At 33.3% G+C, this 71,507-nt stretch overlaps 4 protein-coding genes and 1 non-coding gene across 6 annotated transcripts; 3 read left to right on the top strand and 2 right to left on the bottom strand.

Moving 5' to 3' along the window:
- Nucleotides 1–17,520: 17,520 nt before the first annotated feature.
- Nucleotides 17,521–21,354, top strand: LOC108477775 (uncharacterized). Its single transcript, XM_017780270.2, has 5 exons — nucleotides 17,521–18,817; nucleotides 20,130–20,185; nucleotides 20,276–20,506; nucleotides 20,609–20,900; nucleotides 20,984–21,354. Exons 1-5 carry the CDS (start codon nucleotides 17,657–17,659, stop codon nucleotides 21,332–21,334), a joined length of 2,091 nt encoding a protein of 696 aa, XP_017635759.2. The 5' UTR covers nucleotides 17,521–17,656; the 3' UTR covers nucleotides 21,335–21,354.
- A 270-nt stretch (nucleotides 21,355–21,624) lies between these two features.
- On the bottom strand, nucleotides 21,625–22,011 carry LOC108477774 (2S seed storage albumin protein-like). Its single transcript, XM_017780269.1, has one exon. The coding sequence runs from the start codon at nucleotides 22,009–22,011 to the stop codon at nucleotides 21,625–21,627; it is 387 nt and encodes a 128-aa protein (XP_017635758.1).
- A 16,938-nt stretch (nucleotides 22,012–38,949) lies between these two features.
- Nucleotides 38,950–39,056, top strand: LOC128286244 (small nucleolar RNA R71). The gene has a single exon (XR_008276788.1). It is a non-coding gene; the product is annotated as a small nucleolar RNA R71 (small nucleolar RNA).
- Nucleotides 39,057–42,536: 3,480 nt separating this feature from the next.
- Nucleotides 42,537–47,856, top strand: LOC108479295 (inactive leucine-rich repeat receptor-like serine/threonine-protein kinase At1g60630). The gene is made up of 3 exons (XM_053022829.1): nucleotides 42,537–42,664; nucleotides 42,928–45,065; nucleotides 46,485–47,856. The coding sequence occupies exons 2-3, from the start codon at nucleotides 43,718–43,720 to the stop codon at nucleotides 47,141–47,143; spliced, it is 2,007 nt and encodes a 668-aa protein (XP_052878789.1). The 5' UTR covers nucleotides 42,537–42,664; nucleotides 42,928–43,717; the 3' UTR covers nucleotides 47,144–47,856.
- LOC108479296 (uncharacterized) lies at nucleotides 47,158–53,331 on the bottom strand. Of its 2 annotated transcripts, none has more exons than XM_017781804.2 (9): nucleotides 53,111–53,331; nucleotides 52,491–52,788; nucleotides 52,141–52,240; nucleotides 51,420–51,476; nucleotides 50,730–50,847; nucleotides 49,986–50,068; nucleotides 49,310–49,371; nucleotides 49,087–49,183; nucleotides 47,158–47,883 (listed from the first exon to the last, which is right to left on the bottom strand). In XM_017781804.2, the coding sequence occupies exons 2-9, from the start codon at nucleotides 52,754–52,756 to the stop codon at nucleotides 47,839–47,841; spliced, it is 828 nt and encodes a 275-aa protein (XP_017637293.1). In that variant the 5' UTR covers nucleotides 52,757–52,788; nucleotides 53,111–53,331; the 3' UTR covers nucleotides 47,158–47,838. The 2 variants fall into 2 exon arrangements, with proteins under 2 accessions (XP_017637293.1, XP_017637294.1); XM_017781805.2 differs by having other exon boundaries at nucleotides 52,491–52,761.
- Between the last annotated feature and the right edge of the window lie 18,176 nt (nucleotides 53,332–71,507).

The raw sequence follows: 71,507 nt of genomic DNA, 5'->3' as shown, positions 1-71,507 counted from the left end.
TTGGGTCCCACATGAGCTTACAAAAGCTTTTTTGCTAACTCCAGTTTGAATTAGGACAAAACTATAATGTTTGAAAATTTTTGGGTTGATGTCGTGACCTCACTCTCTCCACATCATGATGCCGCCAACTTAGTATGTCACGTCACGACTTCATACATACTGACGTCACAACATCCCTTATTGTTGACATCACATTGTGACATTAGGAGTTGGTGGTCGTGACGATGACTATTTTTAGTAAAAACACCATTTTGGTTCCTATTCAAGATGTGCAATACTACCTAAATGATTTATACAACCTTATACCATCAAAAGCAACTCCAATTATACCATTTCATGCCAAACAAATCACCAAACCATTCCAATCAAAACCAATTGAAACATGAGCTCAACCTATTCAAAATCAATTTATTTCATTACATTCATTCAAATGCCAAATCTACCTATACCAAAACATTTTAAGACATGACATTCAACTTGAATACATACATTTTTATACATTTTGTGCATCAATAACTTATGTGACTTTAGCATGAACAACAACCACCAAGTACTAAATACATATTTCAAGCATTATATGAGTTAATACCATTACTAGCTAAACATCAACTTAACTACCAAATCACTCAATATTATGACTATTACTTGTAATAGCATTAAATATGTTCATTTCCATGCACTTACCTAGCCACAAAGAACTCACATTATTCAAAATCCATTATGTTCAATTTCTCACAAAACTAGCTATCCAAAATGAGCATTTGAACACTTAAGTGTTCCTATATATATGCCACAATTTTGTACTTAAAAGAACATGATTCTACAGTCTTTTAATAGTGTGTGTTTCATACTGATCCGGCTCAATACGTTCCACAAGGTGACGATCTACAAGGGAAGGAAAACAACGAAAGTAAGTATATAGAATGCTTAATAAGTTCAAATGAGAAGTACTATGCTTACCTTATTTTCACATAAGCATGTTAGCTACCTTAAATTGGCACAATGTTGGCTAGATCATAGCACTATACAACATTAACAAGGTGTAACATCCCGATTTTGGGCCTAGTTGGAACAGTGGTTTTTGGACCACAAATCCGATGAGGAAAATTTCATTTTTATTATATTTTTATGGTCTACGATTTCACGGAATGATTTCGTGAAAATTTCGTTCGAAAATTTTGACGTTTGGGCACTCAATTTGGTCAAAAGGACTAAATTGTAAAAACTACAAAAGTTGAGTTCTACATGTTAGAGGTGTCTAATTGTTATGAAATTTTAAATGGAGGGCCTTAAATGATAATTAGACCATTGTATAGCTTTTTGGACAAAAATGGCCTTGGTTGGGTAAAATTTGAAAGAATAGTAAAAAGGGCGTTTTGGTCATTTACGGGTAAAATGAATTAAAAGACAAATTTTAAAACCCAAATGTGTCCCTTTGTAATGACCCAAAATCCATGGGCACCGGAAAAGTGAGTTATAGGGCCTCCGTCTTAGTGAAATAAGTTCGAAAATAATTATTGAAAATATTTATGAGCCTAGTGGTATGTCTAATTAGGATTTAATTAGGTGAAATTAGCTTAATTTAGAATAATTAGCAAAAAGAAATAAATTGAAAAAGGGGTAAAAATTTAATTCTAAAGTAATAGAAAATAAAAAGGATCAAAATGGCAATTAAGCCATTTACATAAATTGAGGCAGCAAATGAAAGAAAAATCAAGATTTTTCTTGAATGTATGTGTTATATATATTAAAATTATTATTATGGTTTTATAATTATTATGATTATTTAATGAATATTATATTTTAAATAAATTAAATAGTTGATAAATATATGGTAATAAAATATACATGTGTAAAAATTATATTGGTACGTTTGTAATTTAAATACTAAATTACTTATAATTTGAGTAAAAGATATTAGTTAATTAAATAATTAAAATTTTAAATTATGAGATTTTTGTTTGAGAAACAAATTAAATAATGACAAATGTAATAAAATTATTGGTACAAATGTAGAATTAAATATGTGTGCAATTGTAAAATATGTAAATGATGTTAAAATAGATATTTAAAATAAATATATTATAATATATGCTAATTAAATAAGTAAAGCAAATAAATATAAAAGAGAAATAAAGAAACAAAAGGGAATAGAAACAGAATTGGAAACGGGAAGCAGGGGAGAAAAAGAGAAAGAAAAAGGGAAAGAAAAATAAAAGAGAAAACTAAGTATTTGAAGCTTGGAGTTAATTTGGTAAGTCAATTAAGTCCTTTTTAGTTAATCTTGATGTTTTAGAAGCTTTGAAACAAGATTTTGATGAAATTAAGTTGATAGTTCAAGAGTTCATATGTTTCCAAATATGGTTCTTGTTGGACAAATTATGGAATTAGGGATTTAATTGAATGAATTATAAGTTAGAATTGATTAAGGGATTAAATTGTAAACTAGGCTATAAGTTTTATGTTGTAGGGACTAAATTGAAGAAATTTCGAAATTAGGAAAATATGCAGGAAATTTTATAGTTAAATATAAGTTTAGACAAAATTTGAATAGAAAAAGAGAGTGAATTGGATTAAGAAAATAATTAAGTTTAGTTAGGATTAATTTGGGAATAAGGTAGGAATTGTTTAGAAATTTAATTATTTATATAATTAATGCTGTAAATAATAATGTAAATTACTATTATTTTCGTAGCCAACAAAGAACCTGAAGCATCAGCATCAAAAGGAAAGGAGAAAGTCATCGAGGACTAAAACGGGAGAATTACGATATGTATTACTATAATTTGAATTTTAATTATTATTGATTGCTGAATTTTTAATTGTTATGTATGGTAAGTAAGATTTGAGGTAAGCATGTGAAATTGTTATGAATATTGAGTGAAAATGAAAGTGATGCAAATTGAATTAAATTGAATAGAATAAGTGAATTATGGAATATGTGATTATTTGAAAAGTGTATTGATTGAAAAATGAATGGTGATTTGAATTGTGAATTGAAAGTGATATAGAATTGAGAAAGTGAATTGAATACCCTATTAACTAGTCGGGCTGAGTCGGATATAGTTGGTATGCCATAGGATTAGAAGTGTTCAGGGATGCTTCGACCTCAAGTCGATGAGACACTGGGTGTCACTAAATTTCTTCGGATAGATTCGATGAGGTACTGGGTACCAACTTTACTTCGGCTAGGCTGATGAGACACTGGGTGTCAATTATTACTTCAAACTATCCGATGAGGCACTGGGTGCCATACTGGTGTGTTTGGTTGGATCCGTGTATCCGCCAAAGTCCGAGTTACGTTAATAGGGTGAAAAATTGAAATGTGAATTTAAGGCATTGAAATAAAAAAAAAAGAGAAATTGAATTATGAATAGAAATTGGAATTGTGATAGAAAGAGAAAAGTATGAGCTAAATGTTCATAAGTGGTTTAAATTCAAGCTTATGAAAAATACATTGATTGATGAATAATTAAATTGAATTGTTATTATGAAAAGATGAAAATAAAAATAAAAATAAAGTATGAATTAGTATTTAAGAAATTAATTGTTATGTATTTTAATATTTATATTTTATTATTGATGATATATTTTGAATTATGGTAATACCCTTGAGTATATCCATACTCAATGTCACGGTTGTTTCGTGCATGAGGTTAGTTAGTAAGTCAAGTGTCCTACTCAAAGATCCGAACAATCTCGACTCCAACACAAATTTGGTGATGTATATTTTTCTTTTGGATAAAGGTGGCATGTATATAGGTATTGTTTAGTCACTTGAATATGTATATTACTTTGGGTAGTGAAGGATGAATTATAAAATTTAAATGGTTAAATGAATGAAGTTTTTAATCAATTTAGAATGATGCTATGATAGTTATTAAGTTAAAATTATGTTAATGATATAAATATTAGTTATATGAATGTGAAACATTGGTGTTGGTTGTTTTGGTTTGAATTTGCAGGGGGTTTTAGGTAAAAATAAGCAGAAATGCTGTCAAAAATTTTTTTATAAAAAAAAAAATTTCCCAGAATACTCGAACAAGTCCCGTTCTACTTTTAATATGTATTTAAACTTCGAGAGTCCAATATAGGGACTTAATTATTATATTATACTATGAAAGTTATATTAATTGTAAATTATTCGTAAGTTGTCTAATATGTCCGGTAATGCCTCATAACCTCGTTTCGGCGACGGTTTGGGGTTAAGGGGTGTTACACCCTTTCTTCTTGCTTCAGCAGAATATACCAAGAGCAGCCATGGTTAGGGTCTGGCCAAGCTTCCAAGCTCAATAGTAAGTGATTCTGAGCTTTGTTTTTAACGTTCTATGCACTTTTAAAGTCCCGGTAACATGTTCTAGCTATTTCTACCATTTATTTTAGCAAGGGTTTGTGTTTAAAAATTTACCCATGAATGATATGCATGTATTTTGATGTTTAATAGTAGAATATGAAGGCCTTAGGACCGTTCGAGGCGGTCATGGTCATAGAATGATTGTGTGATATAGTAATAAGTTATTAGTGCCCTGAACATGGATGTCGATGTATAAGTTAATAATCATAATATAATGGTATAAGTGATTAAAAAGATAAAAAGGTCAAAAGTATGTGTGTGCATGTGAACATGACAAAAAGGCTTGGAAATTAACTTAAGTTTTGACCACACGGGTAGAGATACAGCCGTGTGTCTTATCCGTGTGGAGGACACGGCCTCTCGCTACGGGCGTGTACCTTGGTCGTGTGCCTTTAAACGGTTATTGATGTCACAAACAGAGAGTTACACAGGCTGAGGACACGGGCGTGCCCCAAGCCACACGGACATGTGTGACCACACGGCCTAACCCACACGGGCGTGTGACTCTCCAAAGTAAGAAAATTTGGTTAAGTTGCTTAAAGATTTTCAAAGTTCTCGGTTTAATCTCGAACCACCCCAATGTATGTTACAGGCTTCGAAGGCCTGTATAAGGGACGATATGCATGTGTTTGAGATGTTATAATTTTAGGCGAAAAATTTTGTGGCCCGGTTTTGCATGTTGTGAATGTTTAAGTCCAGTAACGTCACGAGCCTTGTCCTGACGTTGGATATGGATGAGGGGTGTTATTTTTTAGTGGTATATGTATGAGAGTCCAGCTATACATGCCACTGATTTGTGATAGTGTGATGTCTCCCAACACATTTGAGAGTCATTTTTTTTAGACAAAGGTACTCTCTAACCGAGTTACATCGACCATGCTAAATGTGATGCTAAAATATTAGAGTAAGGTCCAGTCATGATGAACTGCAACTTAGAAAGGTACGAATGAGGATTCATGAAATGTGTACATGGTGAATGAGCTTATTTATGATTAATAAATAATTTTATGATGTAAATGGCCTATTTGCTTGAATGAATACATGTGTTTAGATAATTTACCAAAGATATAGACGAAATGAATATTCACGTACGCTTATATGAAAAATCATGGTTGATAAGCTCGTATAGCTTAAGTAAATATGTTAAATTGCTTGTACTAATTCATATGATTGTAACGATATGTCTAAATGATGGTGTACGAGGTAAAAGTATAGATTGTGATAAACTTATATGTGTTTGTTGGCCCATGTATGATATCATGTGCATGACTTATATGATTAAATGAATAGATAAGTAAAGTTATCCAGAAAACATGGAATGCATGTATAAGCATACTTGTTAAAATGAGATAACTGGAAAATGGGTGTAAAATCAATATGAAAGTTAGTTTACTTGAAATGAATGACATGATTATGATGATAAAAACTGTGTTACATGTATATGTATATGAGAGTCAAGTCAAAGGCCCTACGACCCCTCCCCTTTACCAAAGTGGTGTTTTATAATGGAAATTTCTGAGATTTGTGTTGAATGAGTTTCCGGGTGAGAAACCAAAGAGTTCAATGATAGAATGGTTATAATCATGATTAGAGATTGAGAAGGGGTTGGTAAGTTCAGACATGAGCTAGAAAGATATCGGATTGATTGAAAGATTGTTTAATTTTTGCAACATCGCAGTTAGTGAAAAAGGTTAATTTTAGTAAAACAATCTATCCTGGTATGACATCGAGAAATGTATTGATTGAAATTCCCTTATGAATTGGTTTTCTTAGTGGGACGGCAGAACTAGTTAAAGGAATAATGTTCGAAATATGAAATGTCCAAGTATGGTAATTACAGTGAACAGTTTGTGACTGTCTCTATTGAGATATTGTATGAGATTATCTGACACCGGAAATATTATTGGGGCTATCTAATCCCTGATGAATTCTTATATTATGAAAATATTCCTTGATCTTAACGTTAGACGAATATGTTGTTAGTCTGATTGGGTTATGATCTGCATGGTTCTGTTTTTCTCTGGTATTTTGTTATATTCTGCCTATTGAGAATCGATGAGAAATTGTGTATGGTGCCATGATTCTGTCTCTGTTGATCATTGCTCTGAATGATTATACACACACATATAGATATATGAAGAGTATATAGTTCTAGTTGTATTTGTTGTCAGTAGTTTGAAATGATGTTATTCTGGATTTCTTTATTCTGGGCTTCTCCGTCTCGGATTTCTCTATCTTAAATTTTCTGGTTATATTTATCTTGTAACTTGTTGATCATGGCTTGCATTTAGAGCACGACCTCCAGCTTGTGATTGATATATATAAAAAAAGTATGACTATACCTCTGAATTGATCCTGATAATGTGGTGAAATTTCTAGTCCCAATGTGTATGGTGGATTTCCTTTCTCAAGTAAGTTAATCAAAGTTAATGTATTCAGTTGAGGTATCAGTATTACTTATGCTAATGCATTTTTTATGGTCTTCGATTGGCATGATGAGTGAATTTGGAATGATACATGTTGAATCGTTCTGTTGACTAGAAGAGAGAATTTCTTAAAATATCAATTACGGATGAATAAGGTCGACTTGATTGTTCAATCTGTGTGGAATATATGTTTAGAATTTAATGGGATGTTCATGTGACAACCCTAAGTAGACCCTAGTCGGAATGTGATTTCGGGACCACATTACCGTGTCAAAAAATTTATTTTTTTGTGTTTTACTTACATAAATTTATGTGCGATAGTGAATGTATGAAATTAAATGCTTAATATTAGCTTTAGGAATGTGAATTAATTCGAAAGGACCTAGTTGAGAGACTTAGAAAAGATGATAGACAATTTGTAAGGATCAAATAACAACAATGTGGGAAAGCTTGGGTTTGCATGTCAATTTACCCAAATTGACAAGTAATGGCCGGCCAAACAATAATGCACTACCACTAAGTTGAATTTATAGCAATTTTATATTAGATAATAGGTTAATTAAACAAAATAAATAAAATAAAGATGAATAAAATAAGAGGAAGGAAAGAGAAAGTGTTCATCTTCTTCCTCTTGCCATGGTCGTAAGCTAAAGGAAAGAAAGGAAGGAAATTTCTAAACATTCGGCCATCCTAAAGAGTTGATTAAGGTAAGACTCATGATAAATCCATTAAATTTTGTAAAAAAATCTAGTTAGTAGCCAATGTCTATTATATTCCGTGTGTTAATTTTCTACCTAATTAGGTGAAAGGAAGGAAATTTCTAAACATTCGGCCATCCTAAAGAGTTGATTAAGGTAAGACTCATGATAAATCCATTAAATTTTGTAAAAAAATCTAGTTAGTAGCCAATGTCTATTATATTCCGTGTGTTAATTTTCTACCTAATTAGGTGACTAAATGGCATACGGTTAGAGGAAGGTAAAGCTAAAAGAATGGTGTTTTTGATGTTGTGAATGGAAATAGTAGAAAGGTGAAAGAAAATTTAGGTAGAAAAGTAGATATGTGTGGATTTACATGATGTTATAAATAGATGTAAAACTATGCTAGTTTAGGAAAAATTCGGTCAAGTGTTCATGAGATGAAATTTTGTGTTTAAATGAATTTAAAATGATATTATAATTATGTTATATATTCGGCCATCCAGTTAAGCATATGGGTGATGGTGAATTTAGTTTTTGCACATTCGGTTATATAGATAAGCACATTTGTGATATTATCTCGATTTTATATAATCAACTAAAGGAGTAATGTTAGCTTATATGTTGAGTTTGATTCGGATTATATATATAATTGAATGTAAACATATTCGAGATAATGTTATGACGAGAATTGATGTTGCATTGAAAATTTTATATTCGGCATTGTAGTTAAGTACATAGGTGATATCGATTTTAATCTTGCACATTCGGTTATATAGTATGCACATTATAAAATTTTCTTTGATTCTCTAAAATCGACCAAATGAGGAGGTTGGCTTTCAAAGTTGAGTTTGACTCATACTTATGTATAATTGAGTGTAATTATATTTGGCATAATGTTATTTGGAAGTGATAATGCATTCACTTTATGGCATAATATAAATATTAGTTGAAACCTTGATGTCTTGAACAAGGATTGTTGTAAGAAGAAATGGAATCATTAAATTCATATAGATATGAGTATTTTTGAAGTAATTAAACTACTAAATTCATTTATTTTAGCTCAAGAATCCAAGGAGGAGAATCAAGTAAAGGCAAAGCAAAGAATATTGAATAGTCATTTGGGAATCATTTCATCGGCGTAATGTAAGTCCATAAGTTTTATGAGATTAATTGTATATGCATTTATAATTGTGGCCGTATGTGCCAATTAAGTTAAGTAAATTGTTTTACTATTAGGATTCGATAATTGGCACTAAGTGTGCGAAGTGAAAGGCACTATGTGTGCTGATTTAAATGTTAATACGTGATTGAACTTTTGGGGCACTAAGTGTGCGGTGTATCATGGCACTATGTGTGCGAAAATCCTTATGCACTATGTGTGCGAATTCGGTTGATGGTATAAGTAGCATATGGAAAGCATATAGTGTTAGTGCTATTAACCGAAATATCAAAATGAGATATGAAATGAATATGCATGAGTGTATATACTTTGACATTGTTCTATAAATTGAGAGAAGGTTTTAAAGCGTTTGATTGTATGATAGTTGATTGATAGCAAGCTTTGGCCTGTGGTCGGGTCAGTAAAATATGAGAATGTAACATAATCCGGCATGACTGAAATTGGTTGATCTCATATTATTTTTCTCGCAATCTCATATCAACGATATGTATATTATTGCTTATGACTTACTGGGTTTAATACTCATTTTGTGTGTTTGTTTGTTTTCTATTTAGATTTCCTTGACCCATTTTGCGTGTTCGGACCATCGTCAAAGTCATCACACCAGCTTGCAACTTTTTGGTATCTTCTTCTTAGTTGGCCTAAGAGAACATTTCGGCATGTATAGGCTATTATGTTTTGTTTGAACTTTGGTATGTATACTTTTAGCCATGCGAAAAAGGCATAAATGTTAAGTTGGATTTAGTCTTATGATACTTAGTTATAAGTAATAGTTAAAGTCTATTTGATTATTATGCCATTTGTCATGGCTAATCATTTCCGGTGTTACACTCATGATATGGTTATTGAGTAGTAAGGAAATGCTTGGAAATGATTAGCCTTTGGTATGGCTAGTCATGATCATACTTGGTGATATGTATGTTAAATTACTCTAATAGGTAAAATTTACTCTAATAATAGATGCAGACAGCAGTAGTGATGTGAAATTGAAAAATCACTAAAAATAGTAGAAATGGAATTAAATAGTGAATAAATTATGGAATCGAAGCTTGATGAGTCTATTTTCACATGGAAGAAGTAAAACAAGTATATGAGCTATATTCCATGAGATATTTAAAACCTTGTGAAACAGGGCCAGAACGATTTCTGGATCCCCTGTTCCGACTTCGGAAATTCACCATAAATTCTAAAAAGATAATTATAAGTCATACTTTATATGTACAGATTCCTTATTGAGTCTAGTTTTATTAGGGACAAACGGTATAGTCATTGAATCTCTGTACAGGGAGATATCTGGTTCGTAATACACAGAGGTCAGAGTAGTCGAACCCTAAAATAGGGGAGACTTTAACTAATAAACTGTACTAATTGGACCGATCAAAAATTGTGGAAATTTTTAATAGATAGATATATGAGTCTAGTTTCAGGAAAAATTTGCGGAATTGGATTTCGAGTTTCAGAACTCAAGATACGAATTTTTAAGTGACTATAATGCAGATTGATGACTGTCTCAGGAGTTTTAAATAAATTGTTTGAGCTGTATAAGTGATGAACTAAGCCAGATAACACCTCGTGTTCGACCCCGGTGACGGCCACGGTTTCGGGGTGTTACAGTTCATGCTTGAGAATAAGATTTTATTTCTTCACGGGTAAAAAGACGAATAGTCTAATTAATAAGTGTACGTTTCCTAGAAGAATTGAATGCGATAAAAAGATCTGAAATTGATAATGTGAAGATAATTTGGGTATTTAAAAATGCTGAAATAATTATTGTTTATCTTTGAGTACAAATTCTTGAAATGTTGAAAATTTAAAGATGTATAACAAGAATCATCAGAATTATTTTTGCCATTTGGGCACTAGAATGGAAATAGAAAAAAGTTAATATGGATTTTCTTGTCTAGATCATTCCTGTTCTTGAAAGAGGAAAGTGATATGTAGAGTTGTTAAACGTTATGAGATGTGTAAATTATGCTGGTGTACCCGAATGTCTGCTCACCAGATTCATAGAATTTCGTGTCTTTATGAATATTGGATATCATGGAATTTTAATATCTATTAATCGGATTGAGATCCGAGTTTCATATCATGATTTCTTGGGAAAGCCAAAAGAGGCTTGAAAAGAAGGATAGCTGAGGGTTGAATTGGCAAATAATTGGACTATGTGGAATTATAAAGAGTATGAGGCCGAGATGAACTGGCTAGTTTCACTATTCGAATCCGAAAAGATTCGGGTGTGAATGTACATGAACATGATGGTATGGATCGGAATTTTGAGTATATGAGCTTTCTGGTAGAGATTAAGTTTCAGTGAAAGTATTGTAAAGTGAATACCACTCATGATTTTTGTATGTGGAACTTAAAGAGATAAGTAGTAAGAGTTCAGCTTGAGTGGGAGTTCTTTGACATCGATTATAGGATTGAGGAATCCAAGTGAAATAAAAAAAACAAAACCCCTTTTCTAGTAAGATTTTTGAGAACGAAAATCCCTAAATGGGGGAGAAATATAACATCCCGATTTTGGGCCTAGTTGGAATAGTGGTTTCAGGACCACAAATCTGATGAGAAAATTTTCATTTTTATTATATTTTTATGGTCTATAATTTCAAGGAATGATTTAGTGAAAATTTCGTTCGAAAATTTTGAAGTTTGGGCACTCAATTTGGTCAAAAGGACTAAATTGTAAAAAGTGCAAAAGTTGAGTTCTACATGTTAGAGGTGTCTAATTGTTATGAAATTTTACATGGGAGGTCCTTAAATGGTAATTAGACCATTGTATAACTTGTTGGATAAAAATGGCCTTGGTTGGTTAAAATTTGAAAGAATAGTAAAAATGACATTTTGGTCATTTAGGGGTAAAATGAATTAAAAGAAAATTTTTAAAACCCAATTGTGTCCCTTTCTTCTTGCTTCAGCAGAATATACCAAGAGCAGCCATGGTTAGGGTTTGGCCAAGCTTTCAAGCTCAATAGTAAGTGATTTTGAGCTCCGTTTTTAACGTTCTATGCATTTTTTAAGTTCCGGTAACATGTTCTAGCTATTTCTACCATTTATTTGAGCTAGGGTTTGTGTTTAAAAATTTACCCATGAATGATATGCAAGTATTTTGATGTTTAATGGTAGAATATGAAGGCCTTAGGACCGTTCGATGTGGTCATAGTCATAGAATGATTGTGTGATATGGTAACAAGTTATTAGTGCCCTGAACATGGATGTCGATGTATAAGTTAATAACCATAATATAATGGTATAAGTGATTAATAAGATAAAAAAGGTTAAAAGTATGTGTGTGCATGTGAAAATGACAAAAAAGATTGGATATTAACTTAATTTTTGACCACAAGGGTAGAGACACGGCCGTGTGTCTCATCCGTGTGGAGGACACGGCCTCTCGCCACGGGCGTGTACCTTGGTCGTGTGCCTTTAAACGGTTGTTGATGTCACAAACAGAGAATTACACAGGCTGAGGACATGGGCGTGCCCCAAGCCACACGGACGTGTGTGACCACACGACCCAACCCACACGGGCGTGCGACTCTCCAAAGCAAGAAAATTTGGTTAAGTTGCCCAAATATTTTCAAAGTTCTCGGTTTAGTCCCGAACCACCCCGATGTATGTTACAGGCTTCGAAGGCCTGTATAAGGGGCGATATGCATGTGTTTGAGATGTTATAATTTTAGGCGAAAAATTTTGTGGCCCGATTTTGCATGTTGTGAATGTTTAAGTCTAGTAACGTCTCGAACCTTGTCCCGGCGTTGGATACGGGTGAGCGGTGTTACACAAGATGAGCATATATCTATACATACATATCCATGACATTAAAAATTATAAGCAACTCAAATCATATCAATGGTACATATAACCGATCATAAAACATATTCAACGAACAATTCATAAGTGTAAGTCAATCATTCATAATTCATATCAATCACATTTCTTATTATCAATACATTATTATGTAACATTTACATTTGAACCTTTTCAATAACATTTTGATTGTTTATCAAGTACATTTCATCATGTTTTTAGGTTTTGGATTTCGTTTAAACAATTTCGCCCAATGAAACCCTAGTAAACGAAATCAAATACACAGGTAAATTACACTACTCTAGGTTGTTCGTCAAACTACACCACACCAGGGCACCGAAGTGTAAAACTTGTAGGCATTATACGTATGTTCATATGCTAATACATCCCTCCACCACATCAGGGTTTCCGTAGAGACATATAAAACTTGATGATCTGCAAAAAATGCTGGATCTCAATATAACTATGACAATCTCTGAATAATCACATATCTCGTACAAGCAAGCATAAGACCCTATTGGCATGTCAATTGTATCCTAACCTTTTACTAAGTTGATAAAAGCATCTTTTACACATATAACCATCACATATCCCTGTAATTATCCATTTTTCATATTGTACGCTGTACGCGATCACATATTTCATTTACATGCATGTAATAAATCAAACCATCACATTTGAATCCTATACTGATACATACCAATTTTCACATAACATTTCAATTTAGTCCATTTCCAGCCTTTCATGTCAATTAACAAATAATCCTATTATATTCAAACATGTATGAAACCAACCATAAAACATACATAATGAACATAAATAGTAAGTTTCCATGAACTTACTTGTTCAAAATGTGAAAAGAGTGGACATTTCAGGGACTAATTCGCAACTTTAGCTTTTCCCCTATTAGCTCCGCTTGGATCCAAATCTTGATCTATACAATTATTTTATACAATCAATCAATACTAAATATTTTCAAATTATATCATGATATGAATGAACCTATATGAATTCATTTTTCGATATCCCTAAAATTTCATATTTTATTCAATTTTGTCCTTGAACTCAGGATAGTCATAACTTTCGATTTCAAGCTTTGGATAAAAATCTAAATTCATGTATTCTCAAAAGGGTCTCTATACTTTTTATTTTAACCTATTTTCATAATAAGTTTTACTTTTATTCAATTTGGTCCCTAATGTAAAAAAGTTAACTAACTAGTTAAATAACTTTACAATATAATGCTTTTCATAATCTAAGCTTAAAATCTATCAATTTCAAGCATAAATCTTCAAGAAATCAACAATGAAAACTTTCTAAAATTTTAGCAGTTTTACAAATTGGTACATGGGCTAGTTAAATCAAGCTTCCATGAGTTCAAATCTATAAAATTTACAAGAAAATGACTTAAATTTTATACCTATTAGTTGGCTGAATATTAAGCTTTCAAATATGGTTTTCTTCCTTCCATGGATGGTAAGGAGGAGATAAAAGATGAAGATGACATTATTTTCCCACTAACTTATATACCTTGATTAAGATTTATTTAAACTAGTTTAATTAACATAATCGAGGTTTAATTAACTTAATTTAATTTTAATCAACTTTAGTGGACTCCAACATCACTATTCACTTTCTCCTATTGAGAAATGGTCCAATTGCTATCTAGGATCCTTGGCTAATTGCTATTTTAATCCTTAAACCTTTGGGCAATTAAAAACTTATAGCAATTGAAGCTTTACAATCTAGTCCCTGTGCCTAAATTAAATATTTAATTGACAAAATTGATGGACCAAACATCAATATATTTTTATATTAACCCTATAAATATTCATATTTAATATTTACACACTTAGTTTACGGAAATGGGTTCCAAAATAGCATTTTTCGGTATCACTAAAAGTCAGGTTGTTACACCTTCTCAAAGACAGATGTTTTTGTGTTTTGTGGTGAAAGTTTCTCACTTCTATCCAATGTGGAGGATAACTTCTCCTTGCAATGAAAAAATTCAAAAATCTAACGATTTTAAATTTTTTGGACTTTGAATTTCAAATAATGACTTGATTGTTAAGCTGATGTTAAAGCGTGACTTAGCGGAGCATGATTTGAATTGTTACTTGAGTTGTACACCTTTTGGAGGTGATTATGAGATATGTTACAGGTAGCAACATTTTAAATGGTTATCATGGCGGTTTCTTAGAAAGTGTGCCCTAAAATTAAGGCTTAAAGGGAATGCTAAGTTTATAAATAGGGAGCCTTTGTTGTAGGCTCAAAAAAAAAATAGTAAAAGCTTTTACCAAATCAACCGATTATAAGTTACTTTGTATGTGCAGACCAATAGAGATTTTATTATATAAATAGATTTATTGGTATATATTATAGATTCATTATCCATATAAAATGTTGTTATATAAATAAATATGTTGAAAAATCATAAAAAATTATTAAAATTCATAAAAGTATAAATTTTTAGCATTAAAAGTTCACTTTTTTTTAAAAATTTTTGTAGGATCTTTTACAAAGCTGGGTTTCTAATATGACTTTGAATATTTGGTTAGAAAATTGTGCTTTCATTAGGAATTTGAGTAAATAGTTGATGTTTTTGGTAGTTATTATAGAATATTGTTATTTAAGGAGATATTTTGTTTTGTATAATATAAATAAATTTTGAACCAATTGACCTAAAAGAAGTCAGGCAGCTTAGTTGGGGATCAACTATCTTGGCTACATTGTGCCGAGAGATGTGTCGAATTGCTAAAGCACCGAAAATTAAAATTGGTGGATGTATATTCCTTCTTTAGTCATGGGCATGGTACCGCTTACCATATTTACGTCCCTAAGTAAATTTCCCTCACCAATTTCCACTCGTGCATTTAATAATATAATTATTATATTTTTTTTCATTATTATATATTTTGGAATAATATATTACTTGAACAAGTGGACCAGTAACGTGATTCATGTGAGTATATCAAATAAAATTCAAGATATTATTTGGGCCTCTCTTATATTGAGTCCAATTATTTGTGTTTTATGGGCTTTTAACCAAACAATTTATAATTTAATTCAACTCAATACATAGTTTTCCTATTTCCCAAAATAAATATTATTTATTAATTAATTTAATTAGATAAATTAATTTTTCAATTAAATAATTTTTCAACCACTTCTAATTTCGTTAAAGTCATAACAACTTTACCATAAAAGAATCTATGATGAAATATATTTAATTTTAATATTCAATGAATTCATAATGACTAATTAATTTAATTCTATTTTGAACATCAATTATTTCATTGTAATTAAATAAATAATAATTCAAAACCTTATATTAATTCTCAAATGATTTCTATATTTAGTGAGAAAACATGTACATTTGTGAACGCGACCCATTTCTCGAACTTCATTTCTATTTATTTTTATTCATTTGATTCTACATGCAATTTATTTCTGGTTTCAACGAGCTAGCGGAGGGACCAATTTGACATATATAATTAGAGCTCAAATAATTAATAATTAAGTTCCAGTTTTTTGCCCATTAATTATAAATTTATTTAGTTACGAAGTCATTCCACTATAGTATCGCGACTAAGCCTCCCTAATTATATATCATTACTAAAGCTACTTAATAAGTACTCATCTAATGACCTTGTTATAAGTGTATTACTATTATAGGATATCCTGAATATATTTGTGGTAAATCTGTTCTTTCAATATGATCCTATTTTATCTCATGGTAACCATTACATCTTCATTCATGAAAAATCAATTACTATCAAATAATAATCAAGTCATCTATTACAAAAATAAATATTATAATATTTGTGATATTAATTTGATAAAAAAAGTGTTTATTTTTTAAAGTAGTTAAAAAATTGTGCATGGATAAATTTTTTAATTGGCTAATTGAATTAGTGCCACTTAGCAATCAAGAGTTTGATTGACAAATTGCACACACACAAAAAGTTAAGTAATAAATATTACTATGAGAGTGTAGTTGCCTTTTATATTTTTATTTAGAAATTAAAAAATACATGTACGTGATCATAAAACATAATAATGATTAACATCTTAACTTTAATATTTCAACCAAAGGTCTATTTAATTTTTTATATTAATATTTTATAAATATATTTATTACATTTTTTCACCTACATTATTAGTGTGCCATAATTTAGTATTAACAATTTATTTTCTATTAAACTTATAAAAATAAATTTTATTTAAATTTTAACAAGTTTATATTCTTTATAAAAATAATAAATTTTATATTTAATAGAAATTCTATCACATGCGTGTGTATGTCAAAACAACATATTTAAACACATAGTATGCGTTTAAAAATAACATATAAAAATAATGAAACGTATGATTTGAAACGAATTAATAATAAGATATGAAATATATACGACATTAAGATAAAAAATTAAACTAAGTTGTGAGAAAAACAAAATTTAAACGCATAAATACATTAGATTAAGAATATTAGATGAATACAAAATTATTTATTATTATGTTAGTATCAATCATGAGTTGATATCGAGTTAATTTAAGACATCATCTGAATCAACAACATTATTAAATTGATGGTGATAATAAATTGTCCATAATAAAATTAAAGTATATAAAAATATCAAAACAAAATTTTAATCGAATAATAAATTTAAAATTTTATTAATACAATTGAAATGAGTTGAAATCTCACCATATATATATTAACTTTTAAAGTAAAAATATTAAAATACCATAAAATAATATAATTTATTTTAATTACCAAAAATATTTTAATAATTTTCTTAACTAAATTGATACCTAAGTTGTCATGCTAACTTAATCAAAAGGATAAATAATAATACGCGTATGCATCAAATCAAATTAGTACAAATCACACTAAAAAATTCAAAAAGTATTCTGACAAAACATACTGAAAACCTCTTACATCGTAATAACGTAAAGACTCAACAAATGTATTTTAAATAGTTTTATTGTGATTTTGTGACGTGTGAATCCATGCAATTTATCATAATTATTTTCTAAAATTAACGCAAGTAGAAATATTTCCCAAAATCTATTTTTACTGGTTTCTCTCAACTCAAAAGCTATTGCCAATGGCCACCATTGTTTTTTATTCTTCATCTTTAACTATATTTCCCTTCCATTAAATCTTTCCGTTTTCATCGCTTTGTTTATGCTTAATCTCCGTTCTCCTTTATATATTTATATCTGTTCGTTTCCTTTTCTATACTTTTTCTTTACAAATCAAATAGCGATGGACTCCTCGGAGCAAGAGAAATTTGACGGAGATATTGATGTTGAGAAGAAGAAGGATAAGACTGCCAACGGTTATGGTGGAGACGGCGGCGAAGCGAAAGGAACCGCCTCGTCGGCTGATAAAGATAGCGGAGACTTCTACGACGTCGAGATTGAGAAAAGCAATGGAGAGAAAGAGGAGAAGCCCCCACAAGAAAGCAAGGAAGAATCGACTTCCATTTCCAGCAAAACCGAAGAATTCAACGATAACGAGATCACCATTCATAGTCCTAAAATATTCTGCAATGCCCGCAACCATTACTTGCCGGCCATTAAATCACAAGCACATCTCCCTAAACCCGACCCACCAGCGACGCCAAGGGTGGAACGTTCGCAATCGTTGTCCATCGCAGAAACCATGCCTTCCATTGGCAAATACATAAGCGACCGAAGCAGCAGTTTCTCAGCAGCAATCGTCAGACGTTTATCGTCGTGGAAAGAGGCTAACGGGGACTTGGTGGTGAAAAACGACTCGTTGAACTTAGAGGTGACGGAGTTCCATATCCCAGGAGTGAAAGTAATAGTAAAGCTGAAAAGCGAAGCCGAACGACTGGGGCTGGATTTGAAAGGTCGGATATCATTTTTCACGAGATCGAACTGTCGAGATTGCACCGCCGTCCGACATTTCTTTAGAGAGAAAGGGCTGATCTACGTGGAAATAAACATCGACGTGTTCCCTAAAAGGGAGAAGGAATTGATAGAAAGAACGGGGAGTAGCCAAGTGCCGCAGATATTCTTCAACGAGAAGTGGTATGGAGGATTGACAGCTTTGAATGAATTAAGGAATGGTGGGGAGATGGAAGTGAAATTGAGGGAAATGGTTGGGGAGAGATGCCCGGAGGGAGCGCCGGCCATACCAGTATATGGGGTGGATGATGAGGAGGAAGAAGACGACGTGTTGTTGGAGACGGTGAGGGCTCTGAGGAAGACATTGCCTATTCAAGATCGTTTGATTAAGATGAAAATGGTTAAGAATTGCTTCTCTGGTGTTGATTTGGTGGAAGGCATTATGGATCATCTTGACCGTGGTAGGAAAAAGGTACTGCTACTCTTACTTTATATCACTTTTAATTATAATTATATCACATAATCTTAAATTTATTAGAATTGTAATTATATATCTGATTCATCAATGGATTTTCATACCATTTTGTTACATGCCATAGTTTTAGCACTTTTTCCTTTTTATATGATGTTAGAATTAAGTAACATTTTAAAATACCGTCATGCGAATAAATTTATGTTATTAATAAATTAATTGGTAATTTTAAAAATATATTTATTATGTTTTTAGAAAACCATATAACTGTTATAACTTTATTAATTTTTGTGATTTATTGATAAGGTTTGAAATTATACATTATTTCTTAAATAGTATCGAAAAAATCAAGTTGAATTAATTGATAAACTCTCTATTATTTATGTTATTATTTAAACCTTTAATTAAGTTGAGGTTATTAGTCAATTGAGTATAATTTAATTGAAAATAGTTAAAAATATTATTTTAAAAATAAATTATATTATTATAAGTTTTAAACATTCAACTTACTAGTTTAACCAATGCTTTTTTGGTTTTACATAAACATTTAGATCAAAATATGTTCCAAATTTTTATATTCTTGAAATATTTGAAATTTAATCTTTTTATTTCAAGTTATCTACATTTTGAATTTAAAATATACATTAAATTGTTAACATAATTAAATTTCTTCTGAATATATATATATATATATATATATATATATATATTTATATATTTATATGAGTATATGTGTATTTGGGTCATATTTTGACCAAATTTTTAATTATTTTATCTCTTTACATAATTTTTTCCCATGTGTAAGAATCTAGTTTAGCTTATCATAGATTAAAAACACTAAGTTTAGTGTGAAAAATTAAGAGCATGCAACTTAAAATTTAATAAAATTAATTTAAATTTATATATAGAAAGTTTGATATCATGGTCTCTAAAACCTCAATCAATTTAAGGAAGTTATAATTTGGTTTTTCACATAATATTTTATAAATATTATTTTGTATGTGTCGTATTTGTAATATTTTACTTAATATTCAGTTTATATTTTCACTAAACAATCCAGTTGAATTAGTTTGGATGAAGCTAATCGGGATGTATAATCATTGGATATGATTTTTCATATTTAAGGTATTTTTTATATATTTAAAATAAAAAAAATTCTTCGTAAATTCAAATAGTGCATTCATATAATTATTAAAATTATATGAAATGGGTGGATTGTCAGCGGTTAATCCTTTCTAAGAATCATCAACATATTCTTTTTCCTCATGTTGAAATTCCGCAAACATTAATTTACAAATTTTTGTTTTCATAGAGCGTCATAACTGCAAAGCTTATGGCTCAGAAGCACTTCTTCCATCATGTTTTCGGGTAAGAACAGCTCAATTTTTAGTCTTTTTTCTTAAGTAGTAAAGATTGTCATTAAATAATAAATAATTTAATGATATGAAAATGGTGTAGAGAGAATGAATTTGAAGAAGGAAACCACTTTTACCGATTCCTAGAACATGAGCCATTCATAATGGGATGCTTCAATTATCGAAGTTCAACCAACGATAGTGAGCCCAAACCTGCATCTTTTCTTGCCGATAGGCTTTCCAAACTAATGTTTGCCATTCTCGAAGCTTATGCATCGGATGACAGGCTCCACGTTAATTATAGTGGCATCGACAGAAGTGAAGAATTCCGCAGGTTTTATCATCCTTATCCCCCCTTCTTCTTGTTATTTTACTAATTATCTCATCAACCAAACATGCTATATGGATTATGAGTGGGTGGGTGTGGGTGATGCAGATACTTAAATGTGGCTCGAGATCTGCAAAGGGTGAACATGAAATTACTGAGTCCCAGTGAAAGGCTAGCCTTGTTCTTAAACTTGCACAACGCCATGGCCATCCATGCTGTTATTAGCATCGGACACCCCGAAGGAGTGCTTGACAAGCGAGCCTTTTTCAATGAGTTCCTATATCTAGTTGGTGGATACCCTTACTCCCTTAACATTATTCTCAATGGTACCCTCCGTCGCAATCGGACCTCCCCTTATTCCTTCTTCAGACCCTTCAGCAAAGGTGACCGCCGCTTAGAGGTACCCTCTCTACTGCATCCCCATCCATTGTTGTAACCAGTCTTAGTTGATCATATCAATATTAATTATTTTGAAAATCACAGCTGGCTCCTCACAAACTGAATCCATTGATACATTTTGGACTATGCAATGGGACAAGGTCCAGCCCTGCAGTGAGGTTTTTCACTGCTGATGGTGTTGAAAGTGAGTTAAGATGTGCTGCCAAGGAGTATTTCCAGAGAGGTGCAATTCAGTTTAACATGGAAAAGAGGACCGTTTATTTAACTCGTATAATCAAATGGTACAATGAAGATTTTGGAACCGAGAAAGATATCCTGAAATGGGTGATGAAGTACTTGGATTCTACGCAATCGGGGCTTTTGGCCCATCTTTTGGCTGATGATGGCCATATTAACATTATGTATCAGGACTATGATTGGTCTGGTAACTTGTGATGAAATCCCTTCAACCAAAACATCCAACTATCTTTCACATTTATTTATACACATAGACAAAGCAAGGATATATACACACACTGTTGATTATGTATTATTATTGGAAAGAACATTTGTATATTAAAAGAAGGCATTGGATTTTCAACAACACCTAATTTCTTAAGATACGATCAAATTTACGTCTGCAACTACGATATTGCAATCAAAATCCGAGTAGAAACCAGATAAACAAGACAAGAAGTTACAAGAAAAAAAAAAAGTGGTAATCTAAAACATTTAAGATTTAAATTTCAACCGAACACATTGGCAAAGTTAGTAAACCAAGACGGTGGAAATGGAACTCGAATGTCGCAACGGCCGATTCCCATGCGACACAAAGCCGGCAAGTTTCTAGCCTTCTGCAACATTTCTCGCTTTTGTTTACTTCTGAAATCTTCCAGCAGTTCCTTCACCAACCTCCTTATCACCGAACACCGCCGTTGCACCTCAATACGCTCTAGTTCCTCACAGCATAACTTCATTCGTTCACGGCAGCTATCGTCCCTCACGCGCCGGCAGCTCTCAGTCAAAAATTTCTCGCAACCCCTGAGACCTTTGCGATAAGAAGAAGCTGCAACAACATTAACAATAGAAAGGGTAAGGAGTAAGGAAGCTGCTAAGAGCGTGAGTTTGGCCATTGTTTTCGGGTACAATTTTACATACACTGTGAGGTGGGGGATTCTATATATTCTGTAAGATAATTGTAGGTTAATTTGCATGAACAAGATACGTGGAGCTTTACTCTGATGGTGAAAACTATGAATGTTGAGGTGGGAGATTCTTCCGTCCAAGGTTCCAGTTTTGGTTCCACGTACTAAAAACGCTCTGTCTTGTATCTACGCTGTGGTTTGTTTCTTTGTTATAGAGGGCCTGATTATGAGTGAAGTATATTATTTTTATGGGTTAAATTGTAAATTTATCTTAAAATTTGTCATTATATTTGAGAATATATAAGTGTATTAAATTTTACCAAATAATATGATTTGAAAACAAATTTAACAAAATTCTTCTATATTTTAATTTAATGTTAAAATTAATTAAACTATAAAATGTTAATAAATTAACTTAAATTTTTATTTAATGAAAAAACGCTTGAAATTTTTAAAAATTATGTCGTAAAAATGATAAATTTTAATTTATCTTTCTAAATTATTTTTCTAATATTATACTAATTTATTATAGTTAACTACTAAAATAAAATATTAAAACATTTTTGTATTTATATGAATTTGAATTAGGTTAGTTCATCAATTAATTTTAAAGTTATCTTATTTTAATATTTTTAATTTTGCAAAGTATTTTTAGGGTGCATTTAAAGTAACCTAATAATTGAATTTAGGTATAGTGGTTTTGTAATTACACATTCATGACACGTTTGGTTAACCATTATAATTAGTGGATTTCATTAAGCTGAGCGTACTTAAAGTATCACAATTACACTCCAAAGAAAAGATGAGAATCGGGGTAATTACTACAAACAGTATACTTAGATCCAATTACCTATGGCTTTCTAAACACATTTATACATGATTTAAGTTTAAGAAGATATTTTTATACTAATAAAAGTATTTTAATTTCAAGACATTCTTTTAAAAAATATAATTGTATGTTACTTTACTGATTGTGGGAGAAGGTCTCTATTCGGCCTAAACAGTGGGTCTCGTCCTGACGAGAAACAAAAGTTCATCTCAACGACACGATTGTCTTAACATCCCGATAAGCAGAGAAGCAGCGTCGCGATGACACAGCATCCAATCCAAGTTTTTTACTTTTCTTCTCCTAGTTAAACTCTGTTTCAGCTTCCCACTTAAACTTTGATTAATCTAGAGATATTCTATTCATATTATACTACGAATTTTAGGCTATAAATAGGTCACGGTTACTCTAGGGTAGACACACAACAAAAATATTTAGATTGAAAGAATTTTGTTCTTTACTTTGAAGGGTTTTTCTTATGGATTTTCGGGTTTTCTTTTAATTCTTTCCATCTCTTGTACTCTCATTTTATTATAGTGCAATCTCCTTTTTCCCGTGGTTTTTTATCCTCATTTGAGGAGTTTTTCTACATTAAATTTTTTTACGTATTCGATCTTATTGATTTAATTCATTTATTTGTTCGTTGCTTTATACGGGTCAATCTTCTACAAACTGGTATCAAAACTAGATCGATTTTCACAATCAAACCGTTCAAAGATGGCAGCATCAAGTTTGATATGGATAAGTTCAATGGCATCGCAAATTTTAGTTTGTGGCAAGTTTGCATGTCAACAATTTTGATCTAGAGTGATCTAGAGAGGATCCTTGCAAAAAGAAAACTAATAGAAATGGAACAATTAGAATGGGATAGTTTAGATCGAAAGGTTTTATCAATAATTTAATTATGCCTAACAAACAATATGTTATAAGAGGTTTTGAAGGAGAAAACAACATATCAGTTATGGAAGAAACTGAAAGCCTTATACATGACGAAATCTTTGGCCAACAGATAATATTAAAACAACGTATCTACAAGTTCAAAATGGCCAAAAGTGAGTCCATTAGATCTTACATTAGTGAGTTTGTTACCCTTTTTAATGATCTAAAGAATATTAAAGTGGAGATTAGTGACGAGGATCAAGCTATGTTGTTGTTGTGCTTTTTGTGCTCTCCTTATAAAACTTTTAAGGAAACTCTAATCTATGGGAGAGATTATCTCTCAGTTAAGCAATAATAAACTCGACAATGAGTTAGACTCAAACAAAAAGTCAAACGGCAAGCTTCAGTCCTAGTTGCAAAAGGTAGACAACAATCTAGAAATATAAATCGTAACAGGTTTAAAGCGATATCCAAATCCAAAAATTGTGACAAATTTTGTGGTTATTGCAAAAAAAAAAGGTTACGTTAAGCTAGAATGTTAGAAACTCCAAAATAAAATCAAAAGGGATGCCAAAAGCGACGAGAAAGATAAGTAGAAAATTGATGTTATTGATGCTTGTGTAGCCAAATATAGAGGTGATAATCTATTATTGATGTCACAAAGTGAAAACTCTATTCATACTTTCGAATGGATCCTAGATTTAGGGTGATCCTATCACATGTGTCCCAACAGGGATTAGTTCTCCATGTACAGTTTGGTTGAATATGGAGTTATGCTAATGGGGAATAATTCTTCGTGTAAAATAGTCGGGGTAGGGACCATAAAAATCAGGACCCATAACGAAATCATTCGAACACTGTCAAATGCCATGTACTTGATTTAAAGAAAAATCTCATTTTGTTGGGAATTTTGGATTCTAATGGTTGCAGGATAGTCTTTGAATCAAATGGCTTAAAAGTCTCTCGTGGAACTCTTATTATGATGAGAGGACAGAAAAATGGCATCCTATACGTTCTGCAAGGATCTACAATAACTTGTATGATTGCGATTATTGAAGAACAGCCAAAATTGTCGCCACGTCGAGATGATGAAGATTATGGTGTCGTGACAACATGACGTCGCGACAAGAATACACTCCACGTCCCGACGATGCGATGTGACTTCTTTTCTACCGATTCTGATTCAACCAAACTTTAACATATGCATTTGGGTCATATGAGTGAGAAAGGTATGACAACCTTGTACAATAGAGGTCTTCTAAAAGACACTAGAGTTGATAAGTTAGGTTTCTGCGAGCATTGTGTTTTGGGGAAGCAAAATAGAGTTAATTTTGATTTAGTAGCGTACAAAACAAAAGAGACTCTTTATTACATTCATTCTGATTTATAGGGTCCGTCTCTCGGCATCTCAAAAAAAGGTAATAAATATTTCTTAACTTTTATTGATGATCACTCCAGAAAAGTTTGAATATTTTTTTTTAAACAGAAAAGTGAAATATTTGGAATCTTTAATTAGTGGAAGACATTGTTATAAAAATAAATCAGAAAATCCGTGAAGCGGTTGAGAACAGATAATGGCCTTGAGTTCTGTTCGTTAAAGGTTTAACAATTTTTGCAAACGGGAATGAATTGAAAGACATAAAACTGTTATTGGAACTCCACAGCAGAATGGAGTTGCAAAAAGAATGAACAGAACCTTGCTAGAAAAGGCCTGATGCATGCTTTCTAATGCAGGTTTAAGGAAGGAATTTTGGGTTGAATTCGTAGATCTGACAAGTTATTTGGTGAATCAATCTAATCATTTAGCATTGAACGGTAAAGTCTTAGAGGAAATATGGTTAGGTAATCTTCCAACTTATTCTAATATTAGAATTTTTCGTTGTTTTGCTTATACTAAAGTTAGCCAGGGAAAGCTTGGTCCAATGATTGTTAAATGAATCTTTTTAAGATACATTATCAGTACAAAAGGTTTTAAGTTGTGGTGTTTGGAATCCAACAAAATCATTATTAGCAAATATGTTACATTCGATGAATCTACTAAGTTTCGATTAGAAAATAGGCCTTTTACCTTTAAAGACACAATAAATCATAGTGTCTTGGACTAAGGGAGAAACAGTAGGCAACGTCACGATGAGTCAACACTCTACATAGTAATGACACGACGAATATAGGGTTCGTCCCAATAACGAGTCACTTGACGTCGCGACAACGAGACAAGATTTTGATTTTCACAATTTTGAATCTCTTTCTGATCAGTTTAGAGCTTCATCCTACCTTCAAGTACCCTTACCATCTTAGTTAATGAACTATAAGTTGGCTTGTGATAGGAAGAGACGAGAAATCCGACCACCATAGAAATATTGTGAAAGAAACCTAGTGGTTTTTGCTCTTGGTGTTGTTGACAACATTAATTCAACCGATTCTTCATGTTATTATGAGGCAGTTCAAGCCTCTGATTCTAACAAATGGCTCATTAAAATAGAAGAAGGGATGAAATCCCTTCATAAGAACGAGACTTTCCGGCTAGTTAAACTATCTATCGATAAAAGAATTGTTGGTTTAACTATGTTGTATGCAATGGTATGGACTTGTTCCGATATTTCACATGCTATTAGTGTTGTTAGTCAATACATGGCCAATCTCGGTAAGTTACACTGGCATGCAATTAAGTAGATTTTTAGATATTTGCGGGGTAGTTCTAATATCTGGTTAGAGTTCGGAATAAGCCCAAAGGGCTTAATCGGATATATTGATTCTGATTATGTAGGAGACTTAGATTAAAGAAAGTCTCTCACAGGTTACCTATTTGTTTTTGAGAATTGTGCCATTAGTTGGAAAGCTACATTTTAAGCTACATTGGTTTTGTCGATTAGTAAAGCAGAATACATGGTAATTACCAAAGTAGTGAAAGAAGTAATTTGGTTAAGGGGCATGTTTTATGAATTAGTAGGTGAAAAAGGGGTAACTGTTGTATTCTGTGATAGCCAAAATGTCATACATCTCACCAAAGATCAAATGCATCATGAGAGAACGAAGCATGGACATTCGTTACCATTTTTTTCAAGAAATGATCATTCAAGGGGATGTTCAAATTATTAAAATCGACACAGAACACAATTCTATTGACATGTTGACAAAGAGTCTTCCACTTTCAAAGTTCGAGTATTGCTTGGACTTAGTAAGTATCTAACAAAGATCAAAGTAGACTCGTAATAGGGCTCAGCAAGGAAGTTAGTCCAAATACGAGTTACTGTGGAGATTTTTGGGAGAATGCCTTTATTTGGACTAAACAGTAAGTCTCGTCCTGACGAAAACAAAGGCTCATCTCGACGAGCAGAGAAGCAACGCCGCAACTACATAACACCCTATTCAAGTTTTCGACTTTTCTTCTCCCAGTTAAATTCTGAATAATTTGGATGTATTCTAGTCATATTATACTATGAATTTTAGGCTATAAATAGGCCAAAATTACTCTAAGTTAGACACACATAAGAAATATTTAGATTGAGAGATTTCTATTCTTTGCTTTGTAAGGGTTTTCTTGTGGGTTTTAAGGTTTTCTTTTAATTCTCTCCATCTCCTGTACTCTCCTTTTATTGTAATGAAATCTCTTTTTGCCCGTGGTTTTTTATCCTTATTTGAAGAGTTTTTCTATGTTAAATTTTACGTGTTTGATCTTTTCGATTTAGTTCATTCACTTGTTCGTTGCTTTATATGGGTCAATCCCCTACACTAATCTTGTTTAAATAATATTGATGGTCGATAAACTAACTAAAAATTCGACTAAAGCAAGTGTACCTATCGAACAGTAGTATAGTTATGGTGAGACCGGAAATATCGTATCCACAAGGACTAAAAATACTAGTAATTACTATCTTTTTATTATCTAGCCTAAGAATTAAGGGATGTTTTAAACTAAGACTAATTATCTAATTGGCTAGGATTATGACAGAGATTAAAGTTAGAAGATACTTTTGGAAAACCGATAAAGAAGACAATACCCAAGGAAGAATTCACATAGACTTCACTTATTACTTTTGAGTTAGACAATTTATTCGCTTGACTTAATCCGTAGAAATCCCTGATTTATGTTAATATCTCTCTCGAGACAAAAAACAACTGACTCTAGGTTGATTAATTGAAATCTCTTTCTAATTAAAACCCCTATTGTTGCATTAACTCGATCTATGGATTCCTTTATTATATTTGACTCTAATCCGGCAGATTTATGTCGTCCTATCTCTAGGATTGCATGCAACTCCGTTTAATTATGGAAGATTTACTCTTAAACAGAGAGTTTTGCTCCACTGAATAAGCACATCAAAACCTGAATTAATATCTTGGATAATCGCGAGGTTTCGTGCTAGGTTTTAAAAATTTATAATTAATCATTCTTGAAACTAACTATTATCGCGATTTAGGCAAGTGTACCTATCGAACAGTAGTATAGTTTTAGCAAGACCGGATTGTCGAACCCAAAAGAACTAAAAGTACTAGTAATGATGTCTTTTTATTATTAGCCTAAGAATAATAGGGTTTTGTTTTAATTAACAAATTATCTAAACCAAGAACGTATAGAGAAAAGAATTGGGGAATTGCTTTTGGGAAAAATCGATTGACTTAAGACAATACCTAATGAAAAATCCACCTAGGATTTACTTGTTATTCTGGCTCCGAATCGGACGATTTATTCATTCAACTTGTTCCGTAGAGATCCCTACGTTATGTTATTATCCCTATTCAAGACTAATAACGTCTAATCCCTAGATTGAATAACCAAGACTTTTCTCTAATTAACACTTTAGGGTTCCATTAACTCGATCTATGGATCTCCTTATTAGGTTTCACCCTAAGTCGGTAAAATCTTGTCACCCTATTTCTAGGCACGCAATCAACTCCGCTTAATTATGACAAAAGTACTCTTAGACAGGGTCTATTCCTCCTTTGAATAAGAGCATGTCTTGAATCAGTATAATGGGATATCAAAACAAGAATTAAGAACACATAATTAAAAACAAGTTAAATATTTATCATACGATTCAGAAAATAATAACAAGATTCGTCTTAGGTTTTATCCCCCTTAGGTATTTAGGGGTTTTAGTTCATAACTAAATAAGAAGACATCTCAGAAGAATAACGAATACAAAACATAAAGAAAACCCAAAACTCTTGAAGGGAAATTGAGGAGAGATCTTCAGCCTTGATGATAAATCTGGCTTCTAAGATGGATCAATCGGCTTCCTTGGAGTAATTCCTTACCCCCTATTCTCCGTCCCCCTTTTCTTCCTCCTCTTGGGTGTATTTATAAGCTTTGGAATGCCTAGAGGCCCTCAAAATTAGCCTTTTCTGAATTGGACTCAACTTGGGCTCGGCAGGGACACGCCCGTGTGTGACTACTTCAGGCCATGTTCGAGCCTGTTACAATGGCACGGGCGTGTGCTATACTCGTGTGAGTCGTGCTCCAATTCTGTCAGATTGACACGGCTGTGTGGTCTGCCCGTGTGAGGAGGTCCAGGCCGTGTTAATCTCGTATTTTGGCCTATTTTCTCCTTTTTTGGCCCGTTTCTCGTTCCTTTCGCTCTCCTATGCTCTCCTAAGTATAAAACATGAAATTAAAGCATTAGGAGCATCTAATTCACCAATTCTTATTAGGTTAATTCATCCATAAAATGCGTTAAACATGGGGTAAAAATATGTATGAATTACGGTTTATCACTGGAATATTAAAGCAAGGATTAAAACTCACAATTAAGAATAAGGACAAGTATTTATCATATAACTCAAATAGTAATAAGATTCGTCTTAGGTTTCATCCCCCTTAGGTATTTAGGGAGTTTAGTTCATAATAATGGAAAACATCTCAAAATTGGGAAAACAACAAAACATAAAGAAAACAACAAAACATAAAGAAACCTAAAAAACTTCTAAGGAAATTGAATGGAGATCTTCAGTCTTGAAGTAGATCCTGCTTCTGAGCTGATGCCGATGGCTATCCTTGAGTATTCTCTGCCTTCTACTCTCCGTCCCCCTTTGATCCTCTTCTAGGGTGTTTAAATAAACTTTGGAATGCCAAAAATAGCCCAAAATTAGCCTTTTTCGAATAGAATTAGACTTGGGTTTGACAGGGACACGGCCGTTTGCCACGCCCGTGTGTGGGTGCTTAGGCCGTGTACAATTCTAACTTGTTTTACTGTTGACACGGCCATGACACATGGGCGTGTGGTTTACCCGTGTGTCACACACGGGCGTGTGGATTACCTGTGTAGAAGTGCCTAGGCCGTGTGAAACACTGAATTAGGCCCATTTTGTCCATTTTTGGCCCGTTTCTTGCTCTTTTCGCCTTCCTGTGCTCACCTAAGTATAAAACATGAATTTAATGGATTAGGAGCATCAAATCCACTAAAGCTTGTGATAAATCATCCAAAAATAAGCCAAGTATGGGATAAAAATATGAATATATTATGGTTTATCAAATATCCCCACACTTAAGCATTTGCTTGTCCTCAAGCAAAATCCTCAACTCACAATTAAAATAAATTCTTCTCAACTTATAATTCTCATCAATAATGTTTCAAAGTAATCAACAAGTAATCACACATTGAGAGCTTAACTAAAAGAACATTAAAGTTGCAAACATTTTAAGTTGAGCATTTTAATCATAAAATCATAGGTATCCCTATTTATCTAAGTAATTATCTTTAATTCCAAACCGACAAAGGTTGGCATCCTCACTAAAGAGTCACTCAAATCACTCAAAGTGTTTAAGGTTCAATGATTAAGCACTCAATAGTCAAACATGAAAAATTATTACCATAGGCTTGCATGAAAATCAAATCTCCACCACTATAAATGAGATGATACACAAATCAAAAGGTCTTTAAAAGGTTGTAACGGGGCTTAGGTTAAAGGTGTGGATAAAGATTGAAAAAGAACTTTAGAATCGAGATCGAATTGATAAATTACTTAACTGGAAAAATAAACTAACACTAAATAATTACATCAATCGAGTTTGTTAAAGAAAAACATGAGCTTCTTCTCAGAATATGGAATTAAATACTTAAGCTCAAAAAAAGAACTAATAATAATCAACATATATGTAAATAAATAAATCTTTTCTTTTCTTTTCTTTTGTTTTTCTTTTTTTAAGAATAAGAAAAAATAATGAGAGAGAATTATACAACTAAGATGGAAGAAAATAGTTAGGCAATTAACCAAATCAAATCTTGATAAAAAGGGAATCAATAAAATAGGAAAAATTCTCAACGAATCAAAAAGTTTGATATAGAGGTTAAAATTTAGGGTTAATTAAGAAATGGTTTTGTTAAGCTCAAAAGGGTTCACTAAGGGTTAATTATGAAGGTAGGCTTTTTGTGGGGTAAGTGGGTTAAAACCTAGGTGCCTTTATCATATTAGTATATCAAATCAAAGGTGTGGTCTCGACATGTATAATCGAAGCAAGTTCTAAAATATCAATTCAATATTGACACACTCATAGCCAATAATAAAGTGAGAAAGAAAAAAAATGTATGCTCTAAAGGCTCAAAATCTCACAAAAATTATGGGTATTTGATGTTAATCCTGTAAATTTGAAACTTCAAGATAATACCTCAATTCAGGGAAACAACCTGGCAATTTTAATTCTCAAAAGTCAACTTAATTATCATGCTTGATTCTCTATTGTCCTAAAGTTTAAAAGGTCAATGCACAATTACCTATGTTTTAATCCAAAACATATTAATAAAAATCATAAATCAATCAAAATTCATTCTAATAGTAATATGAGAAAATTATTTAAGAACAAGATATAATTTGGGGATTTTCTGATAATCAAATAAATAACCTCCCTTCATTTAAGATGTACATTGTTCTCAATGTACAAAGATCGATAATAACAATATAAGCATAATATCAGAAGAGAGGGAGAGAAACGAAACTGCCCTGAATTTTTGGATGAAATCCTTGGAATAGCGAAAGCTAGAATTGTAGATAATGCTAACGAAAGGCATGATTCTGAGTTACTAGTAAGAAAATAAACACAACTGTGGAAGAGAATTAAGAGGTTTCTCGATAATAACCATAAAGACAAATATAGTTCAAAATATAAAACATAAGTCTTCAAAAATAAATAAAATAAAAATAAAAATAAAAAATAGTAATAATAATAAAATAAAAGGACTCAAAGGTTTTCTTTATCGGATGTCTTGTGGGTTGACGATGCCAAAGGAGAGATGTGAAGGTGGTGGTAAATCTGTCGAAGAGTGGCATCGATGCTGTTGAATCGCTCAAAACACTGCTGCTCAAAGCGAGTGAGTCGCTCGAATATATCGGTTAAAGTGGCAGAAGGAGGTCGGTGACTCGGTGGTGGTGGTGGGTGCAGGTCTTCGTGAGGGGGAGGGACATCATCAGTAATATCTTCTAGCTCATCTTGGTCATCAGAGTGAATGAGTCTGTACTGAGGGGGTCGAATCCACGGCGTCGCTCTATCATCCTCATATGGATCATACTAGAAATTCCCTGATGGGGCATCTGGCCTACTAGTGTAAGTATCGGTGACATCTCTGGAGTGTCGAAGAGGCCGAAGTGCCGAGCGGGACGAGTCACGTAAGGGCCGAGAAAGATAGGGCCCTTCTTATGGCGTTCAGTTTGGTTGTGGCAAGCGAGTGTGATGAAATATGCCGAATCAAACACATGTCCAGTAGTCATGCTCCACAGGAAATATGCATCATAAATACTAACCACACGTGTGCTCTCTCTCCGACCTATCAAAGTGTGAGCTAGTAGGGCGTGAATATACCGTAGGGCTGGAGAGAGATGCGCCACCTTCGAGCGACTCGCGTCATAGTTATTTAGGCCGCCTGTGAGCTCAATCCAACATCGCGAGGGTGAGTAATGAATATGTCTATGAAGCTGAAGAAAGTCCTTGGCGCTTATGAACTCCTCTCTGTAAAGTCCCAACGCAGCACCAAACTTTGGGACGCTCATGTGTCCCACCATCCCGCAAAGGTGAAAGGTGATAGTGCCAGGCTCGTTATGGACTAACATGACCTGCTGGACTGAAAATGTAGCGCCGAACACTAAAGTGAGCTCCGAGTAGGTGGGCTCGATGGTGGTGAAAAACCTGTTCCACGGGGTTGTGGTAATAATTGCGTGGACATCATCAGCCAAACGGACCTACTTTAGCGCGGCCCAATCAATACGATGCCTCATACCGAGGGGTCGTACACTGAGAAGCTGATATAAATCTTCCTGGTTGTTCGATGGAAATTGGACCAAAGGGTGGCGAGTTGCGGCCGAAACACTTGATGAAGAGGTCCCACCGGGACCTTTCTGCTTTTTGAAAGCGGGGACGGTAGTCTTCTTGCCTCGTGTGTTTGTTATTGTGTGCCTAAAAATTAAAAGAATTTATTAGTAACAAGACATCACCAAATATTCAATCCACATGTCTAAATAGAGCGACCCTTAGTTATAAAAATATATCCCGCACAGAATATGTACTAAAGAAGGTAGGGACCTAAAGAGAAAAAACTATATGCATGACTAATATAATGTTGATAAGAAGAAAAAATGAAACAACAATACTAATTAAGCAAAAATATGCAAAAGAAAAAGCTAAATATTATTTTATAAGAACATTAAACCAAAATAAAATATATGGATGCAAATAGGGAAAATATTATATTAATACTAAAAATAGCGAGAATAGGATAGAGTAAAGAACAAAGATGAAAGAATTAGAAAACCACAACCAACAAAATAGTAATAAAGCAATAATAATCATAATTATAATAATAATACTTAATAACAAATATAATGAATAGTAATAGTAATAATAATAATAAAGAATAATAAATAAATAAATATAAAAGGGTAAAAAGGGAAACTGACTATATGAAGGGTAGTCGGTCGAAAGAAAGAGCGACGTTGGACCGAGCAAGGGTAGGTGTTGGGGTTGCCGGTTGGGGATGGGGGCTGTTGCTGGACCGAGCAAGGGTGAGGGTGGTGCGCGATAGCTTTTAGGGCGTGCGGTGAGGGAAACGACGGGCTAGGGGTCAGATGACGGGGTTATGGTGGCGAGGGGCGTGGGCTGGTAGCCGTGCAGGTAAGAGAAAAATTGGGAAGAAAGAGGAGAGGAGAGAAAGGGAAAGAAAGAGTAAAGAAAGAAAAAAAAAGGGAAGGAAAGAAAAAGAAAGGAAAGAAGAAGAGAGGGAGAGCAAAGAGAGGAGCTAGGTGGTGGTCGGATTTGGGGCAGGCGGCGGCTTAGGGAAGAAGAGATCAGAAAAAAAAACTAGGAAAAATATGAAAAGGGGATTAGGGTTAAATGAGGGCACAAAAATTCAATTCCCATTCGTCACAAGGCCTTAAACAGGCCCGTGTGTCCCGACCGTGTGGTTCACACGGCCGTATGCTTCGTTGTTCGCTTCTCCCACGCCCGTGTGTCCGAACACACAGTCGTGTGCCTTACCCGTGGAGTACCCAGACTTATTTAAAATTTGAAAATTTAGCTCCAGTTTTCATACCCCCTGGTACACGTGTAACACCCCTAACCCGTATCCGTCGCCGAATTAGGGTTACGAGGTATTACCAGTCAAGAACACAAGTTAAAACGATCACATACACGTACTTGAATTTTAATAGTCAATTAATTCTCTACTACCACATAGCTGAATATACTTTTAATTTAAACGCATAACACATGCAGAAAAACAGACTTTATTACACTTTAGTTGCATACTATAATCAAACACAAATGTATTACACGAAATGTATTACTTATAATCATTTGATAAAGATCATATCATATTCAAATTTATTTAATATTAAGTTAAACATTTATACATCATGTAAAACATATATAATTTTCATAACAATAATTGACCAAGTTACTATTCATTTGGTAAATTTTCATCTCATTAACCGAATATACAAATACATATCATCATTTTTCATTCCAACTTTATTTCATCACAAACAAATATACAACCGTTCATGGAAACATGGATAAACATTTTATAATTTGCATTTTCTAAACACATCATTCATATATATATATTTATATATATAAAAAAGAAATAGCTGAATCATTGAACAACCATATTCTTTAACTCATTCTAAAATATAACTAAAAATATTTATCAATTAAATAAAACTATATCTATCATTACAAGACGTTAATCACTTATAGACATATTTAAAACATAAATATTAAATACTATGTATCAAACAAATCAAGTCAAATTATCATATGCATGGGAATTTATATAAGCAATATCAAACCAAGATTTAAACCTAACCATCTTATTCAATTCCATCCTATGTCCAAATGTACCAATACATTATTGAAATAAAATTCATATCAATTCATATATGTTTACCTAAGTTAAAACCTTAGCTAAAACAATTAATTATGCTATGTAATTGTATACATACAATGATCATTACATCAACCATTTCCAAATTTACCAACATCATCAAGCCATTTTCAAACATATAACATTTATCACTTAGACCATTCATGTATAATATATAACATCATAACCAAAAGTGAGCTCAAACCATAACCAAAATATGACCAAAATTATCATGGAGATTAAGCCATTTTCGCATGGCTCAAGTTATACATATTCAAGGTCGAACAAAATACATATTAGCCTATACATGCCATAAGTTCAAAAATAGACTTTTAAAAGTACCGAAGGTTGACGATAGTGTGGATAACTTCACTGACGGTCCCTGAGCTTGTAGCAAACTTCCAAAAATCTATAAAAACAATGAATAAATACATTCACAGTAAGTTATCGTAGCTTAGTAAGTTATGAGCAATTAAGCAAACGAACAACCTCTTTATATATATATAAAATAACCCGAATCAAACATATATTTATACATCAATATACCATGGCCGAATATACCATATATATAAATTATCAATATATTCTCCAATTTCAAAGTCATAATATCATAGATAATCGATTATATATACGTATTCATATATATATACAATCACGTGAATCAAACTTTTAAAACACATACTTATCATAAAACCGAATACCTTACTTATGATTTCATACATTTTCAATATCATCACAAAACATTTCTATCACATATCTTTCAATCAATTAACTTTCATTTCGAATAGAATAACCATATTCACATACCTGAATGCTTTAGCTCACTTAACACATTTGATTGCTTTTACTGTTGCTCACATAAAATTCATTAAGCATAAAGCCTTGTATAAAACACCGCACAGAGCATGCTAGGTAATAAACCTGATTCAATACACCGGCATAAAGCCTGCTAGGCAATAAGCCTGATATCATACATCGGCATCAAAACCTGCTAGGCAATAAGCCTGATATATCACTGTTACAAAGTTATTCTTATTCATAATTCATATCTCAATTGAACCAATATATTCCCAAATTTCATAAACATTCATGCATTCGGCTCCAACCATAGAAATTCATACAATTAAATTCAACATATAAAAATCATACACATTCAAATTCAACAACGTTTATTGCTTATAAACTTACCTCGGATATCGACGAACGATATAAATCGGCTATTCGACTATTTTTGCTTTTCCCCGATCCAAGTCCGATTTCTTTTGTTCTTGATCTATATAATTTCAAATTAACCTCATTTAAACACAATTTCATTCAATTTAATCCAACAACACATAAATGGGAAAATTATCATTTTACCCCTGATATTTAATACTTTTACAAATTAGTCTTAATTGAACAAAACACAAAATACACAAAATGTCACCACATCATAGTTAAGCCGAATCTTCCTTATGCTCAAACTAATCCATATATTTCATTTATTTTTCATTTTAGTCCTTCAATTTATTATTTTTTCAATTTAGTCCTAATAACTCAAAATCATCCAAAACTCCAATACAAAACATATTAATCCAAAACATATCTTTCATAATTTATTATCAAACATCACAAAAAACAAATATTCATCAATGGCATAACTCAAAATATTCACCAAAATCAAAAATTCAAACATGGGTCGGGTAGTACTCGAAGCAACGATCTCAAAAACATAAAAATTATCAAAAACCGAGCTAAAACTTACCTTTAACCAAATTCCAAAAATGGCCGAACCTAAGGAAATCTTATTTCTTTTTTCTTTTCTTTATATTCGGTCATGCAAAATAAGGAACCATGGCTTTTAATTATTTTATGTTTTATGTCATATAACATTATTAACCAAATTACATATATAACCTTTATAAAATAATAACAAAACCATATAATGGTTGTCTTTCACCGTCCATTACAATATATCATGGGTAATTTGCAACTTAAAGCCTCCAAATTAAAAGGACAACCACTATTCGGCCCTTTCACAAATAACCACTAAATTTTTATTTTACGCGATTAAGTCCTATTATTAAATTAAGCATACAAGCAATCAAATTTTCATACGAAACTTTCACACATGCAAATTCACAGATAATAAACACGAAAAATAATATTTAAAAAATTTTCTGACTCAGATTCATGGTCCCGAAACCACAGTTCTGATTAGGGTCTAAATCGGACTGTTACAACACGCCCGTGTGTCCAAGTCGTGTAGTCCACACGGCCGTGTTGTACGCCCGTGTGATATCTTTTAGCCCGTGCCTATCGATTTTGGATGATTTAAGCCCTGTTTCCACACGGCCAAGGACACGCCCGTGTGTGTCAAAAAAAACTTGCATTTAAACACGAAAAATAGATAAAAATAATTTAGTTAGTGGTGTTAGTGTTCGGGTTGCCTCCCGAGAAGCGCTTATTTAGAGTCTAAGCTCGACTTACCTCATATTTGCACGGTCATGGTGGCTCGAGGAGTTGAAACTCCTCATTCTTGCTATCAATCTTATCAAAATAAGGTTTTAGACGAGTACTATTTACCTTAAAAGCGCCGAATTTGGAATGAGTTTCAACAATACCCCTAGGAAATCTAATGGTTTTATCTGCTAATTGAATGCTCATCCTAGTTTATTTAGGTTTCCCAAGACCTAGCTGTTTAAACAATTTATAGGGCATAACATTAATGCTCACCCCTAAATCAGCCAAAGCATTATTAATATTCAAACTACCAATTAAGCAAGGAATCGTAAAACTCCTTGGATCTTTCAACTTGTTGGGTAGCTTTTTCTGTAGAATGGCTGAGCAAACTGCATTTAATTCTACATGTGACGCATCATCTAACTTACGTTTATTAGCCAATAGCTCTTTTAAAAATTTCACTGCATTTGGCATCTACGAAAGAGCTTCAATAAATGGTAAGTTAATATGTAATTTTTTTAATAATTTAAGGAATTTACCAAATTGTCTGTCCGTATGATCTTTCATTGTCACATTAGGGTATGGTATACGAGGTTTATACTCTTTACTTACATTAACCTTACCGTTATCTACCACATTGTCTTGTCTCGGTTTCGGTTCATCTTCAACTAACCCTTCATCATTGTGTACAGTAATGACATGAAGTTGCTCCCATGGGTTAATTTCAGTGTTACTTGGTAGGTCACCTTGTGGTCATTCAGAGATCAACTTAGCAAGCTGTCCTATTTGAGTTTCGAGCCCTTGAATTGAGGCTTACTGATTCTTAAGTGCTGTTTTGGTATTCTAAAAACGAATTTCTGACACTGAGATGAATTTTATAAGCATCTCTTCAAGGTCTGGTTTCTTCTCTTGTTGGTAAGATGGTTGTTGAAAATCTAAAGGATGTCGTGGCCTTTGATTTCTTTGACCACCCCACAAGAAATTGGGATGGTTCCTCCAATTTGCATTATAAGTGTTACTATACGGGTTATTTTGAGGTTTAGAATTATTACAAATATAGTGGACTTGTTCCTCCTCGGTGCCAGGGTTGAAGGATGGATAATCTGTGTTGTGCACTCCTCCTCCATTTGAATCACACCTCATCACTGGATGTACCTGAGTAGAATCATACAAACCATCAATCTTTTTATTTAAAGTTCTACCTGGTTAGATAGCATAGTGACCGCGTCGAGGTTGAAAACACCAGCTGCTTTTGTCAGTATCGTTCTCATGACTTGCCACTGATAGTTATTCAGTGACATATCTTCAATAAATTCTTAAGCCTCTTCATGTGTTTTGTTGTTTAAAGTTCCACCGGCGACTGCATCGATCAGTTGCCTTGTTGAGGGGTTCACACCGTTGTAAAAAGTCTGAACATGTAGCCACAGAGGTAACCCATGGTGAAGGCACCTTCTCAATAAGTTCTCGTATCTCTCCCATGCATCATAAACATTTTTTAAGTCTATCTGCATAAAAGAAGAGATATCATTCCTTAACTTTTTCGTTTTGGCCGGCAGAAAGTATTTGAGTAAAAATTTTTCGGTTATTTGTTCCCAAGTAGTGATTGACCCTCGTGGTAACGAGTTCAACCACTGTTTAGCCTTATTCCTTAATGAAAAGGGAAATAACCGAAGGCGAATGGAATCATTAGAAACGCCATTTTTTTTAAAGTATCGCAGAACTCTAAGAAATTGCCCAAATGAGTATTTGGATCTTCATCCTGCAAACCATCAAACTGAAAAAACTGTTGAATCAATTTTATAGTGTTAGGTTTCAGTTCAAAATTATTTACAGCAATTGTTGGTCTAACAATACTCGATTCAGCCCCCGTTAAATTAGGCTTAGCATAGTCGTAAATAATACGAGGAGTAGGATTCTGATTCACTGGATTTGCAGCAACCACAGGAGGTAGTGGATTATTTTGATTTTCAGCCATCTCCTCGGTTGTAGTATGGATATCGTCCTCTCGCTCTTCCTCTATGTATTGTAGACTTCGCCTTATTTCTCTTCGATTTCTGTGAACTGTGCTCTCGATCTCTCTGTCAAAAAGCAAAGGTCCTGACGAGTTCCTCCTAGTCATAAACTAGAGACACCTGCCAGCAACAATTAAAAAGAAAAATTTAGAAAAGAAAAATTAAATTGAAAACAAAAAGTAAATTGCAATAAAAGTAAAAATGGCTAAAGTAATAAAAATCAAGCGTTCCTAATATTTTAGTCCCCCGCAACGGTGCCAAAAACTTGATGGTAGCTAAACTAACTAAAAATTCGACTAAGGCAAGCGTACCTATCGAACAATAGTATAGTTATGGTGAGACTGGAAATATCGTATCCACAAGGACTAAAAATACTAGTAATTACTATCTTTTTATTATCTACCCTAAGAATTAAGGGATGTTTTAAACTAAGACTAATTATCTAATTGACTAGGATTATGACAGAGATTAAAGTTGGAAAATACTTTTGGAAAACCGATGAAGAAGACAATACCCAAGGAAGAATTCACCTAGATTTCACTTATTACTTTTGAGTTAAACAATTTATTCACTTGATTTAATCCGTAGAAATCTCTGATTTTTGTTAATATCTCTCTCGAGACTAAAAATGACTGACTCTGAGTTGATTAATTAAAATCTCTTTCTAATTAAAACCCCTATTATCGCATTAACTCGATCTATGGATTCATTTATTAGATTTGACTCTAATCCAACAGATTTATGTCGTCCTATCTTTAGGATTGCATGCAACTCTGCTTAATTATGTAAGATCTACTCTTAAACATGGACTTTTACTCCACTGACTAAGCAGATCAAAACTTGAATTAATATCCTGGAATATTAAAGTAAGGATTAAAACTCACAATTAAGAATTAGAACAAGTATTTATCATATAACTCAAATAGTACTAAGATCTATCTTAGGTTTCATCGCCCTTAGGTATTTAGGGAGTTTAGTTCATAATAATGGAAAACATCTCAAAATTGGGAAAACAACAAAACATAAAGAAACCCAAAGAACTTCTAAGGAAATTGAATGGAGATTTTTAGTCTTGAAGTAGATCCTGCTTCTGAGCTGATTTCGATGGCTATCCCTGAGTATTCTCTGCCTTCTACTCTCCGTCCCCCTTTTGATCCTCTTCTAGGGTGTTTAAATAGACTTTGGAATGCCCAAAATAGCCCAAAAATAGCCTTTTCAGAATAGAATTAGACTTGGGTTCGACTGGGACACCGCCGTATGCCACGCCCGTGTGAGGGTGCTTAAGCCGTGTACAATTCTGACTTGGTTTATTGTTGACATAGCCATGACACATGGGCGTGTGTTTTACCCGTGTGCCACACATGATGTGTGGATTACCCGTGTGGAAGCGCCTAGGCCTTGTGAAACACTGAATTAGGCCCATTTTGTCCGTTTTTGGCCCGTTTCTTGCTCTTTTCGCCTTCCTATGCTCACTTAAGTATAAAACATGAATTTAACAGATTAGGAGCATCAAATTCACTGAAGCTTGTGATAAATCATCCAAAAATAAGCCAAGTATGGGATAAAAATATGAATTTATTATAGTTTATCAAATATGAAAATTTTATAGATGAGAGATTTTTCATATATTTTGACCTACTAAATATTTAACTAAATTATATGGTATTTATTATAAATTATTTATATTAATTTTAACTAAACTTTATAGTATTTATTATTAATTTTTCAGATTCACCAAGAACCAACCAAAATGACAATGAGTATATGTTTAAGGTTGGAAGAGAATAGCTTAACAAATACAAAATACTAGAGAAATTAAATAAAACTATATAGATGCTTATTTTTCTTGTTAATTTTATTAGCAATCATATTGTTGAATATTTTCTTAGACTAATATATTACAAACAATGATTTGATTTTATATGTTGTTACTTGTTTTAGATAAACTTTTTTCAAACACCCTTGAAAGTTGGAACGGTTTCAAACACCTCATTTTGATAAATAATGGTTTTGACATACCATTTCAATATTTAATTTTTAATTTGTATTATAAAGGTAAAAAAGCCCCAAAGTTACTATTGGAGAAAAAGCTAAGTTGAAATTCTTTATTACCATTTTTTATTTTTGAGTTTTTATAAAAATAATAGTATGATTAGATAATATAAATGTAAAATATAATAATTATTCAAAGTGAATACAAATAAATTGTGTTGTTATTTAAAAACTATTAAAAATATATTTTTATTCATAGTTTAATAATATAAAATTTTATTATCATAAATACAATATAATTTATTATTTAATATAACATAATCTTAAATAATTTAATATACATGCCCTTTTAATACTTTTAATTACTTAATTAAAATTTTAATATAAATGGTTCTAAATAATTATTTATTATATTATAAACTCAAACTATTGTACTTAATAGTGATTTATTATAATAAATAATTTAAAATAAATAATTAAAATATCCATAAAATGCTACAACTGCAATTGAATCCAAATATATATCCCATCACTAATTTTGATCTTGCTATTACAATTTTCAATCTCATTTGATAATTAATCTCACCTTAATTCATGTTGAATCTTGAATTTTTAATCACGAAATCTAAAGTCAATACTAAAGTTTTAAACTTTAAATTATATTATTCTAATAGCAACAAAATTAAATGTTGATGAATTGAATTACATCATTTAAAAAATCAAATTAATCTAATCTAATTCATAAAATGAAAGTTTAATTAAAAATAAAATAATATTTATTCAAATTCATGAAAGGCGCGTGAATAGATTTATATTACCCTTTACGTTTTCCATGAATCACGAAAGCAACTAATAAATTAAAGACTCAAATTTCGTACAACATAAATTATTAAATAGTTTTTTTATAATTTTAAATTATAAAAATAAATATACGGAAGCTCACTTTATATGAAACGAGCTTTTGCCACGTGTATGTAGCAAAATAACACATATGTCAGGCAATCATGCACCTTTGAATGGCATGTTGAAACTCCAAAATTATTATTTTCTCTTCTTTGCTTTCAATTCCCTCACCCTTTTCCTGAGACTGCTCAGAAACTCAGTTTCTTTTTCTCTCTCTTGATTTATTACATTCAGTACAGGTAGATCTATCTATCCTCTACCTCTGTTCTCCTTACCTGTTGTTTGTTTTTCATTTTACTTACCCTCAAACTCTTTCCTTTTGAAGAAAAACTTGAATTTTTTTATCTGACAAACAATGGTGTTCTTACTGTTTTTTTTTATGATCTATGGCATTGGGTAATTTTTTTTCTTTTTAAATTATTTTTGGTTGCTTCAATAATTTGTTTGAAGATTTTAAAGTTCTGGGTTTTTGGTGGTTATTCTGTGCGAAAAAAAATCCCAGGTTTCTAAGTTCAAAGGTTCAGGGTTTGAACTTTGAAAAGGCTTTTTGATTTGATTGACTGTATGCATATTGCATTCAACAACCATCAAAGTGAAAGTATTGGATCCCATTACTTCCGAGTTTCAAAATAAGCTAAACGACGTTTGAGCAGCCCGAAACAATTCAGAAATTTGAGTCAAGATTCTTTGTTAGATACTGCAGTTTCAGGAATATAGAAACCATAAGTAAAATACATATATTATATTATGGTCTGCAAATTCTGAGGTTTCACGTGAAGAATACGCTGCCTTGTCCGTGATTATTGCAAGTAACGAATTCGAGAAAAAGATGCCTCAGCTCAGCTGCATTTGCTGTATTTGAGAGATAACCTACTTCACCATTGCTATGCAATGCAATGCATCCGCTCTGATCCTACTTCGCCATAAATGCACACGGACTTCTTCTCAGGGTTTTCAAAGTCACTTCAGTGAGTAAATAAGCTTGTTCCCCATTGCTGCTTGTTTCATGCTTTAGATGCCGTCAAGAGGGCGCCACTTGAAAATGACCCAAATTGGCTTCTTCCTTCTTGTACTCAACCACTCTCATGCTGTGCGTGGAAACAATGGCAGATCTCAAGTTTTGGAGTTTGGGCCGGTGATAGGATTTTGATTTTTTTTTGGAAGGTTGAAAACGTCAATGTCTTTGCTTATGGAAAGCTATTCAATGCAAATTCAAATCAAGGGTTTGCATTGTTTAATGGTAATGATTTGAAAGATCCAAAGAGTATTTTCGAAAATCACAGGCTCAAAGAATGGAACCCATTGTTTCAAGGTACTGCTTTCTTTTCTTCTCCATCTTCATCTCTCTCCTTTCTCTTATTCCACTTGTCAGATCAGGGGATGCGGGGGCGCTTTTAACCCTGAAATCATCCATCGACCCTTTCAACTCATTGCCATGGAAAGGAACCAATGTGTGTGCATGGGAAGGAATCAAGGAATGCATGAATGGAAGAGTTACAAAACTTGTTTTAGAACACCTAAGCTTGAGTGGCCCTTTAGATGAACAAAGCTTGAACCAGTTAGATCAACTTCGGGTTCTGAGTTTCAAAAACAACTCCCTTTCAGGTCAAATACCTGACCTTTCTGGCCTACTCAACCTCAAATCACTTTATCTCAACGACAACAACTTCACCGGTGAATTCCCAGAGTCCATTACAAGCTTACATCGTTTGAAAACCATAGTTCTGTCTGGAAATCAAATCACTGGTCAGATTCCTGCTTCTTTACTCAAGCTCAAACGATTGTACACTCTTTACTTACAAGACAATAGCTTCAATGGTACACTCCCAGCTTTGAACCAAACCAGTCTTAGATTCTTCAATGTTTCAAATAACCAACTCCATGGTCAAATCCCTGTAACCCCAGCTCTGGTTCGGTTCAACCTGTCTTCATTTTCTGGTAATATCGATCTTTGCGGCGAACAGATTGGAAACCCATGTCGAACGATCAATTTGGGGCCAGCAATGAGTCCAGTTTATCCCAATTCGAGTTCAAATCCCACATCGAAAAAACATAGCAGGTTGATCAAGATCGTAATAGTAAGTTGTATAGGTGGGTTAGCGCTGCTACTTATCAGTGTGTTTTTGGTGCGTTTTATTAGCAAAAGGAGGCGAGGAAAGGGTAAGGAAAATGATGTTAAAAGCAAAGGAGTTGTTAGCGTTGAAGGGGTTGAAGGAGGAGGGGAGGCGTTGGATGGCGGCGGCGGCGGAGGGAGTGGTGGCATGAGAGGTAATAATAGTGGGAAACAAGGGGGGTTTTGGGAGGCAGAGGGTCTAGGGAGTCTGGTGTTCTTAGGAACAGGTGATCAGCAAATGAATTACAGCTTAGAGGATTTGCTGAAGGCATCGGCGGAGACATTGGGGAGGGGTACGATGGGGAGTACGTATAAAGCGGTGATGGAATCAGGGTTCATCGTGACCGTCAAAAGGTTGAAAGATGCGAGATATCCAAGGTTAGAGGAGTTCAAGCGACACGTGGATTTGATAGGACGGCTCAGGCACCCAAACTTGGTCCCACTTAGAGCTTATTTCCAAGCCAAAGAAGAACGCTTGCTCGTATACGACTATTTCCCCAATGGAAGCCTCTTCTCTCTTATTCACGGTATGTCGGTGACTCTCAAATTTCACTTCTTTTAATTATTTTTTTAGTATACCTATATTGAATTAATATTTTAATAGCCAATAACTTGCAATTAATACATACAAGTTTCATTTTTTTTTATAAATATTTTATTTCCATCGTGAAATATTTGAATTAAATTGTATTTTTATTAACATATTTCCATAGTGAACTAGATTGTATATGGGATTTAATTTGGGTCTTCATTGTGTTTTTTTACTCTTTACAACCCTGAAATTGCATTAAACCTTCTTTGACTTGAAATCAGCGGTCAAACGGTTTAAAGCATGAGTATTGGGCGTAGTTTGTGATAATAATTAGTTTCTTTTTTACTTTAAGTAACGCTCAATTTCTCCTTAATCTTTTTAGTTAATTACAATTATTTTAAAAAATCAATAAATTTAATTTTGACATTACAATTACTTTCTCAGATTAGTAACATATTTTTACAAAAATAATTTTATTAGTACTTTTGACCATTGGATGGCTAAGTTTAAGAAATTTGGAAGTCAGGGTTTTTGGCATAATGGATCCTGATAATAAAGTTAATTGGATGAGTCAAGTAGGAGCTTGGGCCTTGGGGAGATCTCAAGCAAGAAAAGGATGAAAACATTATGTATTTGCAGTCTAAAATTTGGATCCTTGTACGTAGCTAGTTACTTAAATGACTATAACTCATAAAAGGAGTTACAACACTCGTACATCCCAAATTTTTAAATTCTAATTAATTAATTATTTTATTCAGATAATATTGTGGTTATTTCCCTGTATCCGTGCATGAAATTGTGGGGTTTAGTGTGTTTCGTGGAAATTAGGCAGCCCATGTTTTTTCTTTGGGTCTCCGCTTCTCACAATCCAATAATCCAATCCATGCCCCACCTTTTGTCTACCTCCCTTTTTATTTGTATTATTTTTGGGTTATTTTCTTTACTTTGAATTAAATTATTCAAAGATCGTGTGTAAAATTTCATCTCGAATAAAATGACTAGTATTTTCCTTTATATAGAAAATATTTCTCTATCAATCATGATCCTAAAAGATTTAGGTAAATAAGGACAATTCGTGGCTGAGTTGTGTTTCTTTTCCCTTTTTATTTATTTAATTTTCAAATAAAATGAAACAAAGCAGAACATCGAGAAGGGTGAATCACTATAATTTGACAACTCATAGTTCAGAGTCTGACCACCCCCAGCATGTTATCGTTGTCAGTTGCCCCCACGAACTTATCTTTTAATTTTTATTTACTAAAATTCAGAGAAGAATAAGAGAACCAGATTGAATAAATATGTCTATTGTTTTGGAGAATTACTACTTTATACGAACATCTAAATGGGTGGAAATATGTTGTTTATGTTCCATAGGCATAATATAAGCTTGTTTTGTTTTTGGATTACCTTGTAGGAACAAGAACTTGTGGTGGTGGAAAGCCTCTTCACTGGACATCATGTCTGAAAATAGCCGAGGACTTGGCTACTGGACTGCTTTATATTCACCAAAATCCAGGCTTAACTCATGGAAATCTCAAATCATCTAATGTGTTGTTAGGTCCTGATTTTGAATCTTGCCTCACTGATTACGGTCTCACTATATTCCGAGACCCAGATTCAGTCGAAGAACCTGGTGCTGCTACATTTTTCTACAGGGCACCTGAGTGCCGGGACATCCGGAAATCATCGACTCAACCGGCTGATGTTTACAGCTTCGGTGTTCTTCTCTTGGAGCTCTTAACAGGCAAAACTCCATTCCAAGACCTTGTTCAGGAGCACGGTTCGGACATCCCTAGATGGGTAAAATCAGTCCGGGAAGAAGAAACCGAGTCTGGCGATGATCCTAATTCGGGTAATGAAGCATCCGAAGGGAAGCTTCAAGCTCTTTTGAACATTGCAATGGCTTGTGTTGCTATTGCACCGGATAACCGGCCTGCAATGAGAGAAGTTTTGAAGATGATTAGAGATGTGAGGGCCGAGGCTCAAGTATCGTCAAACAGTAGCGATCATTCGCCAGGACGATGGTCTGACACGGTTCAGAGTTTGCCTAGAGATGAACATCTAAGCATATAAATAAAAAAAATAAAAAAAAATAAAAAAGGAAGAAGAAAAAAGCCTGTGAAATAGCTTAAGATTTGGTAGGCATTGATTTAGATGTCGAATTCTTTCCCATTCAAACTTTCATTCTTCTACTAGCTGTAGAATTGTATTGTAAAGGCTTTTATTTTGTTTTTTGGTTGCATTTGTAGAATGTTAAAGCTACTTCCATTGTGGGAATGGTTTGATTTATTGGACTTTTTAGTTCTATTTTGGTTGCGTTGAATCCAATCACTTTGATTATGTTACGATTTTATGTGGTGAATAACTTAAATGATGCTCATTATGTCACGATTTTAGTTGTGTTGAAACTGGTCCAAAATATACTGAACAATGAGATAATAAACTACAAGAAGTTATATAAATCAAGTACCAAATAACGTTAGCAAGTTACAAATTAAACACATGAAAGCTTCAATGCAAAATTCAGCTGAACCTGTTGGATAAATTTTTTTTCTCTCCCTTTTCTAACTTGAGATATGAGATGATGAATATTTCACCATTCCTATTATCTGGTGCTAGGGTTTATTTGATATCTAAATATTTGAGGTTTCGAAAAATGGGATTTCTACAAATTCTTCATATCAGTTTCTTATGAATTTACAGTAGAAATTTTTTTCCGTAATTTATACATACCAGATACATCGAAACTCGACCTCAACAATTCCCAATCAGCACCTTGGCTCCTGCTTGAGATTGATCCCGAGAATCGTTGCCTGGACACACGAGTAAAAACAAGATGTGATACACCTTGTGGGATTACTAATTTCCTGCTGTTGAATTAGGTGACCTAACCACACATTAGGATGACCATATATGCCAGTTTGCATGTCATCAACAAGGAGCCAAGCAGATTGTTGTTTCACAAAGGAATTCAAAAATTAAATGTACGTCAATGAAACTGAATAACATGAATAATACGTAATACCGAGGAGCGGCAGATATGCTGGTATGATGTGAAATATGCGAAAATAATTGGAGAAAGATTTTGGAAATACGGATTTAATATCAAGACACATGAGTGATTAGATGAGGATTTGACCAACAAGCCATGAAACAGTCAGTACAAAGACTTTACAGAACATGAATTTGCAGATAAGATGAGGTTTGCAGCACTTGCAGTATGATGATAGAAAAACAGGATTATGACCAACGGGCTAGCCGTGAAACCGTTTTGGTCGGCAGACCATACCAAGAGGTCCAAAAAGGTAGTCATGCCAAGAAGAGAAGTTTGCAGTGCCAACAACAAGCAAATGCGATATTGAATGCAAGACAGAGTAAAACTTTAAACAGCATTAATATGAAGGAACCGATGGGCGATAGCACAGATAGTTACATAAGACATCTATAAATCTCTTCAGAATGTCTGGTCAATAGGCAACTGAAAGTGGATTCTTATCCTTGTGCTTTTGACAATAGCCGTAAAATATCAACTATCCATTCAAAAACTAGATTACATCAAATGGAGAATGGAGGTTGATGGAGGGTTCCGTGAAATCTGGGACTTGAAAGAGATTAAAACAATTAGTTAGAGAGAGAAAGATACCTGAAAACTTGAAAAACTTTTAAGGGAGAAAATGCGACGGGGATTACAAGTCCTCACTGGAATGAATGGGAGTACGGGAGTTCACATGCTCATAAGTTAAGGGTGTTTTACTAGGGAAGGTTACAGAGGGTACGAATTTGATTTATAAAGTTTGAAATTCTAACATGACATGCATATGTAGATTGCAACCTGGAAAGGTTGAATCTCAACCAGGTGAAAATAGGCTTTGAATGAAACCTTAATGAGATAAAGTTAACAATATATCCCATAAAGTGAAGAAATTCTTTAACTTATGGTAGTTTATATGATCCCACCACTCTGGCCATCCACCTCAGCACAATACAGAACTGAGTCAATTTAAAGGAGAACCTACCTGAGTTGCACTACACAACATGCTATTTGCTAAATCCTCATTAACAGACACAGGCAATGGCAGCATATGGCTCATTAAACCCGGCATATCTCTCATGCTGCAAAAAGTTGTAGTAGAAATTAATAACCCAACACATAGGCAACACTAAACCCAAGAAATAATGAAAATGCTTGCCAGTTGGGCATTAATCACCAATTGATAATTAGAAAGAACGTCCACATACTCTTTTAGCATGGCGGTAATATTGTTCTTTGCATGACAAAAGAGATCAACGTTATCCTGTAACTGTTCATAAAAGCTTTACTTAATAAGCCAGCCTCATAAAACTTCTACAAGAATCATATATGATATGAGGCAATCACATACAAAATTTACGTGAGCACAATTAAAAGAACAATAATAATTTGAACCCCATCAACAACAGCAAGCTTTATCTGGCAGCAGATGCAGAACTAAGCTTTTTTTTGTTCTTATCAAATAGGTTTGCAACACTATAAGTCAAAGAGCATAATAAAGCACAATTAGAAGTATATAAGTCTGATTGTTGCTATGTTCTTTATAATCCTGATTAAGAACCCAGACATCAGTTTGTAAATGAAGCTAAAACATTTGGAGGATGATGATATATCTGAAAATTTTCATTTTCCTAGTTTCATTAGTGAAATATATTTTTCCAATTCTCATTATAATGCCATCAACATTCATCATTAAATGGATAATTATCACATTAGTTAACCCCTCAAACTTTATAGCATAAACAAACATAACTTGCAGACTAACCAATAAAAAGTAGCACAAGCAAGAAGACAAAGTGTTCATCTCATCCAACAACTATTTTTCACCATCTGACTGCATATTAGCAATCAAGGACTGCCATAAATTAGGGATGATACACTCACCCTGTATGCAGAAAGGTTGGATGTGATTTGACTAAGTACTTGAGAATTTTGCTTCAGAAGATCCATAGTTGTACCAAATATTCCTGAAAACAGGAATCATAGAAGTAGGTTTTTATAAGCCGATACATTTAACCACAAGCACGTATACAAGATATTCACAATATATCAAATCCAACTACTACCATTTATGCCACAAGCAGGCCTAATTTGCAGGTCAGACCTTAAAATTCACCGCAACCTAAACAAGGATTTAATTAAGCAAAACCTTGCATAAACACCCAATAGAAAAAAAAAAGCATGTGAAGGAAAATCTAAATAAATATAACTTTGATAAATCAAGGAGAATGTACACATAGTGTCAAGCCCAACTCAGAAGAAATTAACTTTAATGATGCATACCTAAAACCCATCAATAGCACTTGCAATACCTAAAAACCTAATTAATATAAGAAATATTTTATATTACCAATCTCGTAACTTAAGCATGAATTTCATATTTGATGTCCATCCCTAATTCATTAATAAATGTAAATTTATACCACAATTCCAAACCCCCAAACCTAGTTTCTTACCCAAATCTGTTTTATAAACATCATTTTGGAAGATTACCAAAAGTTTTTCTTACATTACTTGACATAATAAAAGGGAGATGTGGACAAATATCAATAAAAAGATATTACCTAAAGGCAATTACGACTGAAGGATAGATATGGATGCTTCAAGGTGGAAATATAAAATACAAACCTTCAGAAGGTATTCTCCCATTCTGGTCTAGAGGGTGCACTGTGAGAGGATATGAAGCCGTGTTTTGTGGCAAAGCTGAAGGCATATTCATCTTTGAAGATGATTCCACCAGCTTATCCTGAAGAAGTATGATCTTTAGAATACTGGTTCTTCAATCACATTACATCCTAAAGACATTAGTTGATTCAGGAAATTAAAACAGGAGTCCCAGTTGTAGCATCCAACTTAGTGAATTGAGATACAGCAAAGGTAATTCATGTCAATTCTTTGTCATAATTAGCAGTTTTGTTTGTAATTTGAATGAAAGAAGAAACACAATTGAGAAAAACTGTAATTCTTTCCAACAAAAAGTATAAAAGCATCACAGCCAGAGCAGTGAAAGAATCAGTGTACTCACCAAATTAGTGAAAAAGCTTGAGATTCATCTTAAGAAATACAACATTATGACTTGTAGTTATATGATAATCCCAATCAAGTTATGTGGAAGAGACATAAATAGTAGTGCAGGATACTTTCAAAAAACAAAAACTTCACAAAGCAATCGTTATTGTTTATACCGATGATAAAAACCATTTTATACAAAGAAAATCAGAATTCATGGATCATATACTTCTATGTGCCTTGTCTCAAGAAACTTAACTAACATGCTTAAAATCATTTTAGGGAAGGAACTAAAAATTGTCAGCATACCTTCCTATTGTTAACCCTTTTACCCGCATTAAGTTCTTCAGGTTTCCTTCGCTTTCTCTGCCAATTTCCAAAACATACCTTTATCTCTTAAAACAAATGAATCAACAAATAATTTTTAAAAAGAATAAAAAGCACATTAACAAGATTCATTGTGTTTCATTGGCTCCAGACAATTCCTATGTAATCATGTTTCTTGAAGACAAATCTATACCGGGCAAGTCAAAACTGCCATAATAAAAAATAGCAGCTAGCAATATCTTCAAATGGGAGGAATCAAAAGATGCCAGCAGCTTTTAGCTATTGTCTTAATAAGGCTCCGTAGCTACAATATAATTTACTGACTCATTTGCTTAATAACTCATTCTGGCCTACTTAGGGATGGACCAAACTGAATAAAGTATTAAGGCAGAAGACATTTCAATCAACATAAGATTGACATATGCTACAGTGACTTACAGAGAAATAATCCATTATCAAGTTGAAGACACAAATTATCATCAAATAAAAAAACCCAAATGGATTAAGAATGAGCAAAAATAATTAAGCAGACGCATTTTTGTGTAACTTCTCTTTAGCACTTGATTATTAATTCAACATTCCAACTGGAATATTAAAAATAATCATTTTCCACATAACCTTTTCATATACAGACAAAGAATGGGGGAATAAATCACAAGATACAATAGATGGAAATACATCATCAAAGAAGAAAGGAGCTTACTTGCATCCACCTACTCCTCAATGCAACATCACGTACAGTTTTATCAGGCAATGTAGCCGCAATCTTTATGTACTTCATAATATTTGGTTCCTTTTTATATCTATATACATGAACATCAAAAATGAAAATCAGCAGAATCTTTATTTCAAAATAAGTACCTTCTAAATAAGCAGTTCTATCTTGTGCCAGCTCAGCAATACTAGAACATGACTAGGGATCTAATACTTAATATTAACTACTATCAATTTGACTTCATTATTTATATTAGTAGCATTAAATCACAATACTTGCATAAACAGTAAGAAACCGACTACGTCTCCAAAAGCCATGAAGAATTAATTAAGACATACTTTTCAAGGCCCTCCTTCAATAAGTACTGCTCGTCAACGGACCATTCGACAGCCAACCCTGTATCATGCGTGAACCCTGCGACTGAGTCAATAAGGGAAGAGCCAGAAGAGTTCCCAGGTTCGATTAAAGCAGGGGAGGTAGTAAAAATACTGGAATTCCCAGAGAAATTCATGGGGGGAGGTGCAAAGTAACCACCCATCGGAATCATCTCGGAACTACTGGCAATAGCAGCTGATTGGAAAGATATGTCGTGTTGATTCATCATAGAACCTAAATTATTTTCACGAACAAACTTCACTGAAAACCCAAACCAAATCCAAATGTGAAAATCTAACTTAATTTCTCCCCGTCATTTTAAAATTTAAACTAAAAACTTCCTTCAAAAGCTACCATTTTTTCTTTTCATTTCAGCTCATCAAAATCCTACAAAACCCTATACAGCACAAATACCAAAGGACAAAAAAATGCCAAAGCAATCTGAAAAAGAAAATTCAACCCAAAACAAATCCTAAAATCCTACAATTATAAAAAAAATAATCCCATCAAATTTAATTGAATAAAAAGAATCAAATAACACGACGACGCTAAAAACAGATTGAACAGGGAGAGGTGAAGTTACCTTTTTGTGGGCAACTTTCCGACAAGGCCCTAATTGGTTATGCCTTTTTCTTTCTCACTAAAATCTAAAAACTTCACTGCTGCTGCAATTGCTGTTTTACTGCTACTTTTTTTTTTTTCGTATTACTTGTTTATTTGTTTATTTTGGGGTTGTGGGGTTCTTTGTCTTTGTTTGTTATTTTGTTTAATCTCTCCATTTTCTTCTGGACAGACTTCACCCAATGGGAACTGGGGAAGCAAAGCTTTGCTAGGCAAAGGCAAAGATTCAAGAAACCAAGAAAAAAAAGGTTTATTCTTTATAGGTGAAATATATAAATGTGGCATAGATATATGTATAATTGATGTCTGCAAATCTCGGAATTCAGCAACAGGGCGAAATGCGAATCCCCATAAGCATTTAATACCAATTATTGTGGACTTTCCACTTTTTTAAGTTTTAACTGGCTTTTCTCTCCATCTCTGTTTTCTTTTCTTTATTATTGTAAGTAGTGAGTGTAATCTGATTCATCATTCAAGTTGAGTTCATGTCGCAAGAATTTCGAATTTGCGGTCGATCAACACAGTATTTTAAAGTTCTTATAAAAAAGTTTTAAGTCATTCTCTCCTCTTTTAAATTAATTTTCAAATTTTAAATCTTTTAATTAAATTTAATGATAAATTTGATCACTAATATTTATATATTTTATCAAGATAATTTTAGTTTTATTAACCTTTATTTTTTTATCAAATTATCTTTTTAACAAATTTGATGAAACTACAGTTAACAGATGATGTAAAATTTTATAAGTAGAATATTTTAATATATCTAATTTATTACTTAGATAATTTAATAAAATAATTACACCTAGAAATAATAAAATAAATAATTCATGAAGTTAAAAATAACTCTTAATTTAAAGAAAATAAAAGTAATTATCTAAAAAATATTTCAAAATAATTGGGTGATTTAGATAATAGGGTATAGTTTAAGTACCTATTATGATCAAAGAAAAGTTTAGGTTCTAATTTAAAAAAAATTGGTATAATTTAAGTACCATTTTGTAGTTTAAACTTTTATTTCAAAAAAAATGTTTATTTAAGAAATTGATGTCCCAATTTTTATTTTTATTTTTTGAATTTTAAGTGGGTAGGCTTTTAGATTTAAATATGTTGAGGTATATATACTCTTATAAAACTTAAATCTAGTCATTATTCTTTAATTTCAAGATATTGAGTACCTTATTTTTGTTATTTAAAAATTTTGGTCCCTCTTTCCAATTTTGCTCTTAGAGTTGTTAATGTGGAAATTATAAAAGGGCAGAATAATTTTTAATTCTGAACGTTTACAAATTTTATTAATTTAGTCTTTACTCTTTAAAAATATATAAAAGGATATCTTTCTAAATAAAAATAATAATTTCTTTTTACAAATAATCTCTGATTTTATTGAATAAAACAACCAGATGAACAAATTCGAAGTTAAAGCTTAAAAAAAAAATTCAACAAGAGAGTCAAAGTTTCATTGTTTTGAGTGTTATCCACATGAATCTTCAACTCTCTCACAAAAACCGTCATAATTTCATTGGTAAGGGTTGAATGAGGACCTTTTGTTATGACAATTTTGTTTTTTTATAGGTTTTTTATATTTTTAATAAGAAACTATTAATTTTCAATTTTAGTGAAAACAAGAAAACCTTTTAATTTTAATTTCCTTTATAATTTTTATGGACATTTATCAAATTGATAAAAAATGTAAAGTTTGAAAATTAAAAAAGTTATTTTACCTTAATTGTCATGTTAGTAATTTTAATGGCAAAATTAGAGAGAGGGACTAAAATTTTAAATAAAAAGTTTAAAAATTTAATGTTTTGAAATTAAAATATAAGAATTTAAATTTAAATTTTAAAAAAATACATGAACTTATAATATATTTAAATCTAAAAAACTAAACCCTAGAAAAACTAGAATGAAGGATCTTCAATCTTGAAACTAATGTCATCATAATTGAAACAAAATGAAAGCACTTTGAATTAGGGGTGTTCAAATTTCGGTTAAAACTGAATTAATTGACCAAATCGATTTAATTCGGTTAATTGGTCGGTTAACCTGTCTAGTTCTGTCAGAGGTCGGTTAAAGGTTTTTTGGAATTTCGGTTAACTGTTAATTCGGTTCAAAATCAGGTAATTAATCGACCTAAACAAATAATATTATATATTACATGTATTAGGCTATTACTAATTTGATTAATTCGGTCAAATGAACAGTATCAAATTTTTTTTTAATATGTTTTATACTTGTTTTAACAAAAAAAACATATAAATTTCAATTCGATTAATTTTTATGAAAAAATTCGATTCGGTTAACTATTAAAGAATTAAAAAATTCAATTAATTTAATTAATACTAGTTCAATTCGATTAACCGATCAATTAACCGTTTAAATACTCCTACTCTGAATGATGGTTTTCACAATATTTTGGATGCAACCGCGGGTTGAATGGAATAAAAACAAGTTTAGGAACCCACAAAAAGAAATTGAAAGGTTAACAAATTACATGTCTTTCAGTTTGAATCTTCTATGCCACTACTGCCAACCATAGGAGTTAGAATGCAATTCTCAGGATCCGGAGGGATCCGGGAAGAAAATCAATCTAACATCTTTATGAGCAATTTTATTCATCTATTCAAATCTCTTCAAGAATGCAGAATCCATGAAATCTTAGATGGTTTTTGAACACATAAATGAAACATTAAAAAAGGAAGTCCTACCGGAAGAAATTTATAATGCTGTGTTCCTTATAAGGCCATTGGTCCCAGTGGCTTTATGGGTGTCTTTTACAAAATGATGTGATTGTTGTAGTTAGCAATTTCTTCGATAATGGAAACTTTTTCTAGATGATAAATAATAAAATTAGGAAAACCTTGTACTATATTCATTAAGGTGGATCTAAATTCAATCTGAATATAAAAGTTTCAAATATTAAAGCAGTGAAGGATTAAATTGAATTAAATGCATTCTTGTTTGATTTCGTTGAATTGTGCTAAATTATATGATTAACGGCGTTTTCATAATTGCATTATCGAATGTAACCAAAGACGACGCTAGAACGTCAAAGTCAAAAGGAATAGAAAAGTCGGACGTCGTTTAACTTTGACAGTTTATGCTTTAATAATTCAATTTCAATTTGCTTACGTAGACTAATTAATCGTTATAACCAATATGTCCATGCATCGAGACAGTGATATCTTTCTCTATAAACTTTAAATAATGGATTTAATTGGTGATATTTAGAATATGTTATAAATATTCGAAATTGTGTTTACTATGTACATAAATGTTGAGACGTTGATATTATGATGATATGTGTTATAAAGGTAATTATGATGTAATGTCCCGTTAAATGATACTAGATAGTTTGAGTATAGTTTGCATGCCATAGGGTCATTGATATAGTGATTTACCAGCCAACATTGTCGAGCAATCTGAGATGATAGAATGAATAGTACATACAAATAGTACAAGTCTTTGTCGAGGAACCCAACATGGTAAACTATATAAATTTAAAAGTCATCATTGTCGAGCAACCTAAGATGATAGAATAAAATAGATCTGTGTATCTTTCCTGACGTCTGTTGTCGAATAATAGGGGCTAGAATGAATGAGCATTGAAATTGATACTAAAATGTGAGAAATGAATAAGAAAGTCGGAAAATGATATGATGAGCGAAAATAGTATTTATCAAAATAATTTATACTTGTTATATATATTTAGTTTACTTAGTTTATTCTTAATGCAATATGTTTGAATTTGAATTATATTAGCATCAATTAGTACTATTCAATACTCAGTGTACGATTATTTTTGTTTTTTATGCGTAGGTATCGAAAGTGAGTCGACGTAGATTATAGACGTAGATTATATGTGTTTAAGTTTAAATGATATGTACCTAAATTGTTTTAGGCATATTGTTTAAGTGGTTATCATGGTATATTTGGTATCTTGGCTTATAAATTTTTAAGTTGAATTTTAATTTTCAATTAGTAGATAATTATCTTAGTTTTCATAAGTTTTTTTTACGTGAATTAGTTGGTTAAACGATGTTGCATTAATGGTTATAATTTGATGAAGTTTAGTTATGTTTTTACGTGTTCAATTGATAGTTTTAATTTGATGTGAAGTTTAGGTATGTTTAAGGTATCATTTGATATGGTTTGGACACTTAAAAATATGCATCTTAAGTTGTTCTACCATTGAGTCTCGAGACAGTATGAACATTTTTCGAAACCATAAGAACAAAATTTACCTTATATTTTGATCTATAGGCTTAGTTTCTCGAGACAATCCTATTTATAACAACCCGTTTAAAGTGAAATCGGAACAGTGGTTTTAGGACCACAAATCCGAGTCCGTAAGAAAAAAATTATTTTAAAATTATTTTATGGTCTACCACATAATAAGAATATCGTATAAAAAATTTTTTAAGAAAATTTTTACCAATTACATTATTAATTGATAAAAGGACCAAATTGCATAAAATGCAAAAGTTGAATTCTAGTAGCTAAAAGAATTAAATAGCTATGAAATTCAAAATTGGAGGTCCTTATATGGCAAATAGACCATTAAGAGGAGTTAGTAGATAAGTTTGATGATTCATCCATGGAAAATTAGAAAAAGAAAATGATAAATTTGGAAAGATGAAAAATAAATATGATAAATAATAAAATAAAAAAAATATCATCGTTTTATCATCATCTTTCTCAAATAAAATATGGAAACCGTAGCCATGGAGAATTGAAGAAAGGGAAAACTTGTTTGGCCTAATTAGATCCGGATAGACCTAGTACGAAATTGGATCGAGGAAAACAAAAAGTATCGGATTAGTACCCTACAAACACGAACAATGTCTAAGTTCGTGTAACTAAATTATATATTTATGTGTTATGCTTGATTTATATATATGTGATTTGAATAATTGTTAAGTATGAAAATAAATCACATATCCGACAATGTCCTACAAGAAATAAATCTCGTTTGAACAAATGAAATTAGATGGATACAGGGTTTCCGGAGTGGTTGTGGTTCTGCATATGTTGCAAACACACCATAGCTCTCAAAAGTGTCCCGTTATAGCTCACTTGAGCATCCCGATATAAGCTCTCTTGAGCTTTCCGATACATGGTTCTTCCAAGCTTTCCGTTTATATGCTCCTATGATCATTCTAATCAGTAGTGATCCTGCATGTGTTGCGAACACACCGCAGCTCTTATGAGTGTCCCGATATATGGCTATTCGGAGCTTTCTGATTAAAAGCTCTTTCATGAGCTTCCTAATAATATCTCTTCGGAGTTACCTGTTAAGCTCGCATGAGCTTTCTGATAAGCTCTTATGAGCTTCCTGTTATTAAGCCCGAATAAGCTTCCCGTTACAAGCTTACATGAGCTTTCTGTTATTTGGCTTGGAAGAGCCTCCCGTTTAAATGTTCAATGAGCATTCTTGAATATGAATTGACGGAATATAATATGTACACTTTGTGTGTACTAACCATGTATCCATCGATATTATAAGTGGTTCAACGGGTAAAGTTATGATAAATGACAATATGAGTTTGTGATGAAAGATTGTGGACATATATTTGACTACATGAACATGACTTGTATAAGAAGTTTGACTACATGATATGGAAAGTACATGAATAAGGAAACTTGATTAATGATAAGTTCATATTTATTTATTGATATTCAAGTGAAATAAATGACAACATTTTTATGAGGATATGTGTATAGGCTATTGGCCAACTTGCTTTGAATATATTATGTATAATTACCTTAAATACAATTAAATGGTAAGTTAATTTCCGTTATATGAACTTGCTAAGTATTAAATGCTTACTTTGTTCTATTTTCTTTGTTTTATAGTAATTTGGAAGCTCGTTAGGTTGGAGGCTTGGCGGAGATATGATCGCACTATCCATCAGCTTATTTCGGTATATATAGTAAATACATTTTGGTTATAATGGCATGTATAGGCTAAAATGGTCATGGATGGTATGTATGTGTTTGGTTAGAATTAGCCACTCGTATGGCTTGTAAATGGTATGTTTTAATATGTAAAATGGTTTTAATATGCTTGATGTGTGATTGAAAAGGATAATTGATGAAAATCATATAGGCATATTGGTTTATGATGGTAAAATTGATAGAATATGCCTATTTGTACATATGGTATTTTGGTAAGTATAGATACTTGAACCTATGTGTTTATATGTGTTGCATAAAACTTGATTTTTGATTGAATTGAATGATTTATATTGGCTTGGGATTGTGTTTGAGTGTTAATGTAGGTGGAAGACAAGTTTGGGTGAGACATAAGGCTTGGAAACGGCCTTATTTTTTCCACACGGGTAGAGACTCGGACGTGTGTCTCAATCGTGTGTGACACACGGCCATGCACACGGGCGTGTGGATCGGTCGTGTGTCACCTGTATCTTTAAAATTGCAAAACAGAATGCTCAGGTACTTTCACATGGGCTAGCACACGGTCGTGTATCCCTATTTCGAATGTCCACACAACCTGAGACACAGGCGTGTCTCTTGACTGTGTGAGCCACACGGCCTGAGGACACGGATGTGTGTCCCCTACACATTGGAAAATTTTTGAGATTTTTCAAAAAATTCTCTGAGTTCCCAATTTAGTCCTGACTTATTTTAAATGCATATTTTGGGTCTCGAGTGCCCATTTAAGGGACAACATGATTGATTTCGAATATGAATTGTAAATAATATGAATTAACTATATTTGTTCTGTAAACTCCGGTAATGCTCCGTAATCCTATTCCGGCGATAGATATGGGTTAGGAGTGTTACACTATTAAAGCCTCAAGACAAGAACATATTGTCTTGAAACATTTAAATATCAAAGCAAAATTAAAGAAATAATGGAGGTTGGTATCAAGATATAAAGAACCTTATCTCGAGATACCACCTTTAGTGTCTTGCAGACATATTGACATTGAAACAAAAATACCTAAAATAAATAAGGTCTGTCTTAAGACAATAAGTCTTTCATATCGAGACACAAGCACTAAAATTTGATAGTTAAATTTGAATTCGAGTTTTAACTCTAAATTTAACATTGCATAACGTCGCAATATGATAAATTGAATCTTAAACACTATGAATGCATATATGTGAGTATAATTGATGATTAACATGGTTTAAATGATAATTAAGATTTATATTTCATGATTATGTAACGATATCATACATATAAATCTAGCGACCGAGTCGGGTGTAAGATATTTTTCCATGGAACAAAAAGAAAGAAATGAGGGGAGGAAAAGAATTATGGCTATAAAACTTGATCTTCTCAGGGCGTACGTCAAAATTTTGTGAGAAAGCCATGATACCAATGGGATTTTTTTGACTCTTGGATAGAGAGAGTTTTGAGTTGCGTTTTGGCAACATCACTTGCAGTAATCATGCCTGGAAAGGGACTTTTTAGGGAGGCCCCTTCTCACCAGGTTTTTTCAATTTAGTTGCAAATGTCTTCTCGATATTATTAATAAAGATGTAGCTTCAGAGATGATTGACGACTATCAAATTACAATGTCGAGAGATGTCCCACCCCTTGTTTGCAGATGACTGTTTGCTCTTTTGTACTATTGATATGAACAATGGAGCAACTATCTCCCAATGCATTTAATTAATCCAAGAGGGCCATTTTACCCAAAAAGGCCATTTAAAAAAATATAATTACGGAAATGGGCCGTTTATTGGGTTATTTACCGGATTAGGCCGTTTTCCACGAAAATGCGTCCACGTAAGCACGATTTAGTGTCCACATCAGCAAAACACTTTCCTGGGAGAGTGCTCTGTCCACGTTAGCAAAAAACGCGTCTTTGAGGGAGCGCTTTGCTGACATGGACAAAACGCTCCCCCAGGGAAGAGTTTTGCGCGTGTAATGGTCAAAAATTTGACCGTTGGCTTCCAACGGTCCAAAAAAAAACTATAAAACCCCCCCAAATCATTTTTTCACACAAATCTCTAACAATTTCTATAATTCTCTCAAAATTCCTTTCCCTTTATTTATTTTTCACACAATTCTCTCATAATTCTCAACATTCTTTCAATATTCCCTTCAAAAATATATCAAATTTCATTGAAAATTTCTCAAATTTCTATCAAATTTCTATCAAAATTCTATCAAATTTCTTTGTTTAAATTTTTTTTAATTTAATTTTTTTAAATTAAAAAAATCCGATCATGTTAGCAATGGCCGGAGAATTAATCCGTCTCGATAATAAGCATATCTCCGTTGATCAAATGACAATGGTAAGTGATAATTTTAAATTTTCAATACTATTCGATATTTTTTTAATTTATGCAAATTTAATTAAATTTTCAATACTATTTGATATTTTATTCATTTATGCAATTATAATTACAATTTCAATATTGCTTGATTTTTTTTCATTTATGATGTTTGCATTAATTAATTTATGCAATTTTAATTAATTTTTGTTTTATAAATTTTATAATAGCTTATAGATCGGGTGTTGCAATGCTACATCCGTAATATATTTGGTTCTCCATCGTCGTTGATTGAGAATCACTTACGGGAAGCGGGATTTTGGCACGTGGCACGATAGGCCGGGGGTGCAAGTTGGACCCGAAACTAATCAGTGCATTGATAGAGAGGTGGAGACCCGAGACGCACATTTTTCATCTTCCATGCGGATAGTGTACTATTACTCTGGAAGCCGTGCATTTGCAATTGGGATTGCCGGTGGATGGGTATGCAGTCACCGGGTCCGCATCATCTACTGATTGGGGAGCCATATGCTACGAGCTTTTGGGTGCTATACCGGATAATATTAACGGAGGTCGGATCGAGATGGGATGGTTATGAGACGCATTCCCGGAGCTGGATAATGATTCGACTAAACTCGAAAGAATATGATATGTTCGGGTATACATTCTTGAGATGATTGGAGGTTATCTGATGCCGGACTTGTCGTGAAACCTTGTACATCTGAGATGGCTGCTGAAACTCGTTGATTTTAGAGTAATCAGTAAATTGAGTTAGGGTCTACCGTGTTGGCAACATTGTACAAGGAAATGTGTGGGGCGACGGGACCAAACAAAGCCAAAATAGGAGGTTGTCTATCACTACTGCAATCATGGGCACGGTTTCGCTTTCTATTTTTACGTCCTCGAGTGGACCACCCATATACATTTCCACTCATAATGAGGTAAGTTTTATATTAGATTTTACAATTATTACATAGATTTAGAATATAATTGTATGCTAAAAATTTATTTAATTAGTTGGAACCATTCGGCGAGTTATGTCGGAATACTTACCTCTCTCGAAGATATACGGCTTCTATTAGACCAACGATCGGAAGCAGAAGTAAGTATTAAATAAAATATATATATAATAAAATAGTCATTTTTTATTTAGTATTTAGTATTATGTATTATGTATATAAGTAATATTTTTATCATGTTCATATAGTTTCAATGGACATCATACGAGGATCCGACAATTCGGGCAGTAATTCCGGATGAATTCCTTCAAAATCTAAATGTTTGGCATGTGAAGGTCCCATTGGTGAACTATGCTACCATGGAGATGCACTAGTCAGATAGAGTATTGCGGCAATTTGGATTCTGACAACCGATTTCCGTGGCACCCGAGGTGTTTGATGATGAGCACAAAGTCGACTTACGGTAACTGCATATGGATTGGCTGAAATTCTGGTCACACTATATCGAAATGTGGGAAAATCTGTATGATTATATACCTACTCGGCAATCGATTATTGTTTCAGAGTTAGCGTGTGTACTGGAATACATGTCATGGTTTAGGATTCATGGCAAGCCATATTTATTGTCGAAAAAGGAGAGGTGACGACAAATTCGTGCCCAAAGGGAATGACGGGGCCCTTTAAATCCAAGAAAAAGGGACGACGACGCAGGCCAATCAACAACGCCCACACAATCATCAGGCCCAACAGTTCAACCGACGACACCCATATCACAGCCTTTTCAGATTATGTCAGGTGCATATCCTAGCCCTTATATATATCCTAACCCTTATATGTTTCCTTTTCCTAGTCCTATGGCAGGTTGGAATCCATGGCTCGGTTCATCTCTGTTTCTAATTACTCCGAGTCAACCTTTGATCTATAGGCCGCCGTCGCATGAGAGATCGCACGAGGCACCATCGAGGAGCTCTTCTTTCTACCAATCCATATCACCTTACGGGATTCAAACACCTCCGCCATGGGTGATGCAAACACCGCCACAATCATTATTCTATCAAGGTGGGTCACTCTCCCAACACCCATAACCAGATCCCCTGCCAGATGAACCACAACCCCGGTCAGAAGCTGTTTGAAGGAGGAATCCAACACAGACCCGTCGACGACCCCCATGTGGCACTGATTCTGACCGCCACGAATATTGATTTTTTTTAATATATTTGTACAAACTTTTTTATATTGTTTCATTTAATAAAAATAAAATTTCTTTTGAATAAGACAATTGTAATACAACATAGTTTCATTTAATAAAATATAAATAATACAACATAGTTTTTTATGACAACTATCAAATATTTCTATTTGGACATGATCTACTTGTATGGCCTGGGTTCCTACACCATCCGCACAACTTCTAATGATTGGTTGTTTCTCGGATATTCATATTGGTATGTATTCTAGTCAAGTAAGGTCGACCCTTTGGTTTGCAATGTAATTCTCTATCCGGTAACAGCTTAAACAGAACAAGTGATACAGGCGGCCACTTATGTTCATCTGGGACAGGTGAGGATACGTGTCTCCACACGTTGTACATGGTTTCTAGTTTGTACACTTCGTCGACATAGCTTATGGGATCTAGATGAAGATTCTGACAAGCTGCAATTACATGAGCGTATGCATAACGAAGTGCGTCAAACCTCCCACAGACGCAAGTCCTATTTCTCAAGTGTATACGATATTACCCTCCAATAATACCTTCGTGTGGTCTGTCAAACTCCATCACATGAAATTATAGGTTGTCTCGATCGTGACAGACTGTGTGCATAGTGTTCGCCCGCACCTTCGCCTTATTAATTTCTTGCAATACCTTTGCGTACCAAACACAACCTCCTTGCTTGGCCTTTATAACTATCTGCTCACTTCGGAAATAGTGCCGCTAAACGAAAATATGTCTCTCAAACAACCGATGTTATCGGTAAATGATGTGTTCCTTTTAGAACAGTATTTATGTATTTAGCCAGGTTTGAGGTCATATGACCATATCGTAGGCCATCGTTGTATGCTTGTATCCACTGTTCGAAAAATATGTTACAGAGGTAGTTTGCACCTTCTTCGTTAACCGAACGCAAAACCGCCAACATCTCATGAAACTTCTTCGTTAACCAAACGCAAAACTGCCAACATCTCATGAAAACGGTCCTTTCTTATCTCATACCCTGCCAATATAAGTTGATAGCGAAAATTACACACTACTTTTCCATTTAAAATAAATTCAATATTACAAACGAAATTTCATTAATAGATATTAAATACTCATGTTGGTCACTTTTTATTTTTCACTTGTAAATCAAAATTGCCCGTAGTAGTTGGGCACAACGTACCTTAGGCAATACCGATGGTGTGTATGATGCCACAGGCTTTCCTGTCGCTTAATTGCGGCTAGTATTTCGATGCCCCGATTCGATATGACGTAGATATTAGGTTGGGGGCAGACATGCCTCCTTAACCTAGAAAGAAAGAAAGAAATTCCAGTCATTAACTGACTCCCCTGGTGTTAGTGCAAATGCAATTAGAAGGATTCTCCCACTGCCATCCTGTGTTATAGCTAGCAATTGCCGATGGGTATATCTACCGTACATAAAAGTATTGTCAATTTGTACTAATGGCTTGCAATATAGAAATGCGTCTCGGTATTGCTTAAAGCTCCAGAACAGACGCTTAAATACTTGACATCCACAGAGAAATCGGTCGTTGTAGTACGCAGGTTCTGTTTCAAGGTCTGTTACGCAACCTGAGACATATCTCTCTAGTACCTGACACCACTGCCACACTTCATTATATGAAGCGTCCCACCCACCGTGAATCTTTTCTAACACCTTCTGCTTAGCTATCCAAGCCTTACGGTAAGAGGGCGTGTATCTTAACTGGCTACGAATATTGGTAATTAAGACCGGTATGAAGTTCTAGGATCGGCCTTCACCGTCGGTAGTATTAAGGTAGCTAACATATCTGAATTCATTTTGGAATGATCTTCCAAAACACCTGTCAACAAAATACATTAAAAAATACAACAGTACGTAATAATAATACTATTAAAAAACTCTAAACGGGTAGTGATATCGTAGCGGCAGCACATGTATGTGGACCTTTGTACTTTTTTATCTCCCAAAGCCTGTCTTTTTCCTCAACGAGGCCATGATTTTTCATGAACATGTATCGTCTTGCACTGCGCACTTGGCCTCAAACTTATTGGATTTGGATTTAACCATGTTATAGTAAACCCCGTTCATGATGCTATATTGTTTTAATGAATCACGAAAACCGTCTTTATTGGAAAACTCCTTACCAACTTCTAATTCACCTGAATCTAATGAGGAACTTGTACGGTCACGCCTTCTGTATGGTAGATCTGAAAACTCCAACACATCATCTTGAGATAAATCGACATCATGCATGTGGGCTGGAGGAGAATACGCCCTGAATCGCGGATCTTCATCATCATCATTTGAACTCCCTTCAAAATCTTCAGGTATGGTTGGAACAGGCTCTGGTTCAGAAAATAATGCTTCTTATGCACCATCGGGGCCGGCCTCTCGAGGTGGATTCACATTAGACTCATTATCTGACCCATCATCATGTGCAACGTAGAAGGTCCCCTCGCCAGTGGACGTCGTAAGGAGTATATCATCCTTCCTTATGGACGTTTCACAACGTCTCCAGTCAGATGTGGATTGCCAACCACTAGAAGTTGATATCATTCCCCATTACATATTTCCAGAATCAAACATCGACCCACTGAGGTGCATGTCCGGAGTGTCGTGCAGGAGTTGGGTATTCCATACTGCTACTAAACACGAGTACTTTCATGTTTTGCCACCCACTAACGGAGTGTCGAGCAGGGGTTGTGTATTCCTCTCGACCAGCAGTAAATGTTGAAGCTGTAAATACATTATTTGGCGATGAAAATTGTACATATAACTCAAGATAGGGTGATCCACTAGCGAGATGAGTCTGCATCATTGCCTCAAAGCTAAGAGCGCCTTTGATGTCGAGTGAGTCATATGTCACAGGATCAACTGAAGTACAAAATCGATACTTAATAGAAAAAACTTTCATTGGCGTCGTTCCAAAGATTTTGCGCCCAATTCTTTTACGAAATTCTGTCAAATCTATGTTCTGGTTAAAAACCAGTCTCGCTGTGTTCTCCGATAAAAAAAACACCGTTCTTGGTGTTACAGACCTTATCATCATAGTAAATAACAACACTAATACGTTCACTCATCTTCAATTTCTTTTTTTCTTAGTCTCTCTAATTTTTTTGTTATAAGTTATGCAACCTGAGAATAAAATTTGGCTCATTTATAACCTCATCTTACTACAAACTACTGTAGCAAAAGAGCGTCCACGTGGGAGCTTTTTTCTGAAATTTTGCTGACAATGCATCCTGCTTGAAGCATTTTCGACACTATTTATTCAGAAACGTCTACTCAGAATTATTTTTCTACGAACTACTATAGCAAAAGAGTGTCCACGTGGAAGCTTTTTCCAGAAATTTTGTTGACAATGCATCCTGCTTGAAGTGTTTTTAACACTATTTGTTCAGAAATGTCTACTCAGAATTATTTTTCTACGAACTACTGTAGTAAATGAGCGTCTATGTGGGAGCTTTTTCCAAAAATTTTGCTGACAGTGCATCCTACTTGAAGCGTTTTTGGACACTATTTGTTCAAAAACGTCTGCTCAGAATTATTCTTGCAGAAACTATAAACCTTAAACCCTAAGAAAAAAAATAAATTATATTGCTTATATGTTTTTTCTAATACCCTAAACACAAATTTATTTTAAAAAAACCCTAATTTCATAAATTAACCCTAATACCCTAAACTCTAATTTAGTATTTAGCATTTAAAATTAATAGTTAATTTAATGAATTAACCCTAAAACCCTAAAACCTATTTCAATTAATTTTTCTCGAAACCCTAAACTTAGCATAGCGCAAGTATGTATATATGCTGCAATCATGTTATCTTTGAGAATTTCTTTTCATGTATGTATATTGGAAATTAATAATTAAAAAAATTAGAAATGAGCTTGTTACAAAGTAAAAGAAACTTAGTCGGTGATCAAAAATAAAATGATCTAAGCCATTGATAAGGGAAAAAAACATAAACGCTGAAGTAATCGAATTACCAAATTATTGTTTACACATTAAGAGTTATTTAAGGGTTTTTACTAAAATATTATAAGAAATAAAATATTAAAATAGTATATTTAAACCATTATGTATCAATTAACCCTAAATTTAATCAATTAACCCTAAACTCTAAATCAATCCCTAATTTAATCAATTAACCCTAATACCCTAAACTCTAATTAAATATTTAGTATTTAAAATTAATAGTTAATTTATACCCCAATTCAATTAATTTTTTTCTAAAACCCTTAAACCCTAAAACCTTAACTTAAAACCCTAACCCTAAATCCTAAAAAACTCTAAATATAAATCAATTAAATAATAAAACCCTAACCCTAAAAAAAGGGCAAAATCCTTCCTTGGGAGAGCGTTTTGTCCACGTCAGTAAAGCGTGCCCTCAAGAATGCGTTTTTTGCTGACGTGGACAAAACGCTCCCTCAAGGAAGCATTTTGCTGACACGTACTCTGAAATCGAGCTTATGTGGACGCGTTTTCGTGAAAAATAGCCTAATTCGATAAAAAAACTCAATAAACATCATATTTTCGTAATTATATTTTTTAAAGGGCCTTTTTTAGTAAAATGATCATCCAAGCCACAACAGGGGAAACAGTTAACAAAGAGAAATCTTTAGTTTTCTTCTCTCAGATTCTTAAGCCGTGATGAAATATACTATTGTGGGGTGTCTCCGTGTCTGAAAACTCCAAATATCTTGGCTCACCATCCATTTGGGATCACAAAAAGGAGGCACTTGTTTTCTTGAAAGAAATGGTGATGAACAAAGTAAAAAATTGGAAGGACAGTTTCTTACACAAATGGGTGTGATGTCCTTATCAAATCTGTCATTTCAGCGATTTCGATCTACATCATGCACTATTTTAAAATCCATATCACGTTTTGCAATGCAATGAACATCATTCTTAATTGGTTCTGATGATTAAGAGCGGATCCTTCCGAAAACACAATTCAATAGATGTCTTGGGAAAAGTTGGTTGTACAAAACAAAGTGGGAGGAATGAGTATTGGAGATTTCCAGGCTTTTCAACGTGGCTCTCCTAGCCAAGCAGACTTGGCGACTCACACCAGAATCGGTTGCGAAATTGGCAAAATTTCTTAAAGGGATTTATTATCCCAATTCGAATTCGACTTAAGACATAAAGGGAAGATCTTACTCTTGGGCCTGGAACAACTTATCACAAGGCATGGATTTTCTTGAAGTTGACTGAGATGGAATGTTGGAAACAAAGGAAAAAGATTTGTTTTGGGAGGAGAAATGGGTTCCCTTAATACCATCTTTTAGAATTTCCTCCACTCAACAGTCACAACCGAGATTGACTCTTGTTAAACATTAGTTTAGAGAAAATAACATAATATGGAATAGGCATCTGCTTCAATTTTCGTTCACTACAAATGAAGTTGAAGCCATTTCCACGATTCCTATAGGTTATCACCTCATTTCAAGCAATTTCGATTTCTCTTAACCAATCAAACCAAGTTTCCAACACTAATGGAGTGGTTTGGACCGGAATACTATGTTGGCGACTGAAGACTCCGAAGAAGATTAAGACCTGTATATAAAGAGTGATTCATAGCTCAGTTGCATCCAATGAAAACCTCACAGAAGAATCACTCTTATCTTCAAAGGATGCTCTTGATGGGGAGCCGAAACAGAGGCGATCTAACATATTTTATTTTTTTGCCCTTTTGCCACAAGTTGTTTGGAGAGCCTCGACCTTTAGCTACTCTCCTGCTTCTACAGGTTTTAGCTCGATGGCAACTTGGTGGTCCAAAATTAATTTTGACGTCCCTGACTTTGAGTTCCTTCCAAGCACATGTCTCATTGCTTGCCTATGTTGGAGTATCTGGAATTCTAGAAACAATTGGAGTTTCCGCGAATTGAAAGATGATCCCATTAGGATCTAGGAAAAATTTATTGAAAGCTTTCCTGAATTTATAGAGGCAACCTCTCCAACCAAGAGCCTCTCCAAGAAAAATGCACTAGTCTCCCCCTCCACCAAATGTGGTTAAGATTTACTGCAACGCTTCTTTTATCGGTAAATTGAACGTGGCCGGTCTTGTGACAGTGGCAAGAGATAATAATGGAGTTGTGATAGACCGAATCAATGCACAGACTAATCCCTTAATGCGTTTGCGGCTGAAACCCTTGCTATAAGGTTAGGTTCCTATTTAATTCATCGTAACGAGTGGCAACTGTAACTATTGTGTGAAAAATAAAATAGAATAAAATAAATAAAAATAAAGAACACATAAATTTTACGTGGAAACCCTTTCGGGAAAAAAACCACGGGCAGAGGAGAAGAAAATTCACTATGTCGAAAAATTTTTTTACTCAAATACAAGAAGAATAGACTATGTCTATTTATAGGCTTGCAAAGCCATATTCTAGTAGGATTGAAACACCTTATCCTAATCAATATAAAATAGATGGAGTTTAATAAGGTTTAAAACCTTATTCTAAAATAAAATAAAAGAAGTCTAGTTCTATATGGATTTTACTTTTATTTTATTTTCCATCGTATTTTATTTAAATAAGAATTTGGGTCACTTAATTCTAACAATCTCCACCTTGACACAAATTCTCAATGAACAAGTTCTTCATCGCGAACTTTCAATAAACAAGTTCTTCACCTCTTCCAAAAAACCCTTAAGGGTTTAACTTCAACAATGAACACCAACCAAGTCTAAGCAATGCTCAAACTTGGTTATAGGAAGTGACTTAGTCATCATATCTGCAGGATTTTCATGAGTGCTAATTTTGCTCACAACAATATCACCACGAGCAATAATATCACGAACAAAATGATACCGAATATCAATGTGTTTTGTTCTCTCATGAAACATTTGATCTTTTGTAAGAAAGATGGCACTGATTGTCACCCTTTGCAACAAGCCTTGCTTTATATCCGGGTTCTTTAACTCCTGGAGTCCCTTCTTTCTTTTAAACACCCATTTACAACGAATGCCTTTTTACCTTTAGGAAGTTTTACAAGATCCCATGTTCTTTTTTGTGGAGTGATTCCATCTCCTCTTGCATAGCAAACATCCACTTTTTCGAGTCTTCACACTAATCGCCTCGAATAATTAAATGGCTCTTGATTCGCATCTATATCTTCACCACATTTAAAGCATAAGCAACTAGATCAACCTCGGCATACTTCTTTGGAGGTTTAATTTCTCTTCTTGTCCTGTTTTTGGCGATAGAGTATTGCGGTGAAGAAGCAACTCTATTCTCAATTTTGTCTTGGCTTGAGGAGTTGATTACGTATTAACGATGCTCCACCGCTTTTGGTTTTCTTTATTGGAAGAGTCTTTAAGAGATAAGTTAGGTAGCATAGCGGTTTCATCAAAAACAACATCTCCGCTAATCACAACTTTTCTATTTTCAGGACACCATAACTTATAGCCTTTTACACCACTTTATAACCAAGAAAAACGCATTTAATGGGTCTCGGTTCCAATTTTCCATTATCAAAATGAGCATACGCAGACACCCAAAATCTTTAAATCGAATAATTAGCGGGATTACCGGACCATACCTCTTGTGGAGTCTTTTCTCAATGGCAACGGATGGAGATCGGTTGATCAAAAACATGCGAGAGAGGTCGCTTCGCCCAAAATGACTTGTAAGTTGGCATTTGACAACATACATCGAACCTTCTCCATGATCGTTCGTTCATTCGTTCGCAACGCCGTTTTTTTGTGGAGTATGACGAATCGTCAAGTGTCTCATGATCCTTCGACTTGCACAATCTATTAAACTCATCGAGCGAACTCTAAGCCATTTATGCAGACGGAGGTATTTTATCTGTTTTCCGTCTGTTTTTCAATCATAATTTTCCAAGACTTAAATGTGGAAAACACATCGCTTTTACGCTCGGGAAGAACGCCCAAACTTTTACGGAAAAATCATCAATAAAGGTTAGCATATAATTAGCTCCAC

Source organism: Gossypium arboreum, chromosome 12 (assembly GCF_025698485.1).
Source record: "Gossypium arboreum isolate Shixiya-1 chromosome 12, ASM2569848v2, whole genome shotgun sequence".
Taxonomy (NCBI): domain Eukaryota; kingdom Viridiplantae; phylum Streptophyta; class Magnoliopsida; order Malvales; family Malvaceae; genus Gossypium; species Gossypium arboreum.
Note: the sequence above shows the minus strand (reverse complement) of the source record. Positions and strands in the feature narration are given on the sequence as shown.

What these genes read in the sequence shown, in the direction of transcription:
- LOC108479295 (XM_053022829.1), top strand. Translation starts at nt 43,718, where the DNA reads ATGGAACCCATTGTTTCAAGGTACTGCTTTCTTTTCTTCTCCATCTTC. An exon ending in CCTCTTCTCTCTTATTCACG is followed by an intron (nt 45,066 to 46,484) that starts GTATGTCGGTGA and finishes ATTACCTTGTAG; the next exon opens with GAACAAGAACTTGTGGTGGT.
- LOC108479296 (XM_017781804.2), bottom strand. Translation starts at nt 52,756, where the DNA reads ATGATGAATCAACACGACATATCTTTCCAATCAGCTGCTATTGCCAGT. An exon ending in CCAACCTTTCTGCATACAGG is followed by an intron (nt 49,372 to 49,985) that starts GTGAGTGTATCA and finishes TTTTATGAACAG; the next exon opens with TTACAGGATAACGTTGATCT. An exon ending in TGTTGTGTAGTGCAACTCAG is followed by an intron (nt 47,884 to 49,086) that starts GTAGGTTCTCCT and finishes TCGTGTGTCCAG; the next exon opens with GCAACGATTCTCGGGATCAA.
- LOC108477774 (XM_017780269.1), bottom strand. Translation starts at nt 22,011, where the DNA reads ATGGCCAAACTCACGCTCTTAGCAGCTTCCTTACTCCTTACCCTTTCT.
- LOC108477775 (XM_017780270.2), top strand. Translation starts at nt 17,657, where the DNA reads ATGCTTAATCTCCGTTCTCCTTTATATATTTATATCTGTTCGTTTCCT. An exon ending in TTGACCGTGGTAGGAAAAAG is followed by an intron (nt 18,818 to 20,129) that starts GTACTGCTACTC and finishes TTGTTTTCATAG; the next exon opens with AGCGTCATAACTGCAAAGCT. An exon ending in AGAAGTGAAGAATTCCGCAG is followed by an intron (nt 20,507 to 20,608) that starts GTTTTATCATCC and finishes TGGGTGATGCAG; the next exon opens with ATACTTAAATGTGGCTCGAG.